This window comes from Pteronotus mesoamericanus, unplaced genomic scaffold (genome assembly GCF_021234165.1).
Source record: "Pteronotus mesoamericanus isolate MK-2021 breed Mesoamerican mustached bat unplaced genomic scaffold, CSHL_Meso_final scaffold_705, whole genome shotgun sequence".
Classification (NCBI taxonomy): domain Eukaryota; kingdom Metazoa; phylum Chordata; class Mammalia; order Chiroptera; family Mormoopidae; genus Pteronotus; species Pteronotus mesoamericanus.
The window spans coordinates 5608251-5679973 of NW_026555326.1; the positions used below are offsets into that span (position 1 = coordinate 5608251).

The 71723-nt window shown below is 46.0% G+C and overlaps 1 protein-coding gene across 2 annotated transcripts; it reads left to right on the forward strand.

Moving 5' to 3' along the window:
• Positions 1–27588: 27588 nt before the first annotated feature.
• LEMD1 (LEM domain containing 1) lies at positions 27589–50069 on the forward strand. 2 transcript variants are annotated; one of them, XM_054563025.1, is made up of 5 exons: positions 27589–27670; positions 28480–28602; positions 31256–31326; positions 48663–48739; positions 49871–50069. In XM_054563025.1, the coding sequence occupies exons 1-5, from the start codon at positions 27589–27591 to the stop codon at positions 50067–50069; spliced, it is 552 nt and encodes a 183-aa protein (XP_054419000.1). The 2 variants fall into 2 exon arrangements, with proteins under 2 accessions (XP_054419000.1, XP_054419001.1); XM_054563026.1 differs by lacking the exon at positions 28480–28602.
• Positions 50070–71723: the final 21654 nt, after the last annotated feature.

The window sequence follows — 71723 nt, forward strand, 5'->3', positions numbered from 1 at the left end:
TTCGAGCACTGGCCCTTTTCCTGCCTCCATCTGGGTCTGAAGACCAAGGTCCCACTCCCCTCTAAAACACACAAGAATGGTAACAGTAACTACCAGGAGTAGCCTGGGAAATGGGGGCCATCCCCCAGCCTTGGGAGTGCTTGCAAAACTTGTTCATCCCTCTGAGAAAGGCAGGCTCTTGTCTCTGCTCTCCTCTACCCATACCCGGACCCTCTTGCCCTCTCTGCTTCCTGTGGCTGAACTAGAAAGGGTTAAACTTTGCAAGGAGAGAGCCTAATGCGGGCTGGTCCTGGGCACTGGCAGGAGTAGCATTGAAAAGATTCTGTAGGGATGGGGGTGAGGAGTAGTTAAGGACCCTGGGCAGGAGGCTGGAGGCTAATTAAGGGAATTTGAGGAGGTCCTTTATGGCCAGGAAGCCACCCCTCATACCCGGAGTGAGGCCCATTGTGTGGGGGCTTTTGTAGGGCAAGAACTGAAAACTCATTACTGGAATGGCTTTAATGCTTCTGGGGCCAGGTGCTGGGGGGATGGTGAGAGGGGCCAGTACCTCGAGGGAGGCAGCGTGGGTGGGTGGGTGGCGTTGGTGGGAAGGGGCATGGCGGTGGGGGGGGCACCCCAAGTACCTTCAGCTCCCTGCACCCTTTTGCGATTCCTGCTGCCGGACCCCCTCAGCTCTGCTGTGGCCTATGGCTTTTCATTCCTATGTGATTGCTGTTCCAAACTCATGTAGGGCTAAAAGCCATGGGCTACAGTGAGGGGCCTGCTCCTCCTCCTGCGCACCTGCACCTCTGCTCAGGACCAGGCTGCGAGACAGCCACGGGGGTGGGGGGGGCCACCGCATGGGGGGGGTGGGGCATGCAGGGTGGATGGGGCTAGGCTGTGTGACCTTGGCCAATTCACTTCCCCTCTCTGGTCCTTCTCCTTCACTCTGAAATGAAGAGGCTTTACTCTGCAATTCTAAGGGGAGATTCCCTCAGAGTCAGAGACATGCTCTAGTGCTGAGGTCTTGGAGTCAATTCCTTCCCCCTTGCCAAGCTACTGAGACCTGGCCTGTGCTCAGGGATTTGGGGGCAGCACTCAGGAATGTTGGGCCACACAGCACTTGGACCTTTGCTCAGTACCTCTGGCACAGCCTCTGTTTCTCACTCCTTCTCTGTGGTCAGCTCGAATCCTCAGCCTTTTCCTGTGTGGCTGGAACGGGAGGGCTCAGGCCAGCCACCTGGGGAAAGGTTCAGCAGAGCGAAAGAAGGAAGGCAGACATTCCCCACAGGCTGCTAGTTGGAGCCCAGGGTCCCAGCTCCGGGTCTGCTACCCTGTCCAGGCATTTCCTCTCTCCCTCCTGGGTCTGGGAAAGCCCTGCTGTCCCTTTTCCCTCCTGCCTGCTCACCATATCTAGTCCTCTCCCACAATCTGCCTAACCCCATCCCAGCCACCCTGGAAGGCTCCAGCAGAGGGAATCAGGCCGGTGGACTGGCTGGAGCAGTACAGGAAGCCCCTCCCCACCCAGCCCTCCCCCCTGCCCCGTTTGTCTAAGATGGATCACTGGAGAATCAGCATAGATACTGTGTTTGGTACTGAGAATCAGAGGCAAAGTTACCTCTAATGTCTCAGAGCCTTTCATTTCCCCAGCCAACATCTACCTAGTGCCTGCTATGTACCAGGAACAATTCTATCCGTCTTACCTGTACTAACTCTTTTAATCCTGGAAACAATCCTTGAAAAAGGTACTATTATTAGCCCACTGTATTTATGGAAAATCTGAGACACAAGGGAGTTAAGAAATTGGCCCAAGTTCATATGCCTAGTAAGGGGCAGAGCTTGGATTTGAAGCTGAGCTCTTACCTACCACACTACGCTGGAGGTTGGGAGCACCAGCAAGCCAGTGCATGGCAAAGTACTCTGAGAACTGGAAGTGCTGTTTTCACCTGAGGGTTTTTTCTCACCAGGTCTCTCTATTGGATGCCTGTCTACAAATTGGCCCCCAGGGCCCAACACGAATCACTCTTTGTCCATCACTGGTTTTCCTTTTCGGAAGGGTGAGTGCAGGAATCAAAACAATAGGAGAAGCAAAGAGAAAGCTCAAGCCAGCTGGATTTTTGCTGGGGCTGATCCAAGCCTCTTCCCCTCTTGACCCAACTTTGATGGTGGATGGTGCATGGAACAGGGGGGAATTTGCCAGGGTTTTTCACTAGCTCTCTGGGTTCTGTGGCCCAGAGATCAGAGGTGGTGAGCGAGCTCCTTCCCCCAACTCCCTCCTTGTCCATCTGCCCTGGCTCAGAGTTAGACAGTCCTACTCCGTACCATGCTCTGAGGATGCCCAAGCACTCGATTTGCCTCCCTTAGCTCCCCATCTCCTAGTTGAAAAGTCAGACTGGAGCAGCGCCCCGTGCTGAAATTGGAATCCTGTTGCACAGTTTTGCTGCGAAGGCCCCAACGCTGGACTGAACCTGGAAACAAGGGGACAGGTGACTGTTCCAGAGATTAAAGCTCCAACAGGGCAAGGCTCAGTAAGGGATGCTGGGTAAATGTTCGTTGAAGGAATTGTGAATTGGGAGACAAGGGGGAGGGGGTAAAAGCCGCAAGTTGCCATAGGCATGGACCAAGAGCAAGCCCACAGTTCAGCCACTCACTTAGGATAGTCCCACCTCGATGGGCCTGGGCCTGGGGAGCTTCTGGGGTTGCAGAGATGCAGCTCTTCCTGCCCTTTGTCTCTTGGCCACCGCCAGTGAGGCAGGCCTGGAGGAGAGAGGCAATTTATTTCACATAATTGCTGAAGTGAATTGAATAGGCAAGCTGGCCTTATGCCCTCTCTCCCTGGACGACTCACAGATCAGAGAGCTGTGTCTATCCTGCTCACTGCTTGCAGACAGCTGAAACCTAAAATATTCTGAGCAATCTGGGTCTTTTTCATAGTTCGCAGAGACAGCCGGCAGAAGGCCTCCCTTGGGAAAGTGCATCCATGTTTAACAACACTGAGAGTCAAGTCAATCTCTCTGGTTGTACTTGTCCCATTTTTAGTGGAAATGGAGTTTGCTAAAACTACCCCTTTCTATTGAAAAGAAAAAAAAATCCCTGTTCCATCTTTAGAAGGGGGTGGCACTAACATTTGACCTCTGGGTTCCCCTCGGGCACTGACAGTTTGGACCTCTGGGTTCCGAGCCGTCGTGGCAGGTCATGCTGATGCCACAGTCATGCTTGCGGGGACTCTTAGGTGGGCCAGACTTTGCCAAGCAGGCCCGGAAGACCCCGGGGGCCAGGGCATAAGGACATTTCAAGACTATTGGTGTTCTGACCCCACCAGCTCCCATGGCCCCCAAATCCCCCAGAACCACTGGTCAGTGTGTGGCTGCCCTTGTCGTCTTGGCAGGTGGGGGAGCTTCCCCGCTCTCTGCATAGGCAGGCAAGCAGGGAACGAGGGGCCTTGCCTGGGCACGCCGTGGAAGGCAGAGAGGACCTTGGCTGCAGATCCCAGGGCGCTCAGTTAGCCAGAGTCATGAACTCGGCCTCCAGCAGGCCAAGAAAGAGTTAATCTCCAAGAAGAACTCCAGCTTCTTCCAGACTGGAGGACTGTGCCCAGCTCTGCCACTGCCAACTCTGGGAAGAAGTCCTGGGATCTGTAGTTTGTGCCACCACCCACCCTTGGCCTGCCTGTTCATCCACACAGTTGTGGGGACTACAGTTCCCAGAAACCTTACAGAGGCCAGGCTTTGGGGGAAGAGGTGGGGTGTGAGGCTCCCTGTCGGAGGGAGAGGGAGGAGGTGGGGAGAGAAACCCAGTTCACCCCCTTCCTTTCTAATTCTTCCTCCTGGTGTGTCTGCTCCAGCGCCCGAGTTAATCCCCCAAATCCGGTCTCCCAGGCCGCAGCTGCTTTCCTTCGCAGTGATGAATGGCTCGGGGAGGGAAGGTGAATTCATATTTTAATTACTGAGGCCGGTGCCGAGGGGGCTGGGGAGGGGCGGAGGGCTCAGTATTGTTCTGGAGGCCGAGGGCGCCCCTTCTCACTGGGTCACTTCTCTGGCTTTTTACCTGAGATAGGGGGTGGGGTGGATCGAAGCTGGTAGGGGGTGCCTTTCTGGAAGCTGCTTTAGGAGGTGAGGGGATGGGGGGTGGGAGGGACAATATCTCCTTCTTGTTTGTCAGAATTCCTAGAGTGTCCAACGCTTGTAATTATCTCCCCACCCTTCCAACCCCCACTGCCGCCCACTTTGATGGAGGACTTTGACGAAATTGGAGACACCGGCCAGGAGTTTGTGGTCTGCAAGCCCGGAGCCCTGGCTATGGCCTCATCTCAGTGTCCAGCCTGCTCTAGTCCCTTCTTCCTCTTGCTTCTCCCATGTGTTCAAGCAACCTCTGACCCACTGCCCCATTTTCATAGGCGTGTATCTGACAAAGCGAGGATATGCGGGGGTGAGGACCAAGCGGGGGTCAGCAAGGAGGCCGGAAACCTCCTGGCGCTTTGGGATGATGCTCTGAGGGTTGGCAGCTCTTCTGCTTGACCCGCTTCAAGCTGACTGAGCAGAGAATCCTCCATGCCCCTCACCCTAGGCCATCTTGGACCCGAGCTGGGGAAGGAATTGGGAAACAGCAGCTTGCAGTCAGATGCTGCCAATGTGGCGTACCAGGGGTTTGTCCAGCACCCACCTCCTTTTCCTTCCTCCTCTGTTTTTTCATCTCTTAGCCTCTGAAAATTGAGGTGCTGTGGGGGGGGGGGAAGCTGCAGGGCAGGAGGAAAAGTGTCAATCAGCACAGATGAGCTAGGCACTGGTCCACTTGTTTCACTGAGGCTCCTGGACTCAGTCCATTTTAACATTCAGACCCTTTTCCCCTCGAGTGGACACAGCAAGGGGAGGTTCATCAGGACCCGACTTCCCCAGCGAGCCCTCTAGCTAATGCTGGGGCCTTCTGCCAAGTGAAGGGACAAAGGTAGGGGAAGCAAGTGAGAGACCACAGCCCTGGCCAAGGGGCTTCCCACATACCTGCTGGTGGGGGCCCGGGATCCAGGTGGAGAAGGAGGGGCCCACAGTGGGAGGAGAACTAAAACGGAAGGGGTTCTCTGCGCCTTGTCCCCCTGCTCCTGGTGCTGGCCGGGGACCTGTGCGCCACAGACAGCCCCGATGGACTCCAGGGCCTGGAGGCGTGCCCCTCACAGGGCAGGCCCTGGTGGGAAGTGAGAGTCCACCCAGAGCGTTTTGGATCAAAGACCTGAGTGGAATAACCAGGCTCTCCCACTCTGTCTTTAGAGATGAGGGTCCAGGGGTCCCCAGGAGGCAGGCGGCTCTGGGAGCCAGACTGCGGCCCCCAGCGGCTTACTGAGCCTCTGTCTCCGCTGTGCAGGTCCCAGCTCCTCCTACCCTTCCCCAAATTTTCCCTGCAGTGAGCCAAAGCCTCAGGATGGTCTTGGCAGGGGGCACATTTTGCTGTTTTTAAGAGAGCTGGCTTTGGAGGGGAGGAGGGGTGGAGAGGGGACTGGATCTCTGTGCCCTGGGACCAGAGCTGCCCTGAGCTCTGGGGTGGGGTGGGGTGGGAGTGGGGAGTAACGGTCTGAGCTACTCACCTGGCTTATTTTCATTATGAGTTCCTGCCCTAGATCCACTGTGTTGATGTTACCCCAGATATTTTTCCTGTAATCATGGGAATGCTTTGTTGATAGTACCCTTGACACACATCCCCCAGCAGAGGAAGTGTACTAATTACAAGGAAACCCACCTGTTCTCCCTCCCTTCTTCCTGATCAGGCTAGGATTCCCAGTGGTCTGGGGCTAAGTGTTAAGCCTTGATTAGTTTCCTGGTACAATACAATGAGGAAATGAAGGCCCAAAAGGGTACAGCCACTTGCCCAGAGTGACACAGCATGCTGGTGTCAGAACCAAGAATTGAACCCAGGCCACCTAAGTCCCAGTTTAGATACCTGCCTCTCTAGGTTTGTCATGGGAGACCGCTGCAGTAGATAATCTAGAAATATAGTAGTTGTGTCTCTGAGATATATATATTACTTCTGCTCCCTATATACTCCAGGAGAGTGGGTGTGTGGATGGTGCTAGAAAACGAGTGATTAAGCCAGTCTACCCACCCGTGCTGACTCAAGCTGGGCCTCCTGCCCACCCCGCTGGCCATTGGAAATGCCTTGCACCTATAAATTACAGTCAATAGCTGTATTACCAGGACACTGAGAGGGGGAGGGAGGAGAGGATCCCGACAGGAGTTGGCTTCGCAGCGGGCACTGTGGGCAATGTGCTTGGTGAGGGCCTGCCAGCTGGGCCGTCTGCTCTACCTAAAGCAGCACGAAGGAAGTTTGTCCAAAGGAGCACGGTTGGCCAGACCTGTGGAACTGTCCAGCGAGCCACCTCTCAGGCCGTGCCAGGTTCCTCAAACATGGTGGAAACCCTTTGCAGGTGTGCCTAGCATTTGGGGCCTGGGACACCTGCTGCAATCTGTATTGCAAGAGGCGCTGGGGCCGGGACATGCCTCATTCTTCCTTATTCCACAGCCCCCTGCCTCTCAGTATTTGGGCTCCCCTCTGTGTTCTCCCTAGAGTGAGCAGTGAGACAAACCAGGCCCAGGACGGATATAGGCCTCAGTGGCCTGCAGCGGGCTTTCCTTTGGGCCCAGCTGCTGTGCAGGCATTGATGTGAATACCCTTTTGCTCCCTCCGGGGCAGGCAGTCAAGGCTGGGGAGACCTTCAGAGTGTTTGGAGAAAGGGATACTCTCACAGACTGAGACTGGGTCCCCTGAAGTCCCCTCCCATCCCCAGCCAGAGTGCTGCAGACACCAGAGGGGCCCTGCCTCCTGTGCCGAGGTCCATGTCAGCCACAGATGGGGGACAGCGTGCTCAGCCGGGGCAAATCCAGCCTCAGCCTGTATCGGACTTAATTTTGTGCCAGGGAAAAACTGTTGTACTTTTACCATATGTCTGTACCTTCCAACCGCTTTGCCCAGCACAGGTGCTCAATAAAGTAGCCTGTTGGCTAAAAGAACGCTCTGCTATCTGTTCTCTGCACAAGAAGTCCCGTGTGTGTTGCCCTGAGCAGTCAAAGATAGTGCATTATGTTCCCTATAGGCTTCCCTACGGGTATCAGACACACGGGAGCTGCTAGGGAAGGGGGGAATCCCCTACTCAGTTTCAGGTGTCAAGGTCGAGGCTGGGCTGGATGAGGGACTTTCTTCAGGGTCCATGAAGTCCTGCATTTGGGTCAGCAGACCCTGTGACCTAAAGGAGCGAATGGAACCTGCCCCCCCAACCCATGTACTGTGGCACAAGCCAGAGCTTATTTGAGTCAGCCTGCTTCCTGTTCCACAACCACAGCTGTGGGGAGGAATGGCAGAAGCGGGGAGCAAAGGTGGGGTCTGCTGGGAGTTTCTCTTCCCCACCCTGGACTCGTGCAGGCTCCTGCCTGAGGGATGACTCAGCTCCGCGCGGATCGGGAAAACACACAGGTTTCAAAGCTGCCCTTTGTGGGCATGACCCCTCCTGCCGTGGGTGTGAGAGGTCCAGCGGGGCCTGGGCAGTCCCAGGGAGCGGCAGTGACTGGCGAGACCTGGCGGGCTCTGGGAGCATTAACCCCAGCTTCTCTCTCCTGCCTTTCTCCCTCCCCGCCCCTCCTTGCAGATCTCTGGTGAGCAGCCCCCAGCCTGGCCTAGGGCATGCCCCAGTTCACTTTCGCCTGTTTCTGTGGCCTCCACGGCTTCTGCAAGATGAAGAGGAAGAAGGAAGAAGTTCACAGAGAGCGGGAAACAGCCGTGTGAGCAGGACCAGGGCCCCTTCTGCAACCCCCCGCAGGCCACGGGGCTCGGGCACCCACTCCTGGCTGAGGCCTTGGCCCGGATTTGGCCGCTGCTCTTCTCAGCTGGTCCCGACTGGATCTAACCTGAGGGCATCAGCCTCTTGTGTGCCTAGGCCTCCTCCCCCACGCAGACCCCTGTGCTTCCACCCCCTGGAGACCTCCCTGGAGAGAGGCTCCGGGCACCCAGGGGAAGCCCAGGACCTGGCGAGAAGTGCCAGGGAGGCCCCAGGAGTAAAACTTCTTCCCTGCTCTGAGGGCTCCAGAACTCTGCAAAGGGTGACTTCTCCTGAGAGACGGCAGCCTTGTTGCTGCGTAGGAAACTGGCTGCCCAGCCAGGGAAGCTCTCAGCAGCTCTGACCCTGGGGGAGGCCTCCGCTAGGCTGGGCCCCTCGGAGGTGGAGATGAGTCTCTCCTGGGACCTCAGGACCCCAGGCAGGAGCCTTGGTGGCTGTGGGAGATGAGTCCGTTCCCAGCGTCCCCCCGGGAATAAGGGCACTCACGGCATGTGGCCAGCCGGGGGCCTGAGGGGCAGGCTGGATGTGAGTCGGATGGCCAAGTGGGGACAGTGAGAGGCAGGTGGCCAGCTGTGTCTCCCGTACTGCGCTCCACTGTCCCCACACACTGCGGAGCAACCTCCCCCGACCCCCCGCCCTGGCCTCCGATCGCTCACTCCCTCCATGCCCCCTTGACCGCAGCACACATGGAGGGGCTGTTCCCCCGGCCCTGACCCCTCCTCAGGGACCGTCTTCTGGGGCCAGGATGAGGGCCCTTTCCCAGACTGAGCCGTGACCTCCCTTAACTCTCCTGTCTCCTGGTCTCACCCACCTTCTCCTCTCAGAAACCGCAGAGGGAGAAATGCTTGCATGTGGTGCCTTTAAGGGAAACTCTGGGGGGATGGGGCCTTCTAGGACTTCCCTTGACCTTTTTCCTAATCTCCCTGCCCCCATCCCCTTCAGGGTCAGTCTCTGTCCGCACTTCCAGCCTGTTTCCAGGAGGTAGGAAGCGAAGAAAAAAACATTTCCTTCTTTCTTTCCTCCCTCCCTCCCCCGATTTTGATATAACTTATCCTGTCATTGTGCCCGGACCTCTCAGGTGCTAGAGGACCATGCAGACAGCAGAGCCAGCCACAGAGATAGTAGCAGATTCTGTAGCTTTAGCAGGTCTGCCCTCTACTTCATCACAGGAACAATTCAGCCCAGGAACAAAGTCAGGCCCCCTCTACTCAGGGACAGAATAACATTTCTGACAGATGACAGGTGACAGGGATAGGGGAGGTCAGGGCCCCAGGACAGAAGGGGGGGCTGTGTGCCCCTCTCATTGGAATGCGGGCCTCTCTGGGCAGTCAGGGAGGCGGGAGACCTCTTCTGCTGCTTGTTTCATCCAGAGCCTGGAGAAGCAAGGGCACAGTCTGTCCTGGCAGCTCTCGCCTGTCCAGCTCATGCTCAGGGCATTTCCTGGGCTTCTGGCAGACCTGAAAGGATCCAGGTCATCTTCGTGAAGCCAGAGCACAATTTAAGATTTCTCTCCTATCTTGCCCTACCCGCTAGCCCCAGCCTTCTAAAATCTGTTATTTCCTTTTATATCCAAAGAATTGTAAACAGAAGTCCTTCTCTCAAGGAAAAAGCAATAAAGGCCAACGGGGTCACAGAGGACAGAAGAATAACTCCCAGGTTCTCCAGCCGCTCAGACAGCAGAGGCCTTGGATGAGGCCAAGAGATGGGCAGCAAAGCCCCCGAGGCCACCCTGATGCAGGGGCCGGAGAGCCTGGCTCGGGGACATGAGTGTCCCTAGCGGTTCCCTGCAGGGCTGAAGCCCCAGAGAAGTCACTCCTGTGGTGGAGGATGAAATTGCATCCTGGAGACTCAGAGGTGTTGGGTGTTGTGTCCTGACCACACGGGCTCACCCAGAGGAAAGGTCAGAAGAGCGGAGAGCCTGCGGGCGGGGTGGGGAACGAGAGCTTCCCCCTGCGGCCTCTCAGGCTTTGGCAGGGATGCCGGCTGCAGGGGTTGACAGTGAGCCTGTTTCGAGAGCTTCTTCCCCAAGGAGAACTCCCTTGGCTCCGGAGAAATACCAGATATCTTGAGGCCCTGCTAAGGGAACATGGGAGAGGTCCCAAGGTCAAGGTACTTCTGAGTAGAAGCCCAGCTGTGCCTGCAGACAGCTGTCCTTGGCCTCTAAGCTGGTGGTCTGGTCTTCATTCAGGGCTAAGGTAGGGGCCAGCCCTGCAGCTGAAATGGCCAGAGGAGGAGGCAGCAGCAGCTTCCAGACAGACACCCCATATTCTGTCGTCCCTATTTTCTTCTCAGCATCTCAGGAGGCAGCCTGGAGATCTGTTCCCACCTCTCTGCCCCTGGGCCCACCCAGGGAAGGGGTTTCATCCAGAAGAGCAGATGCAGCCCCAGTCTATAGACCATGTGCTCCAGGGCCTTGACTCTAGTCCAGGTTTTTCTTCCGCCCGTTCTTTTGAAGAGGAGGGCGGGGCCTGACCACCAGGTTTCTTGTGCTGGGTCTCACTCCCTCCCAGAGGTCAGGTTGGATTGTCTCAGCCTTGGCTTCCAATTCCCTCCATTTCCCCAATCCCTCCCAGAGGCTCCCTCACGGTGGGGACTGGGAGCCCCCGGGGTGAGAGGGCACAGGGATGGACGGCTCTGAGGAAGGGGTCGGACCTTTTGTTTTTGCAGCTTGGCCCTGGGTCCTCTGGTAGAAAGGCAGGAGCCCTATGCCCAGGGCCTCGCTTTTCTCACCCAGGCAAGGGAGAAGGATTTACCCCCTCCTGCGGGCCGTTGAATGGGGGGTGAAGAGATGTAAGGGCACTCAGGCTCTTGTGTCTTGAATGTGGTCAGGGACCCTAGCCCACCGGACCCAGGGTGGCTTCTTGTCTCAGGTCGAAGTCTTTTTTTCTTTTTAATAGAATGTCATTTCCTTCTTCATTTGTGGTGGGGGTGGGGTGACTTGAATGTAGCATATGGGTCAATAGAAATATATAGGGAGATTATTTTGGAGGAAAAAAGCAATAATTTAGTTAACTGATACATGCATGAGGTAGCACAGTGGGATGTAAAGAGCCTTGAGCTGGGAACTAGGTCTCCTGGATCCTAGCCCTGCTTGGACAGTGGTGATTGTGTGACCTTCAGCTAATCATGTCCTATTTCTGAGACTCAGTTTCCTCAACTATAAAGAAGGGACTGCATTTATGTTCTCTAGGTCCCCTCCAGAGACCAGGGCTCTGTGGCTCTGGGAAGTTGAGCCTCAGTGGGGTTCAGGGCTTGGAGCCAGAGGGGCTGCAGTTTTCCTGCGCCCTGACTGGTGTGCTCTGTGCGTGCGGCAAATGGGAGTGATATGGTAGATCTAAGAAATGGAGGTAGTGAGAGAGAAAGCCAAATCACCCAGAGCTCCTGCTAGAATCTTCCCCCAGCACTCCCTGCACAGGGAGCCCAGACTCCTAGCGCTTCCGACTCAACCAGGTCCTGTCTAGACCATCACAAGTGCCACTTTTGTTCTCTCTCTCTCTCTCTCTCTCTCACACACACACACCACCCCTTGCAGATGGAATCTCTAGGACGGGCTAAAGCCCGATAGGTGACCCCTGGGCTTCCCTTTGCGTTGCTGCTGGTGAGCCCACCTCCAGGCGGACTGACCCACCTGCCTCATTACCTTCTGCAAGCGGAAGTGCCTCAGGCTGCAGTCTGCCCTGTCCACAGATGGAATGTGCATCTTGCCCAGTGGTTTGGGACAAGCTGGCGGTGGGGTGGGCTAATGACTGTCTTTGGATAAAGGACTGCAGCCCCCAGTTTCCCAGCGCTGACTCCTGACCTCCGCAAACGGCTTCCTCTCTCCCAGCCTCTATAAAAAGATGACAACAAGCCCCATACCCTCCCTACCTCCCAGGAAGGAATGCGTTGCAAGGGCACATTGTATCAAATGTGCCAGGTGTGGCTTGAACTTTTGAAGACGGGACAGCTGGTTCATAACCACAAAGATGGGCTTTCACCAGAGAAGGAAATCTCTGGCTCCTGCGTTCGCTGGGCTCCTTGTGAGCTGGTCCAGAAAACCTGGTTCACCCTGGGCTGACAACACCACCAGAACCAAGAACCAGAATCTCTTTCCAAAGAAGTTGCACCTCATCCCTCTGACTCAAGAACCAGAAATAGCCTTCACCACCATCACCCTGTTCCCAGTACGGACAGCCCCCTGAGGCCATGTTGCTACCCACCTAGGAGCAGAGGATGTGGCTTCTCAGAGCAAATCCACACCCAGGCCATACCCTCAGGCCATTGCCTCCTCCGGCAGGCTTCTGGCCAGTCCTGCCTGGGCTCCCTTCTCTAAATTCCCGAGAGATCAGAACCATAGACCATGAAGAGGAAACAGACATCTTGGCTGTTCACAGGGCAGCCTGGAGGTCAGGACCACTCAAAGAGCGTGAGGTGTGGGGCTCAGGGCAGCCCTGGAGAAATTTACTATGCTGAAGAAGAAACCCCAAAAGCCAGGAACCCCCCAGACTGGGCAGCCCAGGCTCTGGAGTTCCAGGGTTTCCTAGTGGGCAACTTCCCCCCTCTCAGCTCATCCCCGTGTTCCATCAGAGAAGCAAGAAGCAGAGGAAAACTGGAGGGGGAGATGGCAGGACCCAGACCAGATTCTCAGGACTCTCCCAGCCTTCGTTGCCATGGCAATGTTGCTATTTTTATCTCGTTGTTCATGATGCTCAAAGCTCTCACTTTCTCTGTTCTAGAGAGGCCAGGCTGGCTCCTGCCCTCATCCTTCAATGCAGCACCTTCTCCCAGAGGCCTGAGGGGGAAAAAAGTAATGGAGGAAAGGGGGACCCACTGGGTCACCCCTCAACCAGGGCAACTGTTTGACGGTGGTCTGCTTCTGCTCCTTTGAGCCCTTTGGCTCCCAGCTGGCTTAAGCGCTCAGTTTTAAATTTTCAAGGAGATCACAACTCCCCATGGCCTCCCTGAGAGGCTGCTCGGAGGAAAGCAAAGCGGGAGGGGCTGCCCGAGATGAGTTTGTTCACGCAGCTGCGACACGGGGGCTGCTGCCCTTCGGAAAAGCAGACCTGGTCTGGAGGAGTCTCCTGTTAGGACAACCAGCTGGCCCCTCGAAAGGGACGGAGAGCTAAGTGTGTGTTAACAGTCAAATATTTTTACCACCTCTGGGGAATCTAAACCAGTGCTTCCCTTTCCTGTGTCCCTCCACCAAAGAACTGGGACAGCTGAGCTTTTATGTCTTTGCCCAGTTGTTATGTCCAAAGCAAGACAGCATGTATTCTCCAGGCTGGAAAGCAGACCCCTGGGTTCCTCTCCTTCCCGACTCCCCCCCCCCCGTACAGCCATGTTTCTCTTATGTGGCTCGAGGTGAAGCCAGGGTTTAATGAAAGGATTTCTTAGAGCTGATTCGTTTCTGTCCCAGCCTCTGGTCCTCTCCCTATATCCCCACTTCCACCCCAGCAACAAGGGATCCCTGAGAGTCATGGTACTAACATTCCCCACCAATGGGATCCAGCTGCTGGGGTGGCTGGGTTGTGGGGGTGTGGTTGGAGGGGAGCACTTCATGCCCTCCTCAAGACCATGACCCTGGAGATAGGTCCAGGTCCCACCCCAGGGAAGTAACAATCACTGTATTGGACTCCTGCTTTGAGGTTCTATCTCAGCCGAATTGAGTCCTGGAGAGCTAGTTTTTCTGGGGTGGCTGGGACCCATTTACCATGCCTCTACTTGGTTTCATTTTGGCTCAAGTTGCACGGTTTCCCAAATCTATGCACCTGGAGTAAGCACTTTTCTGGTTGACTCTGAAAAGCATGCCAGCAAACACTGTTCTGTTAATTGCTGTAATAAACAGACTTTATTATATCCCTTTGCAGTAAATGAATTATGTTGTCAGGGTAGATGGGGCATCCGTGTTTATTTCGCACTGGGATTCACTGCAGCAGCAGAAGTTAAACATTTCCACCAACTCTGCTGAGGAGAGGAGGGAGAACAAGACGGGGAGGAAGCAGGAGCATGAACGTAAAGGAAGGCGGGGGAGCCTCGGGGGAGGCTCCGGGAGACACACAGCCCCTGGACCGGTGAGCCGCGCGTGTGCTATCCAGAGTGGAGCGAAGGCAGGCCTGCTGCCCCCTAGCATCACAGAGAAACCGTGGGATAAACCTGGCTGGAGCAGACGGGGTGGTGAACAGGGAAGGTGGCTTAGGACTGCAATGTGATCATGTAGACCGAATGGTGCCTTTATTCTTTACAGAAAGAATAAAGACCTTTGGTTGGGCTCCTCAGGACTATTGACAGAACAAATGGGAATTTTCAGACTTACAAGGAGAGAAAGTTGCCATAAGACGGCATCATGTTAAGAATAAGAATTATTCTTGCTGTGTGAATTATCAATAAAACTCTTTTTAAAAACAATTATTTCAGCCCTGGCTGGTGTGGCTCAGTGGGTTGGGCACTGGCCTGTGAACCAAAGTATCACTGGTTCGATTCCCAGTCAGGACACATGCCTGGGTTGCAGGCCAGGTCAGTGATGGGTGGTGCACGAGAGGTGACCACACATTGATATTTCTGTCCCTCCCTTCCCCTCTGCCTGGAAATCAATCAATCAAATCTTTTTTAAAAAAGAATTCTTTCACAACTCCATTTCAATTGGGGGACAGAAATTCCTAATTCTCATTGCGAAGGGCCAGAGAACTAGGGTCATCAGGGCTAGCTCCAGAGCCAGCTGCTCCTGAGCGGGGCAGCCGCCCCTTCTCGGTTCAGCCACCCTTTCTCGGTTCAGCCACTGTGGTGCCCGGCACACAAGCTCAATGAGAGCTCATCAAACAGCCTGGGGCAAATAAGCACCCCATGCCTTTCAGTCTTCAGGAGTCTGTTGGGATGACCGCCCCCAGCCCATCTGCGGCCAGCACCTCAGTCCTTACCTCCTTGTATGGGGGAGATGTGTGCTGGGTGCTTAATCCATTCAATCAACATTGAGTCCTGACTGTGGAAAGCCCTAGGGGAGCAGCTGCAGGAGAAAAAGGAAAATCAGGCATTGATATCCCCTTGAGGAACTCACAACTTAATGAAAAGCAACATGCCAAGGCTCAACGGACGATGCCTTAGAGAACAAACAAAGCTTTGATTCTTCAGGGGCCTGAGAGCACAACTGTTTAGAAAGTGGGGAGGTATCAGGGAAGGCTTCACAGAGGAGGCGGAAAGGATGAAGAGGAAAATGTGCTCAAAGCACAGATCCCAGGGACTTCTCTTTTCTTTGCCAGTATCTCCAGACACCAGACAAAGCCAGCAGGGACCTTGCAAGCGGGCACTATATGCAGCCTCTTCTATCAGGGTGGTGGAACCGCTGGCTCCCAAATTTCCCTCCTTTCCAGGAGTCTGGCACCTGAAATTTCATTAGTGCTTCTCTCTTTTATTTTAGGCTTTGATACCCTCGGGCTTATAATACAGGAGAGAGGCAAACATTGGGTAGTTATCAGGCATTTGGCCCACAGCTGCAGTAACTACATCGGGTCCCCACCCTGGAGCAGGTTTCATTAGGATGGAGGGAAAAGAGCAGGGGAGCATCGTGGGCATCTGGCTGGGGTGGGCGGGGGAAGCAGACAAAGACAGGTGTCACTGGGAGGTCTGGCATGAGCTTCCCCGTCTCACAGCTCAGCCTGGCCAGGACTGGGCACACGTAGGCTCCTTCCCTCTCCAGACCTTCGCCCACTTTTCTCTTCCTCTTCCTCTCTCCAGCGACCTTTCCCCTCCTCTCCTTCCAAAGAGACAGTTAGGAAACCTCGAAGACATCATACGATGTTGCATCATGAAGACAGGGGACAGAGGCATGGGCTGGCAATCCTAAAGCTGCTGTGTTTCAGGCTTGGCTCTGTCCCAGCTAAGATATTTGCTGCTGGCCAGCTAGACACCGTGACTTTGTCTGTACGGGCCTCCTTGCACAGCAGGTGGATCTCTGCCTCTGCCTTCCTTTCTCTCCGTTGACTATGGGGGAAGGGCACAAAGCTTAGGTTCTGGTCTCAATTCTCTTCACTAGCTGTGGCGGCCTGGAGAACTCACGTATCTCCCCAGACCTCTGGCTTCCATATGTAAAGCGCAGATAATCATACCCACCCCATAAGTCTTTGTGAGGATCAAATAGTATGCACGGAAGTGCCTACTTTGCTCATGCCTGGCACAAGCAGGAGTTCAATACAAGTTCATTGAAAGGGTTAGTTCACAGAATTACAAGCAGCAAGCGATTCTGCATATCTCACGTGTTGCCCTACTTCTAGCACATTGTTGGGTACAGGGTAGAGATTCAGAAAGCAAGTTGAACTGAAGACAGGTATGACTTGAAAACAAGTACGGAGGTGTCAGGGGTCACTAAATTAGCTCACCTGCGTCCTAGCTAACTTTTCCTTTCTTGGGTAATAGACAAGAAGTAGTGCATAGAGAGGATTGTCCCTGAGTGCAGCGTTGTGTGGTGTGGGGACAGTGATTTGAGGTTCTTCTAACTTCTGATTCTCCTTGCCGTCTTCCCTGCCCCCGCGCCCCCAGCTGGCTGACCGCTCTAGACGGGTCACTTTCCTCTGCTACATTTTGGGGAGCATCCTGCAGGCGGCGCTCTCCCATCACCTCAGCTTCGGCAGAGTTGGTGCTGGGGTAGGGAGCGAGGAAAGGAGAGGAATTGTGAAGGAAAAACAGGCCCACGCGTTGCTCACATATTTACATCGGAACTGTCAAAATAGTTATTTTTAAGTTGAGTTCCGTCTGCTGCGGGTTGACAATCGGCATAGCGGGGGCGGGACGCCCTGCCGCGGGGTGCAGGCTGGGCGGGGGATCTGGGCACAGTGGGTGTATCGAGGCTGCGCGCGAGTGCGTGGGCCACTGCCTCTTCCTAGTGCCACTTTGCACCTAGCTTTGGGAGCTGCGGAAACCGTTGGCGCCAGCCTGCCTGCCATTCCTGGCTCTCCTTGTCTCCAGGGCAACGCGCATCTCTTCCCAGCTAAGATGGAGAGCTGTCCTGTGCTCACCGCCCGCTGGAAGAGAGATTCCGAGGCTTTGGTTGTCCGCCTGGCTCCGTCCCTGATCACCCTCAGTCTGGAAGTTCTCTGCAGCCTATCTCCACACCTCCTAGCTACAGCGAGGGCCCATTCTGTCTCTTAGGCAAGGTTTCATGGGCTCCAGATCCAGGTCTGATTTTGAGGACCAGCTTCCCACCCGCACACAGCCCTCCACATCAGCAGCCTTTTCTGGGAGGGCAGGAGCTGGTATTTTTCGGAAGGCGGTCGTTCAGTGGGCCTGAAGCTGAAGACCCTTGGGTCTGCAAGCAGCGGAGAGAATGACTTAGTTCTAAATATCAGGAATGTCAAGAATTAACTTTTCCCTACAAAGTGAGGGGCCACAGGGTTTGAGACTCATGCCGCTTCTTTCTGGCTCTCTCGCTGGCTCTCTCGGGGGCAGTGGGATTTGAGACAGATGCTGGCTGGCCCTGCTGCCATCAATATGTGTCCTGGCTTTGTCCAATGTCTGCTCTGTAATGAGTAGTGTTTCGGAATGTCACCTCTGTTAATGGGGAAGCGGCACCTGTGCACAGCCGGAACCACCTCTCTGTCTTCATTAGGCAGTCCACAGGCTGGCTGCCGGCCGCCCTTGCTGGGTGACAGATGACGGGGATGAGAAGCACGAGCGGCAGCCTCCTGCTGTCCAGGATTCAATCCCAGACAATGACCCCGGATGCCCGTCCCTGGCCACCCCCCCGTCCCCCGCAACTGCAAATGGACCTCGGGCGGAAAAATGCTTTTGTAGAGCAAGGTGCTGCAAAGACAGACAATGGCTAAAAAATCAGGTAAAGGAGAGCAGAGGAGACATCTCTAGAAACAGACACCTGCCCTGTCACTGTGGTCTCCTGTCTAGATGACTTTTTGGGGCATCTTCCTCCTCTCCACCTCAGCTGTCTTCACAGGCCACCTCTTATGTCCCGTCTAATAAATCTGTGCACCATGCAGCGGTCACAGAATGAGGGTATAATGGCGTTCTAATTCCAGACCTCCCCGCTAGCCAGGCCTGCACAGCACCTCTCAGCAAAATCCTGCTCCTTGTGACTCTCGCCCCTCATATCCACCCGAGACAGGGGGGCGCTGAGATGAGCCACGTCCCAAAATGGCAGGAGACACTGACGCGGCATCAGAGGAGCCCTGCCATCATGATGAAACATCGCTATGGATACCAGATTCCTCTGATTCAGCTCCATGATCCCACCCTCCCGCCAGTGCTGGTTTAAGTAGCGTGGCATCTCCTTTATCTCCTCCACTGCCCCAGCGGAACCCACAAGTGGCCTTCTGTGCAATCTGCATGCCTGGAGGTGGCTGTGGTGCCAGCTTGGAGGGTGAGGGGCAGTGGCGAGGATCACTTGGAATTGCCCCAGGCAACTGTCCTCTCTGGAAACTGCATAGAAAGTGGGTTTCTGGACTGGGGCTGGTGGTCCAACTGGCTCCACTTTGCCAGGCCCTCCCTTTGAAAGGCTGTGAGGGGGCCACCTGAGGGCTTGGGCTCTTCTCATTACCCCTCTTTCCTGTCTCAGCGAAGGGCTCTTTTGTTCCCCTAGATAACAATCCTTTGATTCGAGCCAGAGAGTTGTCCCGGACACACCCCACTCCTCACCCCACATCAGATCCATCACTAAATTCTGTTCGTTTTCTCCAGAATTCTCCCTCCTAAACCTTCCTCAGACCTACCGGTCCTCCTCTCCACTGCCACCACCTTGGTCAGGGCCATCACCTTGCCTCTCCGGTGTCCTCGCTACTATGCTCTCGCTCTTGCTGTCCCAGGCGTCCTTACTTTCTTGTTGTCCTGGGAAGATGAGCATGACCCTCCTGACCACCCAACCTGAATTAGACCCCTGCCTCCCAAGGTCTTCTCTGTCACATTGTCACACTCTGAAGTTTTCTCATTCGCTTCATTCACTTGTTTGTCTGCTTTCCCCTTCAAGGATGTAAGCTCTAGGGGGACAGGAACGCCACCTGCTTTATTTACCCTAAACCCACAGCTCTGAGAACAGTCCCAGGTATGCGACAGGACTCAGGAAATATTAGCTGAATGAACGAATGGTTTGCTACAACCTAATGATACCCTCAGACCCAGTCCTGTGCCACTCTTATCATTCTTTCCACAGCAAATGTCATCATGCCGCCTCCCCTGCTCACAGCCCTTTGGTGACAGGTAAATGTTGACAATTGTTGAAGTAGAGTGAAGGGTATGTGTGGGTTTTATTATACTTCCACTTCACTTGAAAATTTACTTCAGCTTGAAACTGTTTAAAATAAATTAAGTTTAACAATTACGGAAACAAAAACACACTACAACCTTTGGTGGCTCTCACTGTCCTCAGGATAAAGCCTAAGAGCTCTTCTCATGCTTCTGGGTCCTTCCCCGACTGGCCCCTGCCCCTCGCCAGTTGCCCCGCTGCGCACTCACAGGCTCCCCAGGACACACCCACGCTTCCGGTACCAGGGACAGGTAGATTCTCGGGAACAGCTCCTTTGTTTTCATTTTACAAGTATGGAATGGTAAGCTTTTTGTGTGGCTGCTAGGAAGCTAGGTCGCGCCGGAGGTCCTCCTGCATGCTCGATACAAGAAAGGTCTACGCAGACCATTCGGGCGTCCATCTCTTGTAGCTTCGTTCTTGGCTCCCCGGAACGCTCCCACCTTTGTCTTCTTCCTTCTGCATCCGGGTTGGTTCTCCTCGCCGGCCTGGCATCTAAGCCATGGGATCTCGAACCCGGGTTTACGGACAGGGATGGATGTCCCATCACACCCTCGCCATCTTGGTCTTTCTCATTTCTCGTTACATTTAGTTGCCCCTTTTACTGAACAACACTCTCCTTTTACTGTGAATAAGAGCCCACTCCCTCCAGTACTTTCTCTCTCTGTCCTCCACATGTGCCTTAGAGGAAACGCAGCCCCGCTGACAGGTTTTTGTAGGAGGACGAGCTACTCCCAGTTTCCCTGAGCTCACAGGGAAAGGTGGGCTATGATACTAAATGCAGTGGGGAGATGCCCTATCACCCCTGTGTCCCCTCCCCACCTGTGTTGGGACCCCACTGCCACAACATCGAAATGGGGCTTTAATACAGTTCACATTTGTGAGCACTTACCATGGGCACTTACTGAAAATAGCATTTTAAACATTTGAGATGCATTAACTCAGTGGGAAGAGTGTACTATTATTATTATATTCTTCTTTTAGAGATGTGAAAGCCAGGGCCCGGGGTAACAGAGCTTATACTAAGTGACAGGTCCAGGATACAAGTGGAGACAGTCTGGCCCCGGAGTCTGTGTTCCTAACCACTCTGCACTTGCCTCTCAAGGTTCCCTGGTGGGTCCTGAGCTCCTGGTTGCGGTCCTGATCATCCAAAGCCTCCCTGCATATCCTCCACTACTGTACATGATCATCTCACGGGGAGATGAAGGGGAGGACCCACCATGTCTCCCTTCCTGCCTCCCCGGTGGCATCTCCCCTACACCCCTCACAAAGCATCTTGCCTTGCAGGTCCGATTAGTCTTCCTGATGGCTTTGCTGTCATCCCTGCGTGCCCTTGTCAGAGGCCTGAGCGGGGGAAACCCATCATCGGCGTCAGAGGGTTCCAGAGTGGGAGACTTCTGGAGGCAAAAGGGACCCAGGGGCCTACACATTTAACAGGAAATCCTAGGGCTCCCGATCCAACCGTGCCCACCCATTTCTCTGAAGTAAATTCTTTGCAGGAGCCTGGTCTCATTCCCACCCCTCCCTCCGCAAGCCTTCGTTAATCACAGACCCTGCCTCGCCTGCCCATCCCCCTGCTTTCGGCCACTCAGACCATCCAGCTCTTCCATTCTGACTTTCCCTCCTCCGGGGGGCTTTCCTTGAGCTCCTCCTGCCCCCCAGTCGGGATGATTTTTTTCTCAGCTTCTGAACCTCAGCACCACTTATGGGTACATAGCATTGGTATTTGACTATGAACTTTGACTTCTTGCCTTTTCTCTGTGTGTTTTGGTTTGTTTCTCCATCTAGAACGTAATCCTTCTGCTAATAGAAACCACGTGTTTGCTGTCTTTCTATCATCCCTGGATTATCCAAGTGCTCTCGCTTGTGGTTTATACACCATACATCTCCTCGTGCAGGACCTACAGGGCACCAAGAAGGGAGCCCCCCGGATAACCGTTTGTTAGCATCTAAGGTTTGGTTTGTCTACATAACAGGACTGGGGGCTAAACCCATTTTGGTTTTAAGAAGCATCACAAACAATAGGGTAAATTAGTAGCTTCCTACCTCTGTCTAGAAGTGAAATTCTTCTTCATAGGAGCACAATAGGTCAAAGCAGGCAGGGATGAAGTTGTTCCGGCTGTTTGGGAGAATTAGGGCTGCCCCATGCCCCCTGCCTCTCCATGGCCGCTCAAAGAAAACCTTGGGGCCGGAGTATCACAATTTGAAAATCACTAGGGAAGATCACATCTTACTTCACATAAGAAGAATTTACTGATTTACTGGGTTACTGAAAGTAGAAAGAATATGCACTTAATTTTATTAAAAGCATATTTGCTGTTGCATTTATAAAATGGCAATTAAGTGACTTTTCCCCTTTGTTTCCTATAAATTTGTTTTTGTTTTCCTCCGATAACCTTGTTCATGCCTTATACTCTTGAGGAGAAGCTTCTGCCAAGATCCCTCACTGCATTTGGCTAAACGATCCGTTCACTCCTCCATTGTCCCCATTATACAGGTGGCGCCTTGAGAGCAGACACTCTGCCTTATTTACCTGTTTAGGCTGAGCAGGGTGCTTGGTGCGGAGTAGGTGTTCAGCAACTGAACTCCCAGGGGGTCTGAGTTCCTGGTTATACGGCCACCTCTCAGCGAGCCAGACCCAGCGGGTGGCCTCTGTGGATCAACACTGAATTGTAATGTGAAGTGGCTTTTCCTTGCCCTCCCCTCCCCTGCTCCCTCCTTCCCCTGCCCAGCTGTCATGGGCTCAGAGAATATTAGTTAATTTTAATATTAGCCTAAGAAAGATTAATTAAGAAGGCAAATTTGCTCTAAAAGGTGTAATTAATTCCAGAGCCAAACAGAAGAGCATTATGGATTATCTGCATTGCTGCTGCCTTCAAACAGTGTGCATAATCAAGGGCTGACTAGACGAGGACAGAATAATTTTTAAGTGCCAGTGCTGTGTAGACCAAAGCCCATATGGTTCCTTATGTAAGCGGGCTCATGGCTAAGACAAAAGATTTAGACATAGGTGGGGCCTATGCAAGTAAAGTAAAGAGGAGCCCTCCAGTCGGACATCCTGGCCTGGTTATTCCAGCCCCTAAATCACTCGTGCATCTTTCTCTCACGCCCCCTCCAAACTGGCCCGGTGCAAGTCTGAATCAACTCTTTTCTGGACTACGTGATAATGCCCCCAGTTAGCCTCCAGACTCTGTCGTACAAATTCATTCTCCATTCAGAATCAAAGTTGTACCAAATGTATAAGTAATTCTCCACCCAGTGTCAAACACAACATTTAATCATGCCATGTCCAACTTACACTTTCAAATGTGCCCAGAGATAAAGGGTTAACTCCTTAGGTGGCCCGCAAGATCCTTCTCAAATTGGCCACAATCTACTCATCTGGCTCCTAGAATGGTTGTCCCCAGCCCCCTGCTGGAGGGCCAAATACTACCCATTCTGGAAGTCTCAGCCTAAATGAAACTTTCAAACTTCAAGGGCTTCCAGTTCTGGGCCCCAGTGAACAGCTTATTTTCTTATAATTACTTGCTTTCTTTTCTCTTTAAGGAAACAATGAGCTCCTTTAAAGGACTGTAGCTTTTGCATCTTTGTATTCTCTTCTACCTCTTCCTAAGTTAGGCCAAGTATGATGTCTGCCCTACAGATGATCAATCAATGTTTGTTGGAAGGAATTGGTTAATGATTTCAACAGGTGCCAACCAGATTTGCTCATTAAAACCCAAACTTTCTCTTTTTTTCCCCCAGTTAATAGTCAATGGACCTTTAAGTGTCTAGGGAAATGCCTCCGTTCTCCACTTCCTTTTGCCTGCCTGGCTGAGGCTCCAGGCAGGTGGCTCCAGGAGGAAAGTCACAGGAGAATGCCAAGTGATGCAGACTTCAGCCTGACAGCTGCTGATCTTGGCTTTAGTTGATTTCCCCCTTTGCAAATGGTTCATTGGCAATTGAAAACTGCAAATCTACTATCTGCTCTCCTATGTAAATTGCATTTACATTTAAATTGTGCATTCTTCCCAAGGATGGGGTTAGTAAATAACCACAGATTAAACTTGAGGAGAGGAAATTGTGCCCCACGTCAAACCTGAGACTGAAGTGACATCTGGCTTTTACTATTTCTGCTATTTCAGTTTAATAAGAGCGTGTGGCATTAAGGGAAAAGAAATTGGATCTACATTTTAATGAAAGGAGGAAGCTCTCAGGGTTTAGACACCTTATCATGTTGAATACCTAGTCAATTGGCAATTAAAACTTCCTTCCCTCAAGAACTGGAATAAAACATCTTTACAGCCATGGAAGAAATAAAAAACTAAAAACAAGGTAATGCCCGAGACTTCATAGGTAAGACCAAGGGAAGTGGGTGCCGTAAACATCAGAACCAAATATTTCAGGAGACTGCAAAATACTGGAGTTCTTAAACAGAATAATGCTGAGTGTAGAATCATAAATATGCTGGTGGAGTAACCTCAGACAGAATAGTGTGCACAAAATATGGGGCTCAACGCAATCAGACCTAGCCTGTTTTAATCCCCAGAGGTCGGACCAAAAAAAAAAAACAACAACTAGAAATGCCTGTTTCATCCCAATAGTTTAAATGCTTGAATGGAAGTTGTTCCACCTGCTGTCTGCTTTTTTGTGTAAAGCAATTCTGGAAAATGTAAACAAAATGCTTGTGCAGCTTAATAACCCAACCCTATCATTTATTTACTTTGATTGAAACAAATGTGTCAATTTTCAAAGTCTTTGTCTGGCACATCCAATGTTTGGATGTTGGCAAACATGTGTATTACATGTTTGTTTGGAATCTGATGTTCTATTTGGAAACTAAGCCATAGCTCTTGGAACTGTTGGTGGTGAAAGGGCGCCAGGTGTTAGGGGGGTGGAGTCAGACTAGCCTCGGCTCAGCAACCTCAGTACTTGAGTTCTGGCTAAGAAAGAATTCGGAGCCAAGCCTCAAAACTGTAACAGAAAATTTATTTCCAAATTCACAGAGGTAGAAGTGAATGTAGAAGAAATGGGCTCAGGAAACGAGTTACAGAGGCAAAAGAAGGGGCTCTTGGAGCTCAGGAGAAAGAAGGGTAAAGCTTACACACCTGGGAGGAAGGAGAAGAGGGGCTGCAAGGTGCAGGCAGCTCCCGAAAGGGAGAGTGACCTGGGTCCTCCATCTTGAGGGTATTTATCTGGAGGTCTCAGGGGTGGATTCAATAGGATATTCATCAGCTTTCCAGGTATGTCCTTGCAGGTCATGGTGTCCACTGATTGGTGGGCACCAGAGAAGGGGGTCATTAGTCACTGCAGCTGGTCCTGACATCAGCCATGGCATCGCTTGTCTGGTTTTGCTGCATTTCTGGGCCTGGAGGTGAAACACAACTGAGGCCCAGATGTTATCCCTAGGGTTTAGTGCTTAAGGGAGTGGTCATGAAGGACCCACGAGGGAGTAAAATGAGGCCACTCATTGGCCCCTTGTTCCTCCTCCATGGGGGTCTAAGGCATGACCAGCAACATGTCAGGGGAGGAGAGGTCAGGGAAGGGTCTGAACTGCATGATCGGCGATATGAAAGGTCAGGGGGCTAAACCACATGACCAGTGACATGCTAGGGGAAGAAAGGTTATCCTGGGGGCGAGGTCTTTGTTTTCCCAGTTTTGCCTGTTGCTAGGCACCTGGGGCTTTTTGCCTGGTGACCTGTCCCTGGCCCATCATCCTTGTTCTGCTCCTGTCTTCTGATTGCCCACCATAGAACCACAGCTTGGGATCACTCAGTGAGCCTCCCTGACCATGCACCCAAAGGAGCTCAGTCCTTTCCCAGCATCAGGAAAGTGTTGAAATGATAGGGCCGCATGGGCAAGTGTAAACAGAATGGATCTTCCTGAGGCAAAGACTGGATGCGGAAACTCTGAGGATAGGGCGCATGGATAATCAGAATAATGGAAAACATTCATATAGTGCTTACTGTGTGTTATAACTCGTAAAATGCTCATACCAGCCCTGTGAGGTAGGTGCCATTGTCATTCTTAGGACAAGTAGAGAAAAGGCAACACAGTGAGTTTAGTAACTTCCCCCACCTGACATCACCCACCTGACAAGAGACAGGCTGGGGTCTGACTACAATCAGGCTGGCTCTACTGTCCCCTTAACCCTTTTCATGTGACTCCTTCCTACCCCTGCTATTTAATTACAGCACATGTTTTCCCAAAGTTACATTTTGTCTTGCATAATTGTTTCAGCATAATTTGTCTTGCCCGATTGTCTCAGTGGACTCATCTAATAGTCTAAGGGATCTTTCCTTAAAGAAAATAAAGCAACGACAAAAACTGGCCTTCTGTATCATAGACGACATCTGTCCCAGAGTTCTTACAGGAGTGTACAGAAGATGAAATGAGATAAAAAAGGCTTTGAAAAGGCTGAAACCATCAGAATTCTGCGACTTACCTGTACTCTATCCTGATTCATATTTTTAAAAGATTTTATTTATTTATTTTTAGACACAGGTGATGGGAGGGAGAAAGAGAGGGAGAAAAACATCAATGTGTGGTTGCCTCTTGTGAACCCCCCGCTGGGGACCTGGCCTACCACCCAGGTATGTGCTCTGACTGGGAATCCAACTGGCGACCCTTCGGTTAGCAGGCCAGTGTTGTCTACTGAGCCATGCCAACCAGGGCTTGATCCATATTTTTAAAGGAGCAATTACTTAGCAAGTTAATATCAGTTGCTTTCACTTTCTCATTTTCCCTAGAGGCTATGGCCAAACTACTCACCTACTACTGTCAGTCTTATTATGATGGCCCAGGCCCTTGGCATTTGATTTCTCCTTTATCTTCCCAGTTTCTTGGCACCATTTGGTTTGGTAGCTGCTCCTTCTCCTCACTTCCTGTGCATAATGATAACTTCTCTGCATACCTTAATATTTTATCATGGCAGTCAGCCTACGAAGTCAACCAGTGCCTCCTTCTCCTTGAACTTAGGTTAAATTAATCATCCGACTTTCACATCAGTCTGTTGCTATGGGGGTTACTGATGTCACACTGTCGGTATTATGATTACCATAATATCTAACAGGCAAAAAGGGATTGGTTGCCAGCGGGAACCCTTGGGTGAAACTCATCAAGCTTTAGTAACCAACACAACTGCCTAGACTTTAGACAACCATGTAAAGGGGTAAGTGGATTAACCATCCAGTTGGATCTTATTTGAATATTTTTCTTCCATATGGGTGTTCCCTCTAGGCAATTGTCTAGTGTCACTTGAAATTGATGAGGACTCTTTTGGAGGTTATTTTTGGGAAGGTGGTGAAACAACAGACAGCTGTTCCCTGGAAGAAATGTCACAGGATCTGCCTAAGCTAGCTTCCAGTTACAAAAAAAATAAAAATAAAAAAGAAGCTGCATTGTCCTTTTCCTTTCTAACATTAGTTTGTTTACTAGTGACCTAAAAGTGTTAATTCAGCTTCTTAAACACATAGAAAAGAGGGAAACACATTTACTAAGCACCTATCCTGGTCAAAGTATAGCTTTAAAAGTGGAGATCTATTAAGCTTCAAGTTCTCAAACAACCTGGTATACATGACAATTCACAGCTTTTTCTAGCTTGTGTACAATGTTCTTCCTAATTGGACATTGACTGATCACCCATAAAGGCAAAGTCATTACTTAAAATTGGTCCAGATCCTCCAATGCTGAGTAATTGTCTTGCAGTCATTTTCACTATGATATTAAAAAGCCTGGAAACATGATAGAAATGAGGGATAATAAATAAACCCCAAAATTAAAAATCTCTGTTATAAGGTTTGACAAATGGGTCTGCCTTTTTAAGGATTTTGTTAAGTAGGTGAAGAGGTCAATTTGGGGGGATAGAGGGATCAACTGAATAAAACTGATTGAACACGAGGCCGTGCAGATTTGGAAAGCCATATTGAGATATGCGTAAATCTATATAAATCAATTTGTGTGCCAGAGAATGAACAGCTGACTTTTTTCAAATGCCAACTCAACAATTACAAAGTCTTCTGACAGTTAATTAAAAACTACCATCTTGCTACACTCATAGTTAAATTACAAGTGTGAAAACTACTACTGTTTGCAATGTTTCAATGCTCTTTACTCTCTGTACTCTCATCAAAAGGAGAGCTGGGATAAATAACTTTTATTTAACTCACTAAAAAATCTCTCTCAGCTCTTTTATATTTAATTAACTCTTATCTTCTCAGAGCTTGAGTCTTATTCAGAGCTCCTAAGCAGTAATAGAAATATGTATTCATTTGTTCATTTTGTGCAGAAGATTGTTCTAACATTAGTTGAATAGAAAAATTAGAACTAATTGTATCACAACATGGTGGAAAGACATCCAGCCAAAGCTTTGCACCAAGACAACTAAAGTCAGCAGAGGTTGTGGCAGAAAACAGCAAAAAAGTGGTGATTTTTTTTTTCTTTATTGTCTTTGCACTTCCAAGACTGGGGAGATCGGCCTGTACACACTTTCTTGAACTGGTAAAGTTTTAGTTCTCATTTGTAAGGCTATCTTAATGAATTTAATGTTTTACTATTTTAAAGATTCCGCTATCAGGAAAGAGACCAAACTTCTATCACCATGGTGGACGTGAAGTGTCTGAGTGACTATGAATTACAGAATGAACTTCATAAGCTTGGATTTTCACCTGGCCCAATACTAGGTATGTATGCAGCAAATGTCAGAGACAAGTCATTTATTACTTATAAACTACTTCCAAAGGTTTAAAATTATTTAGAGTGGAAGAAACATGTAATAAAAATCATCAAAATATTGTAGAAACAGGAAAATCAGAAAAACGATGAAGGGAAGGAGTGATGCATACCCTTGGATCTTTCTTGCAGATTAGTAAGTATGGTGCCAGACAAGAAGAAATCTTCTTCCCCACAGTGAAAAACCAGTTACTCTTGATTAAATCACCCTAGGTTGTTTTTCTTCTTAAAAAGATTTTATTTATTTTTAGAGGGAGAAAGAAAGAGAGAGAAACATCAATGTGATATGAGAAACATCCATCAGTTGCCTCTCATATGAGTCCCTGCTACCAAACCCACAACCCAGGCATGTGCCCTGACCAGGAATCGAACTGGCAACATTTTGCTTTGTAGCAGGATGCCTGACCAACTAAGCCACACTGGTCAGGGCACTGTGGGTTGTTTTTCATTTCTAGTATGTACAATGTGTTAACTATTTACATATTTATTGTCCATATTCCCTGTGGACAGGATTACAGCTTTGTCGGTCTTGTTCTCAGATGTATCCAGTGCCTGACTCCATGACTAACTCATAGAGGACTCTCCTTAAGTGTTTGTGGAAGGGGCAGAGTGAGCTGAGTAGCTGTGGGATCCACCTCATTGTAAAAAGTACAACGATGTAACCTACAAGAATAAAGATCTGAATTGTGAAATACCTTGAACCCATTAGGATCCTGTACCCAAACAGAACAACTAATCTATTCTCTACCTTCTTCCTCAGCTTCCACCAGAAAACTGTATGAAAACAAGTTAATGCAATTGTTGGTCTCGCCTCCCTGTGCATCACCTGTGAAGAATGGACCTGGAAAGCAGGACAGAGCTCAGGGCTACGATGACAGTAAAGGTACCGTCAGAAGCTGTACTGCTCAGTAGCAACTTTGCACTTATGAACACCTTGTCCAACACGACCTATGCAGCTTTAAATGGCATGCAAGGTGACTTGTAAAATAGCCATGTGGCATGTTTGCTCACGAAGCCCTTGGGCTACAAAAGGAATGCTTAACTCCATGAGTATATTCACACCAATGACCCAACTGAGTGACAAGTAGGGGAAAGGACTGGCCAATTTACACATCTTCTTAATAACCAGAGTCAAATCTGTTTGATTTCTAAAGCCAGAGTTCCTACAGGTAATTTCGGGGTCTCCTTTGAAATCTCAACTTCTACTTTGCCTCAGTCAATAAATTTGACAGTTATTTTCTTCGGATTAAATGATTTCACATCCATGAAAAAAGATGAACCAGGTTTACCTCCCTGTGTCTGGTGCCCCCCGGAGTTAAAGGGAGCTGACTGCAGCTGGCCTCTCCCAGCTCCCAAGTGGGTGGGGAGCTGTGGTTTCTGGGATCCAAGGGCTTTCTGGAAGGTCGCCCTTCCAGTGGCGTCTAGTTCAGTTCTTAGGGGGTGGACTTAAAGAGTCCCACAATACATTCCAAGTCTCCTTCATTCAGTTAATATTTATTAGGAGTTTTCTATGAGCCACAGTAAAATTACAGAAAGTATCGTTTATTGAAGGCCACCAATGCATTTCCAGCCTAACTCACATTATCTCAATTAACACCCACAACACTTTGCTGAAGTTCAGAGAGGCCAGGGGATGGGCCAGCATCATAAAGCCAGGAAGTGTCCCCAAAAGATAGGCGTCCATTAGAATGTGCCACGAAGCACAAAGCCTATCCGTCTTCATCGCCACTGCATGTCCAGCTGCTGGGACAGGACCAGGCCCGTAGAAAGAATTCAGTATAGGTTGTTGAATGAACGTGATAAAGATTTAAGATTTGAACGCAGATCTGGCTCTCATAATTGTGCTCTTTCCACCACATACCTTTTACTTTTCTCACAATTTCTATCGTGAGGATAAATACATTATATTTTTTACCATGTTTGATCTACAAAAAAAATTAGCAATTTCATATAGTTCAAATTAACAGTTCAACTAATGATGTAAATGCCTGGAAAAGTACCCTGCAATGCCTGGCATTTAAGGTAGCAGAGGTACTGAGAGTTTTCCCAAGAGTCTGGAATGTCTGGCCTCATTTAGGGAGGGCAGAAAGCTTTGGGAATGGACTCCACCGCCCCTGCGCAGGACAGTTAGCATGGGGTGTCTCAGGGCAAGTGGCCACCCCAGACCATTTCTGGATGTGGGATGTGTTCACAGTGCTGTCCCAGACCTGGGGGGCCCTCTGTCTCCTGCCCTGGAAAGGAGCCGAAAGGACTAGACTAGCCCCCTGATGAAATGCAGTGCCAGGCTGGAAGCGTCCAGAGAGGGAAGCTGGTGCACTAACTGCTCAGGGCTGCTGGAGACTGCAGATCAAAGCTGCAAAGTCAAGCTCATGATCTCAGTCCAAGCTGCCCTGGCTCCCAGCACACAGCCCTCCACCCAGCCCCCAACAAAGGCGCACGTATGCCAGGGCTAAGAAGAAAATTGGTCCTTCGGTTTGTAAGCTTTGCCATTGCTTTACACTGTGTCCACATGATGCTAGTCAACCACAGGCGTTCAGTCAGAGGTGCAAGCTTTGGTTCAGTCCTGCCCTCATAATGCAGCTCTGCGATGTCAGTGGCCAGTGGTGGGTACATGTAAGAAACCTGCTTCTCCAGGTCGGGTCTGAATCATGCATTTGAATTTATTCGTTGGAGGAACCTCATAGACCCTGATGCCATTAGAATGGAGGGGTGGGCATGGAACTAACTGGGTCCCCTGGAGATTTAGCCTGGAGCATTTCACAGGAATACCTCGTCCTGGGGCCCATTTGTTGGTGGGAGGGGTCGGCGGGGGGGCAGCTCCAGACCTGAGGCTGGGCCTTAGGGCATCCAAAAAACAGGTGGGTTCGATTTTTCTCATTTTCCCTCATTGCTTTGGCACTGGGTAGACATAGCTTTAGTGGTCTACTCTCTTTTCAACCTTCCCAGATATTTTTGACTCAGGGAGCTCATTTAAAATTCCCTCCGTTAAAAGCTCACTGATGTGCAAGAGCACATGATTGCTCCAAGTTTATCAAAATGCTTCTTCACAGCCTGAAGGTGAGGGCTGAGCAACAACCACCTTTTCTGTCCTGGCGGTTTTCCTGATTTTAAAGCCTTTTAGTGCAGGTCTGGCCTTCCCTCCCTTGGGTGCCTCTTTGGATACAGAAGGAGAAATTCTCCTGCCCTGTCTTGACATTCAGAGATATGCATGGCTTGAAGGGGCGAGGACTAGATGCAAACAGCCGCCCAGACGGGCAGCCAGCTCAGGCTCAGCAGTGGATTGCTCTCAGAGACATGCAAGCAAAACAGCCTCTCTGTTAGGATCCCTCCCCGGGTTCCGAGGGGAAGGCCTCAGCGTGTTCCACAAAAGCCACTGCAGAAAGGCTCTTTTCCCTCAGAAGGGCAAAGTGAATTGTCCCCCTCATCCCCAAATCTGTCCTGCTACTGATAGAATTCACCCCGATGCTCGGTGCTTACCTCCTTGACTAGCTCGTATGTTCTCATGGCCTGTTTTCCTTTTGTTTCCCATGATCCAGAGCTTAATGCCATTGTCGTTTTGAAAGGAAATATCATACTCTCATCAGAAAAAAGCAAGGGACCCAAAAAAGTATGTACAATTCTAGTGCATGAATACTTTCACACATACTAAATGTAAAAAATAGCACCTTTCATATATATTAAGTAAGGAAATAGCAAGACACTACATTCTGTCGTAATGGGGAAATCCTAAGTTAAAGAAGCTCATTTTAATGCAGGTTTTTGTTTTGTGAAACTGTTGCCATGCTCCAGCGTAACGGCCCCTCCCTGACATAGAAGCCACCTTGTGTTTCTCTCTGGCTGTCACACCCTCTCTCACCTTTCACCATCTGTCACCTACATTCACACATGGCATTGAGCACAGTTCTAGACCCACAGGGAGCACAGGATAAATGTGAGTTCCTGTCCCCTTCCCTTTCCCAGACGCTGAGATCTGGCGTCTACCCTCACCGCCATAATGGAGCACTTGGCCTCGTGTGTGAGACTAACAGATATTGGGGTGAGGCCCCCTGGTTTAGAGTCCCTGCCCTTCCACTTGCCAGTGGACTCTGGGAAAGTCACTTAACAGATCTGCACTTCCTCTCGGAGCAGCTCCCTCCGCGGGTGGGTGTGAAGTGAAAGATAGGTGAAGCCCTTAGCATAGAACATGACACACAATTCGTTCATGTAACGCACTCCAAGGTATCAACGCCAGTGTCTTTTTTCTTGGTCCTTCATTATTTAGAGACACCTGCCTCCTTAGACTTTGGCAACTCTGGACTCTCTCTCTGTTCTGGACTCTGCTCCCCGACTGCTTCCATTCTGAGCCTCTCTTTGGGGCCCTAAGTGCACGTGGTGCCTGGGATCTCCCTCTTCAGCCCCTTCTTTTCCCGCTCAGCGTCATTGCCCTTGGTCATGTCATTCACTTACCACTTCTGTGTCATGACCTGTCTATAACCCTCCACACGGGACCCCACTCCTGAGCCACAGGCCGACCTCCTGGAAAGCTCCTTCCCTAACAGATGGTTATTTATAGTTATGAACATTTCACAGGTTGTATGGATGTATTTTTACCTCTGTGGTTATCCCCAGCGCCTCACTCAGGATACCCAGGGCCACCTGCATTCGCGGCCTCTGTTTATCTTGATGGTTCCATCACCTTCCCGCTCTCCAGACTCAAAATCACAGTGTTACCTTGGAACCCCCAGTCCTCACAGCTCTTTACATATAAACAGTTGCCAAGTCCTATGGATTTGAATTGTAATTAAAAAAAGTATCTGCCCTGGCTGGTGTGGCTCAGTGGATTGAGCATCGGCCTATGAATTGAAAGGCCGCTGGTTTGGCTCCTGGTCAGGGTGCATGTCTGGGTTGTGGCAGTCAGTTGATGTTTCTCTCACACGTCGATGTTTCTCTTCCTCTCTTTCTCTCTGCCTCCCCTCTCTCTAAGAATAAATAAATAACCTTTAAAAAAAAACCCCAAAACTATCCCTCCTCTCTCTTCCCACTGTTCCTATCCTAGCTTGCACCCATACTAATTTTTGTTGTTGCTGTTTATTAGAACAATTGCAATACCCTCCTGACTGGTCTCTGCCTCTAATGTTTACCAATTCCAGTTCAGATCTACAAGCAGAGATTTAATCATGTCATTCATTTGCCTGGAAACTTTCAAAACAGGATGCAAACTTACTGTACACCATGAAGAGACACCAGTATCTCTTGTAAATTTATCTCCCTCACTGTCGACCCCAGTGAATGCATACCTTGTTTCTCTACCTCTTACATCTCTTCCCATGCACATTTGCCTCAACTGTTCTTTATGACTAGAATTCTTTTTTTTTTTTTAAGGAAATCCCAAGAATTTTTCCCTTTTTATTGAATCGATTGGGATGACACTGGTTAACAAAATTATTATGCAGGTTTCTAGAATTCTTTTTCTTCTTTCTACCTCCTCCCCATTTTTCTTCCTGTTAAAATTCTGTGATCACTTAAAAAATGTCTCAGGCTACTTCTGTGCATCCCTTTAAAATTGCATTTTATCCCATTCAGTAGCTTTCGTAGGGTTTCGCACATAGTAGGAGCCCAAAGAACACTATCAAGTCTACCAAACAGCTTTAGTGACATGTAGGTTAGTTTGCAAATATGGTCTAGTATTTAAAATACTTGCTGAATTTAAATAAATGAAAGAAAACCTCAGGCAAACATTCCTGCAATAACCTGTAACTTTAGCTTTTCATCTAAACATAATTCAAATTTGATGAAGTAATTCTGATATCAAATTTTCTAAAAGAATTTTTAAAATCTTTTAAATGACACCTCATTTCTACAGAAAACCCTTTTGTATAGTTCCTGCAAAGACATTTAAAGGAGAAAGAGCATCCTGAGTATTTAAAATGCATCAGGTGGGGCCGATGCCCTTCAGGGTTTGCTTTACGTAAACCTGAAGTAAAACCACATCAATATTTTGAATTGGCAATAGAATTAAATAGAAAGTTTGTGATGGCATAAAATGTTTTGATCTGAAGGATTTATATAAGCCATTTTGATTCTCAGAAGAGCCTCAAGACATCTGTTCAATTTTAAATCCGAAAGTAAATGTAAATAAGCATTTAAATTTCCATGTAAAAGGTAGTAGAAAGTGTGTTTATTGAGACACTTGTCTAACACCATAGACTTTAATTACGTAAGAGCAGCGGTCCGTACCTAACAGCCCTCTAAGTACCAGAAAGGCAGTATTCACGTTTCTTTGAAACACTGATGAGCACATATTTTCCTCTCATTTTAGCAGGTATAGTGGAATACCAACCACCTTGAGATTTTGTCCATTTCTGGACACTTTTTAACACTGTCTGTGCGTGCTTTATTAAATTACATATGCAGACCATTTGGTTTGGTGATTAAGACCACTTAGAAAGCCAGGTCGGTATTTTTTTTTAATTGGGGATTTTCTTATCAAATAGACTCTAGACACAGCTTAAACCCCCACCGATGGAGTAGGGAGTAAAGCCAATGTGTGTAAGTCAGCCTCTAAACCCTCTAAAGAGGAGAGATGGGACTCAGGGATGGCAGGGAGGCAGAATAACACCGTCAGGCTGCACAAACTGGGGTTCGATGGGACAACCATGTAATTTATCACCACAAACAGGATGCTTTTGAGAATGAAAGGGGTCACTAACCAGAAGGGATACTGGGAAAACAGAACTGAAGAGCGACGGTCCTGGCGTACCAGGGCGTGTGGTCCTCCTGGGTGCCGGAGTGGTTCCGAAGCCTGAAGCTTTTGCACGTGCCTGCGCGTCCGCGGGGTGGGCGGGTGGGGCGGTGCGGCTTTCGAGACACAGGGCCGCGCCCCTGAGCGCCGGGCGTTGCCTTTCTCTTCCCTAGATGTGACATGCTCTTTCTTGCCAGAATCAACATTCATTCTGTCCGCCCAGCTTGGAATGACCTCTCCTCATCTGCTCTCCTATCCGATGTATTGTTCCAGGAGTTTCTCAAAACATGTTCCGTGGGTCTGACCCTGGGAATCTGCCTTTTCCATCAGTCTTACTCCCACCCTCTGTCCAAGAGCTTTTGCTCTAAATTTTAAAATTTTGATGGTAAACCTATGTCTTTGAACCCTCTTCACTTAATTCAATGCCAGGCATGTTGGGGGAGGGGAGTTACTTAGCCCCTGTGGGCTTAACTGAAAGGAGCTTTTGTCCTGTATTGATGTTGATGACCTCTCTTTTTCTCATTTCCTATTCTGTACCATCTCTTCTGTCTCTTGGACATTCCTTAGTGGAGTCTCTTGAGAGAAAATGCTTAGGTCACAGTGAATTGGTGACCGTCCAGGGAAAGGCTGCAACAGAACTTCCACCCCTGGGTCTCACAGCCTGGGAGTTAACAACCATTTATCGAACACAGGGCATTGTACTAGACCTTCTTGTTTCTGCCCTGAATAAACTTAAAGATGAGCTTTGGAAACACAGAATATGTGTATCAAAAATATGGACTCTAGAGCCAGACTGCCCGGGGTTCAAGTCCTAGCTCTGCCACTATCTTGGGCAAGACACTTGACCTATCTCTTAGCTCCTCATCTATAAATAAGGATAATAGTAGTCTCAACTTCATAAAATATTGTGAAGATTAATTTGAAGTATGTCAAATAGAGTAGTGATGGCACATGATAAGAGATAAGTACAAATAAGAACTATTACTATCATTAGTATTACTATTTTATATAAAAAAGCATGATATTTAATTATCTGCAATACAAAGCAACATGCTTGAGTGAAAAATAATACAGTGGAAGATGAATTTTTTAGTTTTGAACTCTTAAGTGCTACAGAATGTGATTTATCAGAGTGCCTACAGATATACTTACATAATTAAGTATACAGATGCAATGGAAGATGATTCCCTGTACGTGTTGTGTTTTAACGGAGCAGACCAAGCTTTCAAAAAGTCTATGTGCCTTCCCAGTATATAAGACTCCTTCTTTCTTAATCTGATACTTAAAGCCTTCCTTCCCCAATCTTTAAACATTTTTAAAAATAATTTCACACTTAGAAAAAGTTGCAAGAAATAGTACAAAGACTTCCCACCTTCCTTTTACCCAGATTATTTAATTGTTACCTTTTACCACATTTGCTGTGCATATATGTATCCACATGTATACTGTGCCTTTCTAACTGACTTGGGAGCAAACTGTAGACATGAAGCGCTTAGTTCTCTGGCATGTATTCCTCCCACCCCCAAAGGACTTTCACACACGTCTGCCGTGTAACACTCCAAATAAGAAGTTCACGTTGATTCCGTGCTAGCATCCAACACTCAGATCCCATTCAAACATCACCAACTGTCCCAATAATGTCTTTGCTTTCTGGTCCATGAACATGGACCACAGGAACATGTGTTGCCTTGAGTTGCCAGGGCTCTTCAGTCTCCTTCAGTCTCAGACAACCGTGCCTCAGTCTTTCCCTGACATTCATGACCATTTCAAAGAGTCCACAGCTTTCATCCTGGAGGGCGGTTTTCCTGCATGAGTTTTCTTTTTGACTCCTCACAGGGGCCGTGCCTTCCGGGGCAGGAAGGCCTCAGGAACGAGGCCGCGCCCTCCGTGCACCGCCCCAGGGAGCACTACCATCCTGCCCCAGCCTTGGCAGCGTTAACCTTAATCCCCTGGGGAAGTTGGTGTCTGTCAGGTGTCTCCATAAAAACCATCATTTTTTCATTTGCAATCAAGTGGTATTTGTGGGGAAATATTTTGAAATGACACCAAGGCAGTGTTCCTGTTCAAGCCCCGTCCATTAGCCCAGCTCCCGTGGACGACTGCCTGAGTCGACTTTCATTACCGTGGCCCACTGAGACGTTTCTATTTCTATTATTCCCTCTGCATGTACTAGTTGGTCGTCTACCATAAGGAAGGCCTTCCCTTCCCTTCTCCCCCATTTTATTTATTTATTTATCCTTTGTTTCATTTGTTCTTTCATTCCTTCATATTAGTATGGATTCATTGATTATTTTTAATTGAATGGGTTGTATCTGTTATCATTATGTACTTTAATTCTCAAACTGCCCCAGATGTTGTCAGTGTGAGCTCCTTCAGTATACTGTATCTTTTTGATACATCCTTGTCATTTCTTGAGCATTCCCTGAATTTCTGGCACAAAAAGATGTTTCAGACCCATCTTGTGTTTTTCCTGCCTCAGGACGCTTCATTCCTTTTACTGCAGGACCGTGTTTAAAAACCAAGTCCTAGGCCTTCAATGAGCACACTGCTACTGAGAGTCATTGCTTCTAGGTTGTCTCAGTGGACAGAGCTGGAAGATAAATGTGCATGTATATGCACATATGCACATAGGCATCTGTAACTATTTTTATATATCTCTCTATATGTAAATTTTAAAACCATGAGTTCATTTTGATCTTCAATTACAATCCGACATTTCAGAGTTCTTCCTAAGTCACTTTTTCTTGAGAGAGAGAGAGAGAGAGAGAGAGAGAGATTGGGGAAGGGAAGGAGAAAGAGAAGGGAAGGAGAAAGAGAAGGAAAGAAACATCTATCTGAGAAACATTGATTGGTTGCCTCTCGTATGCACCCTGACTGGGACAGAGCCTGCAACCTAGGCACTGGGAATGGAACTGGTGACCTTTTGCTTTGTGGGATGACCCCTAGCCATCTGAGACACACTGGTCAAGGCTGTAAGTCATTTTTGTGACAGTGCAAAACCTGGCTTCCATTATATTCAATATATTTACAGTTTGCTCAACTTTCTAATTTCCTCAGTGTAACAGCCTCCCAGCCATAATAGCCTCCTCCTTCTCTGCATAATCCTCATCACCACCTCCTCTACCACAGGACATGGAACAGCTCCAAGTGGCCCTGCCATCGCTGTCTCTCTTCCTTGGACACAGGGCCCACTGAAACCTCCATGTTGTCCCCTCCCCTGCCACTGCCAGTCTTCAACCCCCAGGAACCCCAATATACACAACCTTTCGCGCTCCATTTCTGACCTCCAGGTCAGAATCTGACCCCTCATTCATGTCCCCTCTGTCCCACTTTTTGAGCAGGACACGCTGACATCCCAGGGAAGGACAAGAAAGGAAACAGAAGCTTCATGTCTCTTTTTTGCTTCCAATCCTGAGGTTGTTTCACTGTCTTTGTGCCAGAACTTTAATAGAATTTTTACTCTTATGTCGCAATTGCTGTTGTTGCTGATAAGATACCTTGTAGACCTATAATTAGCACGTGCAGGGTCTACTCCACATGCTGCAACCAGAAGACCCAAAGTGCCACGGGAATTTATATTAAAGGGCTAACATTAAGTGTGGTTTGAGATGCACACAAAGGTTTTAGGAGACCTTATGTTAAACATGCCTGTAATAGTTTTTTAATTAATTGAAAAACATCCTTACTCCCAGTAATAGTTGTATATTCCCGTTGGGTCAAAGTGAAGAGTAAATTACATGTTCTATAAGTACTTAATAAGCCCTTAGTTCTTACCTTTGACGTGCTAATGGGAGCTAAATACCATATTTACAAGGAATGCGATGTAACATTCTTCCTGTAAAAATAGTGACCTCCTGGTAGATATGCTTAAATATGCTAATAATCAATGTGTCTTTATCTTATTGATTATATGCTGATTCTTTCTGTGTAATAGAACCCAGTTTTTGAAATACAAGAGCATCAAGAAGAGTTAGTAAACCAAACTGATTACAGTAATTCTAAGAGGATAATAAATGTAGACTTATTTATTTTCATAAAACTGAATTATGAGCCATGGTGTTCTCTTTCAATAAGAAAAATATGAATTTGTTTAGAACACTCAGTTTTCCTTTTCTTTTCATCTAAAAATATAACCAAACTGACTTTAGCTAGTTTATAATTTACATTGTGGGTATAGATATATGTATCTATTTTAGGGAGAAGAGTTTCCTGTTTACCTTTCTTATGAGCGCCCCTGAGTTATTTTGATCTCTTAGCATTTATTAGGGCTTCATTAGTACCAGGTACTATTTATTACAATGCATGAGTCCAGGGGTGATTTATTATAATTATCGATCATAGAATTTCCTATCCGAAAGGCCTCTTGGAGGAAGCTCTATGGTTCATCTCATAGACGGAGAAACAGGCAGAGAGGGGATGTGACTTACCTAAGACCCTGCAATTAGAAGAAAAATGGGAAATGGAATTCCAGTCTCCTGTTTTTCATCTGATGGCCCTTCTCATCAAGCTGCCGAAGGAAGAGGAAAGCAACCAGGCACCTGAGTGGTGAAAGAGCTCCCCCCGGCGTCTCTTTCTAGGGTGTCCCAGGCCAGCGGGGCATATTGTCACCTTTGGCAGCAAAGGCTGTCTGCTGATTGCTTTGCAATGACAGCCCACCTGAGGCATTTTTCGATGGCTCTTCCGTCAGCACGTTGAAACCGTGGTACAGAAATCAGCACAATTAAAATGGACCGCCTGATATGTGCACAGGTGCCCGGAATCCGCACCCCTGTTAGACAGAAGGAAATTCAAACCTGAAAACCCTTTTTGGTATTTTATTAACATATGCATCTAAAAAGGTATAAAGAACTATGTACTAAGCAGTTAGATTCTCAACCTAGAAATGAAAACTTAAATCATTGCTAATTCAGTTGAAGACCCCAATGTATTCCTCCTGGTCATATTTCCCTTCCTTCATTTCCCCCAAGGTAACCACTATCCTGAATTTTCGACTGATTATTCTTTTCCTTTTCTTTACAGTATCCACAAACTTTAGTTTCTCATGATTTTGGATTTATTTAAATGATATCCTAGTGTAAGTATTATTCTGTAACTTCCTTTTAGCATTCACCATTATGTTACAAGCTTCACCCAATATTTGTACCTCTCATTTATTCATTTTCACTGCTATATAATTACTGTAAAAATACCTTATCCATTTCTTATTTATGGGACATTTGGATTGTTGCCAAGTTTTCCTAATACAAGTAATGCTGCTACAAATATTGTGGCACATAATCCATTTTGTACATGCGCCAAATTTTTTTTTCTGATTCAGTGAATATATATAGAAGTGGAACTGTTGACTTGAAAGATATATATCTCTTCAGCTGAAGTTGTAAGAGATCATGCTAAATTGCTCTACGGAGTGGCTGCTCCATTCTACATCCTTACCAGCAGTATAGTAACAGCTCTATAGTTCTAGGTCTTTTTCAAAATGGAGTATTCCCAGATTTCATTTTTGTCAATGTGGTAGTTGTAAGATGGTATTTCATTATTATTGTAATTTGTATGACTCTTATACTAATAAGGTTGAGCATCTTCTCACAGGTTTGTTGGTTATTTGTATTTTATTGCCTGTGAAACGTCCACATTTTTTGTCCATTTTTCTATTAATGTTTATCTTTTTCTTGTTAACTTATAGGAGCTCTTTATATATTTTGGATACTAATCCTTTGTCAGCCGTAAGTGTAATACAGATCTCCTAGTAGTTTGGACTTGTCTTTTTTTTCCCAACAGCTCACAGCATAACTGAGAATAAGATACAGAGATTTCCCACATAAAACCTGCCTCTTCACCACCAATGAATAAGCCTTTCCTCTTATAAACATCTCCCACCAGTGGGCTTGTCTTTTCACATTTTTCTACTTGCCTTTAAAAATGTAATTTAATTTTTTTTCAAACTTACAGCAAGTTTCCAACAAAGAATTCCTATATGGTCTTCATCAGATTTACCAATTGTTAACATTTTACTATATTTGTTTTATAATTTTATCTATTTATTGCTTTTTTCTTGAACTAAATTATGAATCATGATCTTTTACTCTCAAAACTTCAGTATATATTTCTTTAGTCTAAAGACATAAGGATATTCATACTACAAAGATGAGAATCAGAGATTTTTTTATTGAGGTTAAATTCACATAACATAACATTTACTATTTTCAAGTGCACAATTCGATGGCATATAGGACATTCATGATGGTACTACTATCTACTTTCAAACACTTGCATCACCCCAAAATTAAACTCAGTACCCATTAAGCAGTTATTCCACAACCCCTACCCTCACAACTACTAATCTGTTTTCTCTTTCAATGGATTTTTTTCCTTCTGTATATTTTATATAAATGGAACCATTCAATATGTGATGTTTTGTGGCTTTTTAAATTTAGCATTAGGTTTTCTTTTTTAAAGAAGATTTTATTTATTTATTTGTAGAGAAAGGCAAAAGGAGGGTGAAAGAGAGGGAGAAAAACATTGATGTGAGAGAGGAACGTTGATCAGTTGCCTTTCATACCAACCCCAACTGAGAACCATACCTGCATCCCAGGCATGTGCCCTGACCTGGAGTCAAACCAGCAACTTTTTACTTTGTGGGACGATACCCAACCAATTGAACCACACCAGTCAGGGCGTAGCATAAGGTTTTCAAGTTTCATCCATGTTGTAGTATGTGTCTGTATCAGCACATCATCTCTTTTTATGACTGAGTAATGTCCCATTATATGGATATTCCATAATTTATTTAAATGGAATAATTTCATTAATCCATCATGGGCATTGGATTATACCCACCTCTTGGCTACTGCGAATAATGCTACTATGGACATCTACTCATTTTTAAGTATTTGCGTACCTGTTTTCTATTATTTTGGATATAAACCTAGGAGTGGAATTTGGAGCCAAGGTGGTAATTCTATGTTTAATTTTTTTAGTGATGGAAAAACTGTTTTCCACAGCGGCCACTCCCTTTCACCTTCCCACCACCAATGTATGAAGATTCCAGGGTGTGTGAGGTAAAAAGAAAACCCAGGGCACTCCCCGCATGTCCATTCCTCGGGCCCTGCGGTCCTTAGCCCCTCTGCTCTTCTCTGCCTTTCAGAGTCTTCTTATGGTTGCTTTACATAGAGTGTTTAGAATTTTTGGCTATATTCAGCAGGAAAAACTTGGAGAAGTATATTTATCTCATCTTGTTCATGACACCACTTTGAACCGTCTCTCCTTTCTCTTCTGATCTGCAATGTTAGCACTTGTCATTCATAAAATTTCCACGGGACTTTAAACATGTACCCAGGATTTGTTTCAGTCAGGTATGGTAACGTTGCCAGTGGAAGTGGGGTTCCTGCCGTGTCACAAGAAAGGCATTTCAGAAGACCCACATGTAGGAAATTGTGGCATGGTAAGATTTATTTGTGGTACCAGATACAAAATCAAAGGGGTTCCCCTGGATTTCCAAAATCTCATCTCTGGCCCGCCACGGAAAAAGTCCAACCTTGGCTTCATCAAGGCCAAAACCAAGGCCAGTGTCCGGAGTTTCTGTGTCATTTTAAAGCGTAGTCCTTTGGAGCCAGCATGTGGGCCCCTGGTGGCTGCTATACCTGCAGCGTTGCTACAGAGAGTATGTGTGAAGGGGTTAAGCACATATTGCTTGGCAAGAGAAAGGAGAGGCTTTGTTAGCTGTGATTTTATTATCCTGGGTTTGCGAAGGACCAGGAACTTTTTCAAAATAGCCAATCAATTTCCCAAGCTCTCGGGTGCTTGCGCTGGGTCCACCTAACCAATCTGTTTTTCTCCAGGCCAGACTGACAGGCCTCTCTGGTCGCCATCTTGGCTCCTGCTGTGTGTGTGCTAACCTTCCTCTCCATTGTTTATCCCTTCCCCCAGTGATCTGCTGGGACAGATTGGCGCTTCCCGGGGGAATGTGTGAAGCTGTAACTTCCTGGTGAAGCAGGCAGGCTCCTGCTCCCCAGCTGATTATGCTTCATAATGTCTGATCCCTTTCCTCCCTTCCTTTATTAAAATCTAGCTACCTACACTGTGGCCAGATGACAGGCACAAAGACAAGTGCCTTTCAAAGAAGTTCATTACCTACAGTTTCCAAGAAGATTGGGCACATCATGTCCTGCAGGGCCCCATGGGGAAGTAGCTGGATCAGTCAGGACACAGAGTGAGGGGAAGGCATGGGCACAAGGCTTTATTGTGGTTTTTGCAGGAAGGAATGGTTGAGGCAAGGTAAGCATTTCAGGATTGGCTAGTTTGACTAATTCCAGCAGGTTCTGGGCTATTGGAGTGGACCCTAATTGTCCAATATCTGGCCCTGGGCTGATGTAGGGCAAGGAAAATATCAGCTCTGTGAGAGTTAGGTAAAGGAGAAGGTTGGAGGGATTGTTTGGCTTGCGTATGAAAGGCGTGGTCACAGGCAACTCTTTCCTCTCTCCAGGAATTACCTAACATTCTCTCCAGGATTAGCGAGGCCCCAAGAGGTCAAAGCATCATAAAATACAGAAAATAAAAACCATGATTAATACAATCAGCTCTCTATCCTGATCAATTTGTCTAGCTTGTACTCACAGAAGAATGTCTTTATTACCATAGCAACGCCTCTCACGTTGTTTTAAGATGGTGTCTTTATTTTTTACTTATCCCTTTATTCTTCCAAATAAATTTTAGAATAAGCTTATTGAGTTCCATGAAAAATTCAGATTGTAATTTAGATTGAAATTTTGTTGATTTAGTAAGTTAATTTTGAAAAAGCTGAATCTTTGTTGAGTCTTCCTGCTCATGAACATGTTACATCTTTACGTTTATTGAAATTTTCTTTAATGCCCTTCAGTAAGACTTTATTATTTTTTCAATAAAAGACATGCTGCTCATCTTTTGTTAGCTTTATTATTAGGTAGGTTTTTAATTTTTGTTGCCAAATATTTTGGAAATAGTATCTTTTAAAAATTATGTTTTAAATGGTCTGTTGCTGATATATAGGAATGCAGTTGACTTTTGTCAATAACTTTTGTTTTATTACAATTAACCCTTTGCAATTATAATATTTTTTCTGCAGATTCTTTTAGTCTAATTTGTATACCTTTAATTTCTTTTTGTTTAGCTATGCTGGATAACACCTTTTAATTACAATATTAAATGAGTGACCATAGTAGGAATATTTCCTTTGGTTCTGATTTTAAAGAAAATGCTTTTACCATTTACCTTTGAGTATGATATTTGGTATAGGTGTCAGAAGACACTTTGTATCAAGTTAAGGTAGTTCCCATTCTATTTGGTTTGCTAGAAGACTTTTTTAAGCAGGAATGGAGACGATCATAAAGTTTTTAACCTTTCATTTGTTAACATGGTACAGATTATTTTAAAAGGCTTTTAACTAATTCAAAATCATTATTTAGATTAAAAGAACACAATGTTTCTGAAGTTATTATAAGATCTTTTAATAACTTAATCAGTTTTAGTCAATAAAGGGATTTTTTGTTTGTTTGTTTTTACCTATTTAAGTAGGCAATAACTGCCAGTTTTTCAAGTCATTTGTAAAAATGTCATTCTACATATAGGCCTCTTTTAAAAAAAAATTGAATTAGTGAAGTAGAGTGATTGAAAAAGGTAACACATTTCAGTTCGGAGAGAATTTCCACCCCACCTCCAAGAGTGTGGCGGCCTCCCGACTCTCCAAACCCCAGCAGTGAGAAGTCCTGGAAGAGTAAGGGAAAGGAGGGGTGGAGACCTCAGCACTCAGCATCCCTTCTTTGGTCCCCCATACGTGTAGGTGACAGTCCATGACATCTCAGGCTGGATTTGGGTCTACATTGTAAAATACACATTGTGGAAATGCGAACAAATTTGTTTTCTTTATGGGCAAATATTAACTATTTTAGTCAAAGTAGACCATTTTTCAAAAACCAAATACATTTTTGGATGAGTAATGATTTAATGGGAATGCAAAATTATTATCATTTTTTCTGGCTCTGACTGTTAGCCCAGTGTTTTGTACTTAACTATATATAGTACAGTATGACGCTATCTCATATACAATCCACTCTCAGATTCAATATAATATATATATACATAGATAGGCAATAAGAATTACCACAAAATAGTCTACCTGGAAAAATCTTCTTAAAAAGCCAATTCATCTGAAATATTCAAGAAGAGAACTGCTAGCTATAAGTGTTACACTCATGTAACATGATTTGATAATTTATTAATTAATAAAAACATTTTTAGAAATAGTTGACATAGTTTCAGTGATGAATTCTCCCAGTAGAAATATCACAAAACACAAAAACATAGCCATTGGAGCCAGAATATCTGGGCTTAAATTATAATTATACCTTGCCCTGGCCAGGTGGCTTAGCATCATTCTGATGCATCAAGGTTGTGGGTTTGATCCCTGGTCAGGGCACATACAAGAATCAACCAGTGACTGCATAAATAAGTGGATCAACCAATTGGTGTATTTCTTATTTCTCTCTCTCTCCTTTCATCTCTCTCTCTCTAAAAGCAATTAAAAAATTAAAGCAATGTCTTTTACTGATTGTGTAACTTGAAGCAAATACTTTAGCTCTGTAAGCCTCTATTTCCTCATCTATAAAATGGTGACTATAATGGTCAACTCCTGGAGTTGTTACAAATAGTAAATTAATTGAGGCGTGTTGAATGCCCAAGATAATAGACATTCACGGCACGGTATTGCTCGTTCCTTTCTAGCAAAGCGGCACCGTCATCTGCAGTACCGCGTGGTGCTTACGGGCAGGGACTCTGAGGCTCCACTGCCGGGGTTGACTCCTGGCTCCACCATCTCAACAGCTGTGGAACCATGGGCAAGCTACTTAAACTCTCCATGTCTCAGTTTTCTCATCTATGAAATGGGCATAATAAAAGCTGCTTACAGGGTGATAATGAGGCTTAAATGGCTTTATTCAGGTAAAAGGCTTAAAACAGTGCCTGACACACAGGAAATGTGATATACACATTAGCTAGTATTGTCACGGGCCTCATGGCTTATTATATCAGCATATCTCGGATTCATTACATTTATAACTGCAGCTGTGATCGATAACGTGTGGATGGGTGTGCTTTTCTAACTTGAATGCCGTGAGCTGGGTGGAGAAGCAGAGGAGGCCGTGCATGACCCATTCTCAGCTGTGAATGCCTTGTCCGAACAGCCATCTTTGCAGAGCCTTGCTCTGGGCATGGGGAGAAAGGAGGAAAGACATTGCATTTCCCCTTGGCGCCGCTCACCATCACAAAGCCATGGCTTTAGTGAACACTAATATTTTTAAGTTCCATTGCCAATGGTATTTATAGTGAAAACCACATTGTAACAGCATTAAAAGAATGCTGTTCTAAAAATGAAAAATAAATCAGCTACAAGCATGCCACCTGACACAAAAGCTGATTTTATTCTTTACTTCTCTCTAGGTTCTGTTTATATGCATACACAGTATGTATTCACACAGTTGCTGTCACTGTGTACATACAGTTCCGTACTCTGTTTACGCATTTATCATTAACCAATATCCCTTTTCCCTATCATATAATCTTTATAATTATTATATTTATTGATGGCTGCACAGTCAAGTTGATAGGCCGGAATAACCCTTCTTCTGATAATTAAAATGTTCACCTTTCACATACTGTAGAACTCTGCATTTGAATGATAGTAAAGAAAGTAAATTATAAAAGAAAAGGAACTCAAAGACCTAAACCTCCTGATTGCAAAAGGAAAGAGAGGGGAATGTGTATTAGATTGTCTAAGAGCTGTGAAATACTATCATTTGATTTTGCAATAGGCTTCCACCCCAAATGCTTTATTTAATGCATCTATTTTAAGATTTTGTTTATTTACTTTTTAGAGAGAAGGAAAGGGAGAGAGAAAGAGAGGGAGAGAAACATCAATGTGCAAGAAACACATCGACTGGTTGCCTCTCGCATACCCCCAACTGGGGGCACTGCAACGCATGCATGTGCCCTGACTGGGAATCAAACCTGTGACTTTTTGGTTTGCAGGCTGGCACTCAATCCACTGAGCCACACCAGCCAGGGTGAACATAGCTATTTTAATTTTAAGAGAATTAAAAAGACGTTGCACATGACGGGTGTGTGGAGGTTCATTACGCTCTTGTCTACCTTTGTATATGTTTGAAACTTTCTGTAATTAAAAAAAAAGAAAGGAAAAAATGTGCTTATAAAAAAATTTCCAACACCTTTGGAAACAGTTTGATGTGCCTCTTGGCAAGCAGACCACCAGCAGCCCCCGTGGCCCCTTAGTGAGAACTTTAAAGTCCTCTTCCTCAAGAGCCTTTGCTTTGTTGGGGTGCTTTTGCACAGCTTCTCACCCTCTGCAGAGGCCATGCTTGGGTATCACTAAACTGCTGCTGAAAACATCTTCTTTCAGATGGGGGGCAGGGAGCAGAGGGGGAAGGGTGGAAGCCAAAGCTGCTTCATTGACTAGTAGCCTTTACTGGGAAGGGGGTGACCAGCAGTAAATGATGGTACAGTGGGCCATGTCCTCCCCATCCACCGTTGGCTGAGGCCGTTGGACCTGCTGACACAACCCATCCCGTAGGTGAGGTTCCAGACTCATGAGAGTTCTGTGCTTTACTGGAGTATCCTGACAACACACTCGCTAAGGCCAAGGCTGTCCTTTCTCCTGGTAACTCTGTGACTCACATGAGTGTCCAAGGGTCTCATGCCCTGCCCTCCATCACACCCTAGTCCTGTCTATCTCAGTATTGCTGTCAGAATGTCTCCTTTTGACTTTCCTTCTTGGTTCTTGTTCTGTCCTGGCGTCGGTCAGTCCCATCTTGGGGAATTCTCCCGTTACGGATGCCCTTGTCCATAGCCTACGGTATTGTGAGGCCTCTGGCAACGTGGCAGGTGTCAGAAGGCTCCTCTCATGCCTAGGGGTTCTGGGTCTCTGGGCAGGGGTATAGACACCAACTTTCCAGTAACTCTACGTGGCAGATATTGTGGCTTGATTAAAAGAAATAAAGAACATGTGTGTTAGGGCTGAAGCATTATAGATCTGACAATTGATCTGAGTGAATGAGAATAATAAAGGAGACTTCTTGCAGGAAGGAAATTATTTTTAGAAACTGAAGAGTAGAGAAGGGTCTAGTGTAGTGGTGCTAGCACATAGCTCCATTGATGATACTGTGTGACGGTAGGCTCGTCACTTAAGCTTTCTGTGCCTCCAGACTCAGCATATCCAAAGAGGAGCAGGGACAGTGCCTACCAGAGGAGGGTAGGTGGTCTAGGAGGCCCTGCTGAGTTAGTGGGTTAATGGGGCCTGACACTCAGTAAATGCTGGTCAGCAGCAGCATCTGACACCACGTCCTCACACTCTTGCACATTGCAGACACTCGAGGATGAGGCAGCCTGAATATTAAATATGAATAGACAATCAAGGGAAATCAGACAAATGAGGAAAAGTGGCATCATGAAAAGTGGCATTATGATAATAATCATTACTAAGTGCTTTTATTAAGTGCTTACTGTATATCAGCAAATGTTTTAATAATTTTGCATAGATTAAGCCACTTAATCATTATGACTTTATTTCATAGAGAGGAAACAAAGGCATAGAGAGCTATGAATTTTTACTTTATTGAAAAAAGACAACATTAGATAAATTTTTGGAAAAAGAAAAGATGACTGCCCCTACTTCTATTCCTCATACAGAACATTTTCATTTTCCTAAATTATTTTCTAGTCCTTGTTCATAGCCAACTTGGTTTTTAAAATAACCTTAGTCTTTGTATAAAAATGATGCATGTTCACAAAAAAAGCTCCAAGCAATAAAAGTACAAATAAGAGAGCGAAATAGAAAGATGATATTTAAGAACAGAATGCTGCTCGTATCATGTGACTATTGTCACTGGTGTATCTATTGTTCATGTGTGAGTCACTAAAGTGAAATATTACTCCTTGGAAATGGAAGGTTTTTGCTAATATTGAATAAAGGCAACTTAAAGTTCATATTATGAAGTACTAAACCACTTGAGGCACCAAAAACTTTCTTAGTCCTCAGATTATACAATTTTTTTCTATAACAAAAAATAAGGTCCCTGTACAAGACATTAGAAACGGTATTGTGAGGCCTCTTCTTGATAATTTGATAAATACTGTCTTCTTGGTAAATACCTTCTTGATATTTTGTTTCTGTTCATTAGAGACCCAAGGCTTCCACTGCTAAACCAAAAGCCCAAGATACCTACTGTCTGGGTCATAAGCGCTCTGAGAAAAAAAGGTAATACTTTTCTTAGCATATGAGGAGACCTTATGGACTCATATAACTCCTGCAAAAATTGTCATTCAGATTTTTGTGACAGGTTTAAGTGTAAAAAATAATCTGTTGAGAAAAAAAAGATTCATAATATCTCATTTTATTTTTATTTTGTAAAAGATTTCATTTACTTATTTATTTTTTAGAGAGAGGAAAAGAGAGGGAGAGAGAAAAAAAGAATCATATATCAGTTGTCTCCTGCGCACCCTCAACTGGGGATCGAGCCCACAGCCCAGGCATGTGCCCTGACTGGGAATCAAACCAGCGACCCCTTGGTTTGTGGGAAGACGCCCAACTCATTGAGCCACACTAGTCAGAGCAATATCTCATTTTAAAGCTAATGGGGACTTACATAATCTCTAGTTCACCTCAGGTTTAGCGGCCAGAGAGATTGAGGGGAATCCAAAAGTCACAATGAACTGAGACCAGAATCCAAGTTTTCTGACTTGTAGACATTTATTCTTTGTGTCTTGGAAAATAGGGAAAGAAGGCGGGGTGGGGAGTAGGTAGTTGAAATAAAAGCTCAAGTCTGGCCATTTTTTTAATCAGAAAGTAAAGCTTTCTGGAAAGTTTCCTGACTTCTGAATAAACTTCAGCCAATTTCCAGGATTAAACAAGTAGAAACATAAGATACTCCCTAAAAGATTTCAGAAAGTACTCTATTTCTCTTTTAAATACAAAATAAGCATATTTCAAAAGCACTTCCCATCTTCACGCTGAACGTCTGTGTTTAGACCTGAGAAGAAAGAAAGGACAAGGCCTGTGTGCTAATGTCCCCCATCGGGCTCTTAGAGACCCCCAGGAGAGGCCAGGGGGTCTGTCCGTCCCTGAGTCAGGCCTCGTGCCAGCACTGGAAGACATTACACGTGTGGGCGATAATGATAAAGGAATGCTTTGGGGGACTGTTTGAGATCTCACATCCTCACGATACCCCGTTAACATCACTGTTAAAATTAGCATCGGTTTCCAATGAGAGAGGGCTGCTCCCTAAAGCCCCCACTAGGGTTGCTCCCTTGCGCCCAGAGACCACACACGGTCAGGGGGTGCTTAGCTCCACACTGCATACAACCCTAAGAGCCACGAATGTTTTCACAGGTGGGCCTCCAGAGCACCGTGCGTCAGATTCAAAGGATGGAGCAATACTGAAGGGAAAGACTGCTGCACAATAAACTGGAGTGTCGGGAGCAGGGACCTAGAGAGGTTTCCCGCGGGCTTGAAGCTTGCTGTGTTTGTCATCTTCATCATTGTGCTATTTGTCTACATAACTGTAGAAAAGAAGCCTCTGTTTGGTTAAGTGCTTCAGGGCAGAGCAATGACTACTCCAAGCCCGCCTGCTTCAAGAAAGAACAGCACTGCCCTGAAGGGGGAGGGCCAGCCCTGCAGCCAAGCAGTCTTCGCTTGCACTCTGTGGCTCTCGCTTCGGCACCCAGGCTCAGGCAGGTGGAAGAAACGACGGGGAGAACCAGGCACTCGTGTCCAGGGGCTGGATTACAGGGAATTCCATGGGGCATGCCGGCCCTCATTAAAGGCGCTTCTACAGGGGAGCACACTTCGAAAACGGAAACTGTGCCAGCACTTTTCTTTTATATGATGGTAACAGAGCATCTATCACATGTTGTTTACTCTTTAAATTGTATAGTCATCTATGGGAAAGGCCACAACAGGTAATTAACAACAACAACAAAAAATGTATTTTTTTTTGTTTTGATTTGGCAAACAAAAGAAAATACCAAAAATCACCCAAAAACAATTTAGAAAACGATAGCATTTTCACCACTGAAACTTAGCAAGTTTTGACAAAATTGAGGCCTATTGAAGGAGCCATCGTGGCCTTTGGGGCCGGAGCTGGGCAGGAACCTGGCTTCTCTGCGCATTGGCTCTGTGCCCCTGGATGAGTTAGTTGTCTCTTCTGAGCTTCAGCTTCAAGTTCTGAAAGCAGAGATAGAATAGACCTCTTCAGTGATGAAGAATTTGAAGAAATAATGCATACAAAATTAGTGTGGTCCACAAATGAATGGCAGTAAACCCCCAACATAAGCTCGATAAATGCTTAAGCAATGTTACACTTTGGCACAATATTTTCACTTCTGGAAGGAACTAATTCTAGATAAAGAGAAATCTTAAGTACAAAGAATTTGACTGTAGCAATTTAATGGTAGTCCAAATGTAGAACAAACCCAAATGTCAAACAACAAGAGAATAGATTAATATATTGAAGTAAAGCTTCTTGATAGATGATTATGCAATAATTAAAATGTTAACAATGGATTTATCATAATAGAAAGTGCTTATTTAAAACCTTTATAATAGCTTCATTGAGATATAATTTACATGCCATACAATTCACCTATTTAAGGTGTACAATTCAATGATTCTTAGTATGTTCATAGAGTCGTACAACCATCACCAAAGTCAATTTTAGAATGTTTTTATCGCCCCCAAAATGCTTTTTTAAATATAAACAAAAAAGGACACAAACTTGTTACTACTGTGTTAACACACCTATTCAAACAACACTGAAAGAAACTATGTCCCAATGTTACCAGTACTTCAGTGATAAGACTAATTTTCTTTTCCTTTGTTCTACTCTTCTGTATTTATTAAGATTTCTATAAGCAGAGTGTGTTAATTTGCTAATGAGAGAAAATGAATTTTCATTTTTAGAAATTTTATATAGTATTACAGTTTGGCTACAAGGAACAAAAAACTCCAATGAGGCCAGCTTAAACAAATAAAGATTTATTTTTATTTCATAAAAAGAAATCTGGAGCTTAAAGCATATCATATTGTTAAAAACAACCAAATGCGATATTATTCTGATTCAAATAAGCCAATTGTGGGAAAAATGATCCAGAAAACTTAAAACTCACTGGATAACTGGTGATACTAAAAGATGCTTGAATTTACTACACAGCAGCAGCTATTCTGTGACCATGAGGTAAAAAACATGAGAGAAAGGCTGAGAGAATCGCAAACACATTGGCTTGCTGTGTGTGAACTGCTGAAATTAGTTTGGCTGTTCAGACCATTGCATTTACATTTAAGGCGGGACTTCAGGACTAACCTTATCCTATTGCCAGTTCTGGGTTATATATTTCACACAGAACAATAAGAAAGGCTGGGAGAGTGAGCATTTGAACATTAGCAGCTTCTATGTCAACAAACAAGAGAAAAGGGGATTGGGTATAAGAATAGGAGGAAGCAACCTACAGTGATGATCACATGTTTTTTTAAAAAAAGACACTTCTGAAGCTGTAATTGAAAAATAAAAAATAATGATAAAAAAAATTTTAAAGAACACTTCTGTCCTTAATAAGATCAAGCATTATAAAAATAAATAAATAAATAAATCACACCTAGAAAGGCTTCTTTTGTACTTTAAATTTTGGCCAATTCGTTCTTTTTTGTGTCATTTTAGAATTATTGTGAAATAATTCTATTGTATTATTGTAAAATTTTTTTGACATACATTATTATATGAGTTTCAGGCATACAACCCAGTGATTAGACATTACATAACTTACTAAGTGACCATCCCCATAAATCTTGTACCCATCTGACACCATCCACAGTTATAAGAATATTATTGACTATATTCCCTATGCTGAACTTTACGTGCCCGTGACTATTCTGTAACAACCAATTTATATCTCTTAACCCCTTCACCTTTTTCACCCATCCTCTCTAGCCCCCTCCTCTCGGACAACCATCAGAATGCTCTCTGTATCTATGAGTCTGTTCCTGTTCTTCTTATTGATTTATTTTTCTCTTTCAGATTTAATTTTTGATAGATATATACTTATTGCTATTTTATTGTCCACATGTTTTTTATTTTTTTCTTCTTTTAAAAGAAGACTCTTTAATAGTTCATGTACTACTGGTTTGGTGGCAATGAACTCCTTTAACCTTTTCTTATCTAAAAAGTTCTTTATCTGTTCTTCGATTCTAAACAATAGCTTTGCTGGGTAGAGTAATTTTGGTTGTAGGTCCTTGCTTTTCATCACTTTGAATGTTTTTTTGCCAGTCTCTTCTGGTGTGCAAAGCTCTTGTTGAGAAATCAGCTGACAGTCTTGTGGGAGTTCCTTTGTATATAATTAACTGCTTTTCTCTTGCTGCTTTTAAGAGTCTCTCTTTGTATTTAACCTTTTGCATTTTGATTATGATGTGTCTTGATGTGGACTTCTTTTGAGTTCATCTTGTTTAGGACTCTGCACTTCCTGGACTTGTATGTCTACTTCCTTTACCAGGTTAGGGAAGTTTTCTGTCATTATTTTTTTCAAACAGTCTTTCAGTTTCTTGCTCTCTCCCCTCTTTCTAGCACCTCCATCATGCAAATGTTGGTACGCTTGAAGTTTTTCCAGAAGATCCTTACATTATTCTCATATATATATATATATATATTTTATTCTTTTTTTTTCTTTTTGCTGTTCTGATTGGGCATTTTTTTGCTTTCTTATATTCTTGTATTTCTTATATTTGATTCTCAGCTTCAATCTGTTCTACTGTTGATTTCCTGTAAATTACTCATTTCAGTTAGTGTTCCCATCATTTCTGACTGATTTTTCAATGCTGTTAAGGTTCTCAATAACTTAATTGAGCATCCTTCTAACCAGCATTTTGAACTCTGCATCTAGTCGATTGCTTGACTCCATTTTGTTTAGTTCTTTTTCTAGAGTTTTGTTCTGTTCTTTCATTTGGGGAATGTTTCTTTGTCTCCTCATTTTGGCAGCCTCCCTGTGTTTATCTCTATGTATTAGGTAGAGCTGCTATGTCTCCCAGGCGTGGTAGAGTGGCCTAATGTAATAGGTGTTCTGTAAGGTCCAGTGGCACAGCTTCCCCAATCACCCGAGCTGGGCACTTAAAGTGTGCCCTGATGTGGACTGTGTACACCCACCTGTTATAGTTGAGCATTGATTGCTGTTGGCACAGAAATGGAAGGAACTTACCCCCAAGCCAACAGCTGTAAGGACTGGCTTACACCAACCACCAGCTTCTGACCACTGTGGAGGCTCAGCTGTATAGGGGCTTACTCCACAGAGCAAGACTTACTTCAGTGGGGCTCTGGTGTACTGGCTCTGGGGCTTGCTAAGACGTAAAAGCCAAGGTCAGCCACCACTTATGTTCAATCCAAGGCCACGCAGCATGAGCTACAGCGACCTGCAGATGGCTGCTACTTGTACTGAGCGTGGAGGTGCCCAGGTGAGGTCAAGCTGCAACCAAGGCTGGCTGCTAGTAGCAGGCCTGGGGCCACTTAGTGAGAGATATAGGGCTTGCTGAGGCCAGATGCTTGTTTGAGAGATTTTTAGGAAAGTGTGAAGCGTGAGCCAAGACAGGTCTTTCATATGGAAAAGCTACTGGAAACAACTTGGGTGGGCCTAAAAGTTGGGTGGGTCAGGACCTCGGGGAATTGCCAGAATAGGGCAAACTGTGTGAGTCAGGTTGATTGAGCCTCAGATATGGCAACTGCCTGCCAGCTCCATGGTCTCTTTCAGCCCCTCTAGGAGAAAGCTTCCTCTCTCCCAGTTCTTGCCCTGATGTCAGACAATTCAGGTCCTCCTTATATGTCCCTGGTGTCTTTCAAGCTGCTGCCCCAGTGCTGGAGTTTGGAGAGAGTAGACCCAAATAAGCCCACGCACAAGCCCTTTAAGAGGAACTTCCTGGGCCCTGGTTGGCATGGCTCAGTGGATTGAGTGCCATCTGCAACCCAAAACATCACTAGTTCTATTCCCAGTCAGGGCACATGCCTGGATTGCGGGCCAGGTCCCCATTAGAGGGTACATGAGGAGCAACTATACATTGATGTTTTCTTCCCTCTCTCCCTCTTTTCCCCTCTGTCTAAAAGTAAATAAATAAAAATTTTTTTAAAAAAGAGGAACTTCCTGGGACTCTAGAAACCCTCCATCTCCCTTAGCCTCAATTCCCACTGATTTTTATAGCCAGAAGTTATGGGGACTTCTCTTCCTGGCACTAGAATCCTAGGCTGGGGGGCCTGGTGTGTAGCTGAGACTCCTCGTTCCTCAGGGGAAAACTCTGCAGCTGAGATGTCCCTCCCAATTTTTATCTGACACATATGAATATGGGACTGGCCTCATTTGCATACTGCCCCTCCTACCAGACTCAATGTGGCTGTTTCTTTAATTCCCTAGTTGTAGGACTTTCATTCTGCCAGATTTTAGGTGGTTCTGAATGATGGTTATTCTGTAGTTTAGTTGTAATTTTGATGTGGTTGTGGGAGGAGTTGAGTACCACATTTACCTGCACTGCCATCATGACCGGAAGTCATCAATTAGTTCTTATAAATCAGAATTCTGCAATCAGTTTAAAGAGGCTATACAAGACATCTAGTTAGTACCTTACTACTCAAGGTATGAGTCCCCAACCAGCTGTATTGGCATCTCAGACCCTACCCTAACTGGAATCTGCATTTTAACAGGATCCCTGGATCCCTGTGCATATGAAAGTTTGAGAAGCACTGCTGTGGTACATCCCCCCCAGATGCTTATGTAGGAGGAGTCCTAGCTCAAGTCTATGCCAGGCTGACCCTAAGAGTCAGGCCAGAGGACAAGTGGGATAGGTCCATCCGGAGTATACTGGGGACTGGTTCCCCCTTTGGGAAGAACTTGTCTTAAGGAAGAGACTCAGGAACTGTTTCACTCTTCATTCATCCAATAATTTATTTAGCACCTCCTCTGTACTCTCAATAGAATGACAAAGTCAATATAAGACATAGTCCCTGCTCTCAAGGACCATACAATGTGGCAGGGGAGATGGAGAAGTCAACAGACATTAGAGCATTGATTGATGGTAGGACAGGGTGCCCTGAGAGTGCCTAAAAAAGGCGACATTCTCAGACATTGGGAGTGGACATGGGTAGCTTCCTAGAGAAAGTGGTGCCATAGCTGAGTCCAGCAGGATGAGTAGGATTCAGAAAAGTGGATAAAGCTAAAGGAATGGCCTCCAGGCTGAGATAATAGTATTCAGAGAGGCTAGTATGGAAGAGCCAATGAGTGTGGGAACCACAAGGAAAACTAAAGGGGGTGGTGAGAGATGAGGCTAGAAAAGAAGGTGGGATTCAGATCATGTCATAGGTGATTTGGGGGACCGTATTAAGGAGTTTAATCTTTTTTTTTAAAAAGGTTTTATTTATGTTATTTTTAGAGAGAGGGGAAAGGGGGGAGAAAGAGGGAGAGAAAAACATCAATCACCGACCTGGAGACTGAACCTGAAACTCAGGCTTGTGCCCTGACCGGGTATCAAACCAGCAACCCTTCGCTTTGCAGGATGACACCCAACCAACTGAGCCACATTGGTCAGGGCTTAAACTTTAATCTTGAGGCCAATGCATGAGCAGAGGAGCTCTTCAAGAACTAACAGTCCTTGCCTCTCTGATTGGAGTCCACATACGCAGCTTCCATGTCAGTTTCCTCTGCTTCCCCTGAGAACCAGAGAGAGAGGGCTTCTAAAGAGGCAGCAAACTAAAGGAGCTGTTTGCTGAAACCCCTGAGGGTCACTGAGAGCAGAGGCCAGTTCTCTGTGTGTTGGGTTCTGACGGCAGCAGCGGTGGGCAGCCCTACATCTGTGGGAGGCAGCACATTTTGACATGCACTTCAATGGTGTGCTCTTGACAAGAACAGTAAATGTAGCAGGGATGTGGGAACAAAGGCAGCAAAGGAGAAATCAGGAGATACTACCAGGCGGGGTGGCTGAGACAACTGTGTTGGTGAGTAGACGTGGGCATCTTCCCAGGGGCTCCCAGAGAAAGGAGGATCTGCAAATTGCTGGGTGTAAATAGGTGAGGGGTGAAGGGGAAGAGTTAAAAGAGAACTCAAAAGATGTACTGGTCCTGTGTTGTGAATAACTGTGATGTGATCCAAATATTTCATGACCTTTTCTTTAAGGCTCGCCACCCCTGGTAACCTGGGGAAAATGTGTACGGGGAGTGGAGCTGACTGTGGTCCCAAGGCCACTGTTCTTTGTCAGTATGAAACTGCTGCCACCAAGGTGACTTCAGCAGAAGGCTGATACAAGGGAGGCCCCCTCGTCCACTGCTGCTCTGTCCCTAAATTCACAATACAATAACACAAATGGTGTATGTAACAGGCTTTTCTAACATCTGAGACATAACGAAGAAGCTAAACTGTGGGGAGAAGAGGGTGGGGCCTATCTCAGTGTCTTCCCCAACAACAGTCAGCTGTCCACCCCGCCCCACTGTCTGCTGCACGGGTCCCGCAGAAGCCATGACACCGAGATTTTCTTGAGCTTGGGCCAAATCAAATTCCCAGGCAGGGCTCTCTCCCCCACTAGTCTCGGTAATAGAAAGGGAATTGGTATGGAGGTTTACTCTCCTCTTGGCAAGAGCGAACGCCCAGCCATCCATGTGTTTGGATTTTCCCGTTCTAACTACTCATCTGCCCCCTGTACACACATTGGAGCACCTTGCGTTGGGAACTACATCGTAACCGTCTTTGGATCGCTTCTCAAAGTGAAGTCTTCACTTCGTCTAGGATGAGCCCACTTCCTTTTCAAGTCATTTACAACCCAGATATTTGAAACCACAAAACCAATACCCCAGATTTTGCCTCCCTTTTATTCCTGTGAGAAGTTCCTAAAATGAGCAAACTGCTGTCGAAAAGCGTTCCCAGTCAACCTCATGTGCAGTGTTTATCCTTTTAACAGGCTGTCATTCCCAGGGCTGGGGTAGTGTTCATTCCTGTAAATGTCACTATTTACCTTGGGTTAAGACCTGCCACCCAAAAAGGGTGTTTCCACCTCTGACTGCCAACCAGTTAAGTGGAGCGCTGGCCGGCAGAACAGAATCCAGCTGGCGGTATGACACAGAGTGGTGGATTTCACAGGCTTATGTTCTGCAAATGGGGCACTGAGGCCTTTTCCATCACGTGTGTACTGTTTAAATCTCTACCCAGCCAACATTCAGTCTGGCAGATGGAAGAAATTCTTAAAAGCTCTATTTCTGGTTTTCGACATTCAAAGAAACACTGTGCTACCACCTCAAAAATAATTGGTTAAGTACCAAGTTATTTTTATTGCCACAGTCATAAATAAAGAAGTGCTAGACCACATTATTCATATCTGTAGTAGCTGATGATAATTCACGCATACAAAAAAAAAAGGAGTATTGATGTTTGGGAGGTTCTCTTTTCTTGCTTTTTCCCCTTCCTTCTCTCCCCAAACCCCACTCCCACCCCCAGCCATGAAAAGACTTGTTGATTAGAGTAACATGGGGGGCTGATCTTTGAAGTAAAATAAACCTTCACTCTCTCCTGAAGCAAGAAATTATCTCAAGACTAAAATAAGAAAGTGCCTAACCAACTTAGCATTTATTTCTGGGTAAGAGTCCCCATAGAAACTTGGACAGCAGAAAATGAAAGGGAAGCTAATTAGTGTGTGAAGCGAGCTAGCTTTTAACAAGCTTGCTCAGAAAGACATGAACCTGATAAGAGGGTCTGCGAAGGCAGGTGTGACTGTCATCCAGGACTTCCTTGCTGCCTCGGTGCACGGCCTGGTCACGCTTCCTTGCCATTCACTTTGGCAAAGCTGGTGAGTGAGGGAAAAAGTATGCAGGGGCGCCAGAGCTAAGCACTGATCAGCACTGTTACAACGAGCTCCCCCATTACAGGGCCACAGTCACTGAGAAATGAAGGCTCCTGCAAATGTTCTCATCTGTGGGTATGACCTAAACATGATGACGCTGCCTAATGAATCAATGAATCAATCTCTGGTGAGCCAGAAGGGGGCTGTTCTAAGTACATTGCGGATGTGAATGAGGACGTCTCTCCTTATTTCCTGGCAACGGGAGCACAGTGTGAGAGCTACAGTTCCTAGAGAGCCTTTTTTAATATTTATTTATTTATTTATTTATTTTTTAGAGAGAGAGATTGGGGAAGGGAGGGAGAAAGAGAGGGAAACACCGATAGGTTGCCTCTTGCACGTTCCCAGCTGGGGACCTGGTCCACAACTCATGTGCCCTGACAGGGAATCAAACCAATGATCTTTCAGTTTGCAGGATGACACCCAGCCCACTGAGCCACACAAGTCAGGGTCTAGACAGCCATTTTAAAAAGCCTTTTTGGAGTGCAAGGAATAGCTAACAATATGTGGAGGGGACAGGATGAGTTTGTCTTCTTTTTTTGTTTGTTTGTTTTTTGGCCCTTCATAGGAGAAAGGGTTATTGATGTCCATTTCTGACTAAAGGGCAAGTCTTTCCCTTTTACAAGACTGATGTTGGGCAACTCATCAAATGGGCAAACAGAAGAGCGTGTTCAAAACCTGCATGAATAAGGATCGCTCTGCTGCTCTGAAGAGCTTGTCTTCCCCACTTAACACTACTGGGAAGTGGAAACCGAGTCTAAGTAGGGAATCAGGGGATCCAGCTTACAACCCCAAATCTGCCCTGGCTGCTTGTGGGAACGGAGGCTTTCCTGGGCCCTCAGCTTCCTCATCTGTAAAATGAGCACCACTCCTGGGCGTGTGCTCAGTTGGGCACTGTTCTGCAAAGCGAAAGGTTGCCGGTTTGGTTCCCCATCGGGACACGTGCCTGCATTGCAACCGACCAGCATGTCTCCCTCACATCAGTGTTTCTCTCCCTCCCTCTGTCTCTCCCTTCCCCTCACTCTGAAAATAATAAACAAATATTAAATAATAATAAATAAAACGAGCACCAGAATTCTGAGTCAAAACTCAAGCAATGATTAACGTTGATGATAGCGTGAGTGAAATAAGCCAGTCGCAAAAGGACACCCACTGTATGACTCCACTCGCACGGGAGACCTAGAGTGGGCGAATTCAAGGAGACAGAAGGTGGAATGCTGGTTGCCAGGGGCTGGAGGGAGCAGGGAATGGAGAGTTGTCGGTTCATGGGTTTTGGTTTGGGAGGATGAAAGGCTCTCCGGAGGTGGCTGGCGGGGGAGGTGGCACAACAACGTGAATGTGCTCCGTGTCACTGAACTGTACTGTTAGAATGGTGGATTTTGTTATGTATATTTTAATGCAATTTTTAATAAAAGAAAAAAGAAACAAACCAATTACCTGTAGCATTAGCTCACAATATCAGGGGTCTCCACATCCACAGGAGCCAGGCAAGTTGTGTGAATGAATGTGAGCCCAGTGACTCACAGTGACTTACACCAGAGGGGACAGTGGCTCCCAGCCTGGCCAAGACTTGCCATGCAGGAATCTGGGTAGGTTTTTTAAGAAAAGTGAAAACTCTGCATATTTAGGTGGAATTTCTGAGTTCCTCAAATTGACAACTAATTCAAAATTTTAAACAACAAAAACAAAGAACTGTGGGCCAAACAAAGGCCATCTACAACTTAGATTCTACCTGCAGGCCTCCTGTTTTCTCCTGCAGTGCAGATAGCTGACTTGTGTTGCCTGGTTCCTCTTTCCTCCTCCGTTGGCAGAATCACACCCCACCCATCTCTCTCAACAACAGGTGTGGCCAGAACAAGCTGTCCCTGGACAAGTCCCTCGTCGTTCCACACTGTGCGCCCATGCGAACCCAACCGGAACATGCCAGAAGAGGCAGCATATATGTGCTCCGCAGTAACAGGTACCCTGGTATCAACATTGTGGTGGTTCTAGCAGAGCCCACAAAGACGTGGGGGTCTGAATGTGCATTTTCTAGCCCCAAACTCCACTTCTGATCACTGCTTTTTCATTTGTTCGTTTTGTTTTCTTAATGGCAACCTAGCGAAATAGTCCTTAACTCTCCCATCACACCTGATGTCATCCATCGCCTGTTTTAAAACTGATCAACTCTCTCACTCTATCTGCTGTCCAGTCTCATTACCGCACTCGAAAGTCAGACAATATGCATTTCTCTTGACTTTTGACTAACGTGGAAAATGTAACCCAGTACTTGAGATCTCAGGGTACAGGGATTTTACTTTATGGGGGCATTAACAGCCACGCAGATTCTAGAGGTCGCCTATACTGTATTTCTCATATAAACCCAATGCTGCAACTTGGCAAAAGAACGATAGACAGTTTTCTGCATTTGCTAGCAGCTTCACGTAAAGGTGGAATGGTGTTTGCAAAAGGAGGCCGTCTGGGGGTGTGTAGAGAGCATGTCACTAATCACGCGCCAGCCTGCGTTTGCTCATACCAAATCTGGTAGCAAAAAGAGGATATTTGGGCATTTCCTTTGGCTAGGCTTTCTACAATTGATTCTCAATGACACCACAGATGTCTCCGGCTCATAAGAAGCCATCAAAAGCTTCTTTTTGATGTAATATGTCCTCCCAAAGGAGGGAAGCAAAAGTATTGCTTGGAGAAACAGATCTGCACTCTCAGCAAACCCCGGTGGTGATGGGAAGGCTGTAGCACTATATTCAGTGAGTCTGTCCACTCCCGGGGTCCGCATGGCCTTATGCCCCTGATACTGCATTCAGCTGGCAATTGTTTCCCCCAAGTAACTACAGTTTGTCTCTCTGAGAGCATGGTTTCCCTCCTAACTATGTATCATTCAGCTGACATTTACAGAGGGCCTACTATGTGCCAGGCCCTGTGCTAGGGGCTGGGATAGAATGAAGTTCATGATCCACTGGGGGAAGCAGCGGCATAAACAGAGGGTGGACGTGAATGCTGTTTTGGTGCTCTGCCCAGGTCCCCATCCCTGGCCCAGCCACCCACCCGGCTCTGTGGGTTGGCTGCTTACACTTACGGGTGCCCTTCTCCTGAGATTTGCCTTCATCTGACAGGAGCTACTTCTCCTTGTCAGTTACCCCCATCCTGGGCAGCCACAGCCAAAGACTAGCTGATATGGAAAAACATGAGGTGGAAGGGGACAACTCTGCAATTTGATTTATGTTCCTGAGGACCCCACCCTCCCACCCATTCACCATGATTCAGACCAGGGTAGACTTTACCTGGGACCACAGTTCTATGTGGCTCCTTCCCCTTATTCTGCTCCAGATCCTTACAGGTCTTTCTGAAGAGCACTTCTGTAATATGCCACACGTCCCAAGTGCCCACTTCAGGCTCTGCTTCTAAGGTATCCAACCTGCAACATTGCTATGGGGATGGTATTTGATAGAAATCTTCCTGAGATGTTGTACCCTTCTTTGTCCTTTAAAGCAAAGAATCCTAAGTATACTTTTGTAAGATAAAATATTTGTAGATCATATATCCGATAAGGGGTGAATAGCCAAACTATATAAAGAACTCATATGTGGAGACAACTGTATCTGAACAACAATTTTTAAAAAGACTCATACAATGCAACAACAAAAAATAAAACAATCTGAATAAAAAATGGATGGAGGATCAGAATAGACATTTTTTCAAAGAGCACATACATTTGGCTAATAGATACATGAAAAAATGCTCAATATCGCTAATCATCAGGGAACTGCAAATCAAAACCACAGTGAGATATCACCTCATACCTGTTAGAATGGCTATTATCAAAAAGAAAAAGAAATAATACGTGCAGGCAAGGATATAGAGAAAATCTTGTGCACTGTTGGTGGGATTATGAATTGGTGAAGCCTCTGTGGAAAACAGTATAAGGAGTCCTCAAAAAATTAAAAATAGAATTCCTATACACTCCAGGAATTCCACTTCTCGGTATTTGTCTGAAGAAAACAAACAAACATACAAACAAATAAAAAACCCCAGTAACTCAAAAAGATACATGCACCCCTATGTTTATTGCAGCATTATTTACAATAGCTAAGATATGGAAACAACCTAAGTGTCCATCGATAGATGAATGGATAAAGAAGATGTAGTACATATATGCAGTGGAATACTATTCAGCCACAAGAATGAAGTCTTGCCATTTGCAACAAAATGCCAGAACTTGAGTGTATTTTGCTAAGTAAAATAGCTCAGATACAGACGAATACTGTATGATCTCACATGTGGAATTTAAAACAAAACAAAACAAAACAGAAAAACCAAATTTATAGTTACAAAGAACAGATTGGTTTTCATAAGTATGGTATCCCATGTTAACTAGACTTCTTGTGGTAATCATTTCACAATATATACAAATTCCAAATCATTACATTGTACCCCTGAAACTAATATAATGTTATGTTTCAATTATACCTTAATGAAAAAATATATATATATAATTTTGAAGAATTTGGAATGACTTCTCCTTTTATTTCCTCCTCAGTTAAATGAAGACATTGAATGAAATGATCTCTCTGCCAACTCTTATGTGGCTTGGACTTCATAACCATGAGCATCACTTTGGGGATTGAGTCGAAAGAGAGACAGCCCCGGGTTCAAGTAACAGCCGTGCGTCCTGGCAAGCTGCTTGGCCTTGCTGAGCTGCAGTTCCTTCACCCGAGTGGGGAAGTGATATTGATCTCAGGTTTGTTGTGAGGACTAGATGAAATCATCTATAATGAAGCACACGGTGCAGCAATAAAGCATAGCTGTTATCATAACCACTGTACTAAAATAGGGACACCTAAAGAGGCTTCTAATACAGCTTGCCCTGCACTAACGGGTCCCAGACTGCTGTGCTTTCTGAGTCATTGGCGCTGTTTGTTTTTTCCTCTGCTTTCAGGCTCTCAACTATCTCAAGCAATTAAATTGTTTTACTCTAATCTGCTATAGGTTGGAGATACCGTCTAACTGGATTGGGTATCATTATTATTAGTTATTATTATTATATCTCTTGGGCCAGCCTAACTTGTTGCATGATGTAAGTTACAGATAGGTAGCTTTTAACTCGATTATGACCACTTAGAGCGCGAAGACGATGCCTTAATCATCGGTCAATCTCTAATGCCTAGCACAGTGCTAGCATAATAGGGATCCAATAAATGTTAGGTGGAACACAATTTTAATAAAGATTAAAAATAAAATGTAAGTAAGGAGGCTCAAAATGAAGACATCAACCTCTGCTATGTAAGTGAAGTCAGTTTTCTTTCTGGATGGCTGAGGCTTCTAGGTAAATGATTTTGAATTTAAAATAGGCATTAATATGTGTACAGAAAGGGGAAAGGGGAGTATGAATTTTAACTTTTAGTTTATGAGAATATGAGGACTAACCTCAGAAGGTTAAAATTCTGCTTCTTTTTTCCGTGATCTCCATGATGGGCAGAATGTCTTAATATTATGAGTTTAGCAAACAATAGAGAGAAACCCAAGGGAAAAGCCAGGTGGGTGTTTGGCTCCTGCAGCTCCTAACCACCCTCCGCTGTTCTCCATTGCTGTCTTCCTTTGTCTGTCTCCCGAAACGACGCAGGTCCTCCCAGCCTGTTCAGGGTCCCGGTCCTCCCTGGCTCTTGGACGGTCAGTGGGATAGAAGCCAGCTGAGCGCGCGAGCTAGGCTGCTTAATTGGTTGTCTCTGCTGTTCAAGCAACCGGGCAGGGGCAGGAGGAGAGCGGGTCCCTTTGAGATCAAATTCCACAAGCTGCTGCAGTGGTGCCTTTTGTTCACACAACAACCGAACTGGTTAAACAACTGCACGGTCCCCCCCCCCCACCCCCCCACCACCCGGGCTGCTGGCCTGGAGCCCGGTTAGGTCTTCTTATCTGTCTAACAGGAGCCTACAATACAAGAGTCTTTGCTGGGCTGCCATCAGGCCTTGTTTGGGAGTGTTTTTCTTCTTTATCTTAGAGGCCCAGCAGCTTCTGGGCTAATCTGATCTGGCCAACACGGAGTGGAGATGGGAACATTGCCCGAGTCCTTTAGGATGCAGGTTTGGATTGAAATCTCAGAATTAGTGTCCCCAGGTCCAGTGGACCTGAACCTGGCTGCCCATTGGAACCACCTGGGGACATGGGAAGTGCTCACTGATCCATCACACAAGAATCTCCGAGGGGCAGGCACAGGCATCTGTGCCGCCAGGTTGGAAATGAATTGCTTTGAGTAAAGACCACAGTAGAGAAGGTTAGAAGATTTCAGAGTGAGCTCAGAGGAGAGAGTGTGAGGTTGAGATTCGTCTTCACCAGAAAACCAGGCCAAGATTTAGCCAGGTCCCAGTGATGTAGTAGAACCTTCTACGTATATGGTGTTAGACTCAGGGAGCTCAGGCTCTGGTGCTGCCACCTGCTGCCTCCACGATCTTGGGAAACTAACTCTGGGCTTCTAGTTTCTCATCTCTAAAATGTAAGTCAAAATATCCCCTGCATGGGTTTTGTGTGGTAGGTAATGTGTACCTTACACATACTAGGTATTCAGCAAGTAGTAATTAATGCAGGCAGTTAATAACTGAGACTATTGAGACACCTCAGGTTGGTTTTCTCCTCTATACCTGTAAGCCTTTCCCCATTTAGGTTAGACAGGAAGATTAGAAGAAATTTAAACTGTTCAAGTTGATACTCCAGATGATTTCTTTTATTGCTACATACTTTTTTACGTTATTTTCAAATCAAACTGATATACAAGTCTTTTCACGTGTTCATGGACAATTAGGCTTTTATGGCATAGCTTGTACATCTCAATAAAAGTATTTCATTTTCACAGTTCACATTTAAATGACAGAAAAATAAGCATGTGGAGGCTACAGAATCTGTGGTCGAACTTTTCCTTGCTGTCTGGTCCTGGTTATACCCTCTTCTAGTCAATCACATACTTACCAAAGATATCTTCATAGGATTCCACTAAGGGTAAATCCATACCCCCTGCTAAATTTGCTGTGAAACCTTTAACCAAATTTTAGTTTAACTATGGGTGTCTTTCTAGTTTTGTTTTTCAATTTTGAGGATTGTGTTTCAACAATTGAGAGGGATATTTCCTACTTTTGAAATACTATTTGAAATACAATTGTAACTTGTACATAGTCCCATGAAATTTTCAGAGGATACTTTGCATAAGTGAAGGTGCTAGAATTAAATACGGTTTGTACTCTACTTGGTACTCATCCAAACTTAGTGCCCTAAGTGACATTAATTAAAAGCTTATTATTGCCTGGGACTGTGCTAAGTATTTTACATGCATTATTTCATTTAATCCTCTCAGCAACCCTGTGAAATAAGTACTACAATAATCTTGATTTTATTTTATTTTTTAATAATCTTGATTTTATAGATGAAGAACTTGAGAGCCAGAAAGTTGATTTATTCATGATCAAGTAGAGAATTTGGTGGGATACAACTCTATATCTATTTGAAGCTAAAGTCTTTGCTCACAAAAAAAACAAACCAGTTTTATTGAGCTATAATTAACATATTGATACATACAATTTAATGGCTTTTACCAGAAGTGTGCAAACCTTACTACAATCAGTTTTAGAACATTTTCATCATCCCAAAATGAAACCCTATCAACTGATGAATGTATTAAAAATGTGTCATAATTATACAATAGAATATTATTAAGTAAAAAGAGAGAGGAAAAAGAGAAGAGAGAGGAAGTACTGATACAAAACTTTTTTTCTTTTGTTGCTTCTGTTTTTGGTATCATATCTAAAAGAACTATTGCTTGACTATAGTTAACAATATTGTATTATGTACTTGAAAGTTGCTATGAGAGATCTTAAATGTTATCACCACATACACAAAAAAGACCATAATTATGTGAGGTGATGGAGGTCTTAACTATTATGGCAATCATTTTGTAATATACACATGTATCAAATCATCGCCGCATACCTTCAACCTTCATATGTTATATATTATATCTTATACTTCAATAAATCTAAAACAAAGAAACCATCGCCTAATCCAAGATCATGAAGATTTATGCCTATGTTTGCTTCTAAGATTATATAGTTTTAGCTCTTACATTTAGGTCTTTGAAGCTTTACTGTATTGTATGTGAATAGACACAGATATAGTCAAAACCCATGGAGAAGGGGTGTGTAAGGCACCTGGGTAAGTGGGATTTGAAATTCTCTCTGGATTTTAATGATTTGTGTTTCTCCCGTTCAACTATCCTCATAATTAAGAATTGAATTATTTGGTCAGGTCCTCAATATATTTTAAAATCTTGGTTTACAGATTTTCTGTTTCATTGTTCATTTCTGTTTCCATGACCCTAATTTAGGTCCTCATCTCTTCACTGGTAGGCTATTTCAACCATCTTCTCAGGAGGCCACGTTCCTCTCTCATGCAACTCATCGCCCTTCATGGACAGCAGCTGCTTGTTAATATACGAGGCCATCTAAAACAGGGGCTCTGCCTTTCCTCCTCGCCACCGTGCCCTCGGTGCCCAGCGCAGCGCCTGGCACCCCGTCGGATCTCCACAAAGCCCTGTGGGAAGGAAGGCTGCATGGTATCCTTGTCTCTAAACTCTTCACCTGGACCAAACCCACTGTGCAGTCTGCGGTCAGATTAATATTCCAAACACCGCTCACGTTGGTCACACTTCGCTCCCTTGCTCAGAACCTTCGAGGGCTCCCCAACGCCTTCTGAGAAGCCTAGCTCCTGAGCCTGGCACTCAGGCAAGGGCCGTCGGCCGCCCTCCTAGCCTTCGTCTCCCCTCCCTCCCCTCACAGTCCTCCCAAGCATCTTTGAGTCACAAGTTGGTTAAGCCATAAAAGCCCTGGTTCTCTCACCTGGGACATGGGCATGCTGATACCCACTTTGCTGAGGGAGTTGCAGAGGGTGACAAATAACATGTTGAAGTGTCTGGAATGTTGCAGGGACTTGAAGTGTGAGAGTGGCCATTTGCTCCTGTCATATGGTTACCAGATTTAGTAAGTAAAAAATACAGGACACCCAGTTAAATCAGAATTTCAGATAAATGACAAAAATGTTTATGTATAAGTATATCCTAAATATTCTAATTTAACTGGGCATCCTACATCTATGTGGCAAGCCTACAATCAGTCTCAACGATACCCCAGTCGGCAAACGTGGATCTCCTTTGTCTCTACTCCAATGCCCTTTACTCTATTTTGCCAAAATCGAACACCCCTTTGAAGACCCAGCTCAAAGACTTTTCCTCTCACAGGTCTTCTCCAGCAGCCTCAGACAGTCCGAAAGTGCGAAGGGCAGGCTCATCCTGTGTCGCTTAACATGTGCTTCCGTTCACTCTGGAGGTGTATGTCCCATGCCCTGTGCTGCCTGGAGCCTGGAAGCTTCCTGAGCATACAGACCATATCCGGTATGCCATGCAGAGGGAGCCCGTGGGCAATTTGTTAAATGAAAACAATGGGAGTTGTCCTAAATCAGAGCTACTGTCTCTTTCCAATTTCAGAGTGGATTTCCCCTCGTAAGTCCTGAAATCAGTGGCGTATTCAGAGACTTAATCTAAAAATCTTCCAATTTATGAGAAAGGGGAATAATGCTCATCTTTTCCTTCTTTAGACAAGGAAATGAGTTTATGAAAAAAAAAAGAGCAAGAGAGCGAGAGAAAAGACTCAGCACTAGCAACCACTGGTTACAAAATAAAATAATTATTATAGCATTAAATGAAAACGTCTCCATGTGAACAAAGTTCTCTTTTCTTGCATACACAAGCAAGCGGATGTGTATTTCAACATCTGTTTGAGTACGTTTGTACTGAAAAGCGGAAAAATGAAACCTCCTGGGCACTATTTGCCAAGGGATTGGCTCCCCTCCTTTGTATGAGCGGCTGAGAGCTGCCCACTTTGTCTCTGGGTTCAAACAGAAGGGAGAAATCTTTTCCAAAATAGCCCATGAGGTGGCTGGGCTGGCTGAGGCAGGACCCAGGGGGGACAAAGAAACCACGCGGGCATTTTATAAGAATGTCCGGATGGGGGGCCTGTCATTTGGGAGGCATCTGCTCCTGCCATTTGCACATCTTAGAGCAGCCCTCCATCGACAGCAGCCTGGAGCTCCTTCCTGCCCACTTAGCCTGTCCCTCCCCGCAGTGCCCTCTCGTGTCAGGCCCCTCTCTTCCTGCTCTAATTCAATGGCTTCTAATTGGACGCTCTGCCCGGCTAATGGCTTCTACCCAACTGCAGGGCTGACATTTACTTACTTGATTTCCACCCCTCCCTGTGCTCTCTGGCCTCCTTTGTGAGCAGAGCTTAAATTAGGCAGGATTTCAGATCCAGCACCTTTTTATATTTCAGCTTGGGCTTTTTATGGGGGAGGGGGCATTGCTGAGTAGAGAAGAGCCCTAGAGATAAACTCCGGGCTGATTAATCCTGATAACTGCAGATAACCCAGCTTTGTGACTCATCTATATCCCAAAACCCCAGCTGACTCTGGGCTGCCTTCCTTTGTTTGCTTTTTAACCTGGACCCCAGCCTTCTAATTTCAACTGGAACACGCTTGCTTTATTTTTGCCTAATAGCAGACCATTGCCAAATGAGCTGGTGCTCATTCTTCTCACTGGGAAAGTTCTGAGCTGAAATTAGACCCTCTCGTCACCAGGGTTTCACATTCAGAAACTGTAATGCAGGGCTACCATCATCTCACTGGCTATTTTAGTTGCAATCTCAACTCATCCCCTTTCCTTCTGTGTTCCTGGATGTGAACATCTTTAAAGAGATGAGGGAAGTAACCCTGAAAAAATTTCACATTTGAAGCATCTTCATCTTACCACCATCTTTGCATTGGTCTCGTAGCCTTGTAACACAAACAAAGCAAAAAAGAAAAAGAAAACAGAGCCAGCACCTCCACACATTTGCTTAGAATGGACAGTCACAGATCAAATTCAAAATTATTCTCAGATTGTGGCTTACGGAATTCATTTATTTATAGTTATCACCTCATAGGACAGAGACAAGCAAGCTTCCTTTCGGTTTGGGGCCATTTGACAGCACGGCTCCAATCTCCAGCATCACCCAAGCAGCTATCGTTTAGGCAAGCTGTTTGCTTGTGGTCTCTAATCTGTCTCCAGGGATCAGTTTTACTTGATTCTTAATTATATTCTACTTTCCACCCCCTCCAGTCCCTTTACACACACACACACACAATTCCTCTTTAATTGGACTGTAGCAATCTCTCTCAGGCGTTTCTAATGCAGCACACGGTTCATTCTCGATCTGTTCTGACGGACAGCTGTCTCCCCAGGCCACTCCATTGCTTGTGACATCCTGCAGCCAATAGTCACCATGCTATCCTGTTCAGGGGCCAAAGTGCAGCTTGGGGCTGGGGAGGGGGGTTTCTGCGGCACAAAGGGGCGATTATGGCAGAGAGGCTGTACTAATGAAATGACTCCTGGAACAAATGTACAAAGCAAACTGGAGTGCAGCTCATGTTCTTATACCAGGTTATGAAATTAGGAGCTGGGTCAATAAAGGCAGCTCAGTCACCCAGGTGTTGCCTCTGCAGCTGAGAGATTGATGTTCCAGCCTCAGGAGACATTCAGAATATGTGAGTCTCCATAGGTGGCCCATTACCTAAAAAATCCATATGGCCTCGCTACAAACCCCTCTTCCCTATGAAATCCTACTCTCTTCCTTCCAGCATTTACTCTCTCTTTCCTTTCTTCCTGGAGAGAGGGCCAGGGGATAAGAAGGAAATGAATGTTTTCTACATTCTAGACATCCATGAGTGAAGTCCCTGGTTGTATAAACTTATCTAAAACTCGGGGTAAGGCTGAGCTGGGTGGCTCAGTTTGTTGGAGCATCGTGCTGTGCACCAAAAGGTTGTGGGTTTGATTCCCTGTCAGGGCACATAACTAGGTTGCAGGTTTGATCCCCATTTGGGGTGCATATGGGAGTGGCTGATTGATGTTTCTCTCTCACATCAATGCTTCTCTCTCCCTCTCCCCTTTTCTCTTTCTCTAAAAAAATCAATAAACATATCCTCAGGTGAGCGTTTTTTAAAAATCAGGGTATAAGTTACATAAAATATAATCCATATTTTGATCAGTGGGTTTTGATAAATGGATATCCCCTTAAAACCACTACCCCATCAAATGTAATCTCATAATTAATCCTCACATCGAATCCTCATGAGATAAGTTGGTGTTATTGTCTCAATTTTATAGCTGAGGAAAAGAAGGACCAGAAAGATTAATAATAATAGCAATAATAACGGCAAACACTATGGGCTGGAGACTGTTTTAAGTACTTTACACATATTATCTCATTTAATCCCCTCCATAACCCCATTAGACCCATTTTACAGATGAAGAAACTTGCCCGAGGTCTCACAGCTGAGTAGTCAGATGGGATTTCTGGTACTCAGTGTATCTTTACCATAGCAGTACCTTCTTAGAGAAGAAAAAAGCTGCCCCTAGGAAGTTTTTCTTTTATTTCAGAGAAACAATCCCCCTGCCCCCACACCTCAAAGTCGTGGGCAGGAGAAGCCGCATGCACCTCACCTCTGAGCCCCCATCTGCTTTCTCTAAGCTCTGGGCCGTCTGCTCTGCCTCATGGACAGGAGAGGCTTGCCTTAAAAAGCTGCCTTGTTTTGTGACCCCTTGAAACACTGAGCTTTTGATCTAAGCAACTTCTGCAAGCCACCTCCTCAAGCAGAGTTAACCAAATGGCTCGGGAAAGTTCAGCTCGGCACAGCGAACGTGTCCAGCTTTGCGGGCCGAGCCGAGAGCTCTCGAGGGAGCGACTCACCCTCTCCGAACGCCGACGCCCTATCTGTGCACACGGACACAAAGGCGTGGGGTGGCTATTTGGGACTTCAACACAAAAAGGTCAACCCACCCCCTGCCTTTTACTCACAGCCCCAGCCACCATCCCCAAGGGGGAAACCTGCAATTACTGGATTAGGGCTGATTGGGCGTCTGCCCTTTGCATGAATGCCCGCGCAGCATCTCGAAGGACAACCCTTTCTCTCTCCCTTCATTCTCTCCCATCTGGCAGAGAGGTCTGCTCCCTAAATCTTCTTTTTGTTGGTTAGTTTCCATGGTAGTTATTGTCTGTGTGTGTGAGCATGCCGCCTCCTCACCCGCTCTCCTCGCTGAGCAGGCGGCCTCGCAGCTGAAGCGGCAGAGACGCCGCGGCCCGGCCCGGGCTAGCTGGCTGAGGTCCTCCGGCTGGGGGGCGGGCGCGGGGGCGGGGGGTGACGCCTCCTGGAGAGCAGGGCTGCCGCCGCTTCCAGGCGTTCCGGGCGGGGCCCTGGGCCTAGAGCCTGGCTCTCTCCC

Coding starts and splice junctions, on each gene's coding strand:
- LEMD1 (XM_054563025.1), top strand. CDS start 27,589: ATGGTGGACGTGAAGTGTCTGAGTGACTATGAATTACAGAATGAACTT. Junction 28,603..31,255: donor GGGCTACGATGACAGTAAAG/GTACCGTCAGAA, acceptor CCCATGATCCAG/AGCTTAATGCCATTGTCGTT. Junction 48,740..49,870: donor AAGCGCTCTGAGAAAAAAAG/GTAATACTTTTC, acceptor ATGTTTTCACAG/GTGGGCCTCCAGAGCACCGT.